This window comes from Pan troglodytes, chromosome 5 (assembly GCF_028858775.2).
Source record: "Pan troglodytes isolate AG18354 chromosome 5, NHGRI_mPanTro3-v2.0_pri, whole genome shotgun sequence".
Taxonomy (NCBI): domain Eukaryota; kingdom Metazoa; phylum Chordata; class Mammalia; order Primates; family Hominidae; genus Pan; species Pan troglodytes.
The window spans coordinates 167,754,402-167,826,490 of NC_072403.2; the positions used below are offsets into that span (position 1 = coordinate 167,754,402).

At 36.7% G+C, this 72,089-nt stretch overlaps 1 long non-coding RNA gene across 1 annotated transcript; it reads right to left on the reverse strand.

Moving 5' to 3' along the window:
• Window positions 1-33,575: 33,575 nt before the first annotated feature.
• Window positions 33,576-56,872, reverse strand: LOC104007044 (uncharacterized). The gene is made up of 3 exons (XR_681109.3): window positions 56,106-56,872; window positions 52,327-52,526; window positions 33,576-34,231 (listed from the first exon to the last, which is right to left on the reverse strand). It is a non-coding gene; the product is annotated as an uncharacterized LOC104007044 (long non-coding RNA).
• Between the last annotated feature and the right edge of the window lie 15,217 nt (window positions 56,873-72,089).

Below are 72,089 nucleotides of genomic sequence, written 5' to 3' on the forward strand. Positions count from 1 at the left end.
CAATAACCCTAACTTACTAGCATTTTGATTAACCATTAATTGTATGCATCCCATTTTGAGGGTCCTTCTGAATGAGAACCCACTTCCCCCTGTCAACTCTACCAAATTTCCATCAGAGTAGTTGACCATATTTTTAATCTCATTTGTGGTGTGAGTTTTTCTGTCTCTCTGCTGAAGGCTGAGACCCTCAGGCTATATCCCCCAAGTTCTAACTCAGTATCTCTAGCGCCAACATACCATTTGTCCGTTGAAGCCTGGACTGGTCTTTTGCAGGCAGATTGGTCTAGAAATTTTTCAGTAATAAATAAGGAATGGTAAGTTGTGCTCTTTGTCATCGCAAGTGAAACTGCCCTGCAAGTTTTAATTGTATTATTCAAATAACTGGAATAAATACATAATTATATGATCTAAGTCTATAATACTAGCTGGATAGGTCACAGGATAGCATCTTTCTAGATATGACAAACAGGTGGGACTGCACTTCCTGGTAACTATCAACTGTTTATTTGCTTGCCAAAGAAACACAGATTCTGGAATGTGCCAGGAGAGGGTCTCAATGCAAAGTATATTTTTCTGAGACAGGGTCTCACTCTGTCTCCCAGGCTGGAGTCCAGTGATGTGATCATGGCTTACTGTAGCCTTGACCTCACGGGCTCAAATGATTCTCCTGCCTCCACCTCCCCAGTGGCTGGGACTACAGGCGCTCACCACCATGTCTGGCTAATTTTTTTGAATGTTTTGTAGAGATGGGGTTTTTCTATGTTGCCCAGGCTGGTCTTGAACTCCTGGCCTCAAGCAATCTGCTCACCTCAGCCTCTCATAGTGCTGGGATTACAGACATGAGCCACCATACCCAGGGAAAAATATATTTTTCTTTATACTTGGTGGGCTATTCCTCGAAGGCAGAATTTCCCAAAGTACACTGTATGTGATATTAGCTTTTGGTCTGGTCAAGAGTGAAAGGGAACAATGATACCTATAAAATAGAGGACAAAGTATAACCTGTAATAAAAGAACGACAGCAGAGCAGATGGACTAAGGAAATATAAAAGGAGGTACTCAGGAGCCACTTAAGAAATTTTAACAGTAACTTTTCTTCCTTTGAGAAATTTGACAATACACAAATTTAGCCTTGGCTTTATTATTCCTTGCAAGTTGTATTTTAGGACAGTGTTAGACACAGCATAATTTCAAAAGCAGAGATCATAGAAACACAATTCTTATCAAGATTAATAAGCTAACTTTTCCAACAATGTTGTCCCTATTTCCATTTTATAAACATAAAAAGTTTGACCTTGTATAAGCAGTCTGAAATTCTTTTAAAAAACTGAGTATAAATAAATTTCATAAATGTGATAGTGGTCTATTTTGTTTTAAAAAACATTAAAGAAATATTACACATTACAACATTACCAATTAACAATTTAATTTACTCATCTGCAATTTCCGAGACATTATTTATTGAAAATTAATAGGCTGACAAAAAGCAGAACCAATACACAGCAGGCACAACCAGTGACAAATCTGAATGAATACTGATCAATCCAATTAATACCTGGGAAACTAAAATTAAATTAGTAAAATGCCTACTTGAGCTGGTTTATATAAGTTGGATAAGGTTATTTGGAATTCATCAATATCTGTTTTTCTTACAAATCATGCGCTTATTTTTAGTGTCTGTCGTTAGGCCACTGAAGAAATGGAAGTGGCCATGTGAATCGCGAAGCATGCATTGAGTGTATGCATGGGCAAGCAGTTAGGAGAAACTGTCTTATTGTAGAAGGAAAGCACGTGAAGTGCTTGTCAAGCTTCATGAGACATTGCACCTAGAATGGTAGAAGATGCTGGTATTAGGATTTTATTGGAGTAATTTCAAGTCACATACTTGATTGGCTCTAATTCAATGAATCTGATCTATCATTTAGTTTCCTTGGACTTGAGATAAATGACTTATGGTGTGTTGGAAGGTTTTGGTCATGGTTGTGCTTCCAAACATAAATAACACTGCATGGAAGCTTTTCTTGAAGTTTGATTTTATACCACTTCATTCCTGAGCATTAACTAGATCTCTCTTACCCTTATGCTTAAAGCCTCCTTCTTCTGGGTTATGGATCATAAGACATATCACGATGGGAGGCCTGCTAGCTTCTGATCAGTTACTAAGAAAATTGATGTGTTTTAGTAGAAGGAGCATGGAGTTTCTTTCTCTTTGACTTAACTCAGACTGGGCCCCTCTCAGTCCTCTTTCTGACAAGGCTCTAATCTTGGGCTCTGCCCTTGGTCCAGTTATTCCAGTTTTAGCAAGAAGCCTGCTGAGTCAGTTTAGCAAAAATCCCCTACCCTCAGTCTGACCACCCTTGATACTGAATCACCCAGGCCTGCCTTCAGCAAAAATCCTGTGAGGTCACTTTAATACAATTGCCCTTCCTCTTAGTAATTTTCCATCCTCTGATACCCTACCCTGCTCCTTGGCTATAAATCCCCACTTTTCCTTATTGTTTTTGGACCTGAGCCCAGTCTCTCTCTCCTACTATAATACAAAGCCCCATTGTGGTAGTCCTTCTTGGATGAAGTCTTCCTTACCATCTTTAATAAGTGTCACCAATAATTTTTCCTGTAAAAAAAGCAAGGCATATTTCCACGGTGAGGCTGCCAGCTTCTGATTAGTTACTGAGAAAATCAGTGTGTTTTAGTAGAAAGAACATAAAGTTTGTGGTTCTAAGAACTGAACATACAAACTTTTCAATTAGGCAAGTCACTTAACTAGAGCTTCAGGTTTCTTGTGCGTAAATTTGGGCTAATGGTAACATTCTTCCAGGTTTTGTAAGGATTAAAGTCATGCATATAAAATTTCTTTGTAAACTGGGAAGTAAGTCATACATTTTTGTTACTGTTAGTTAAAGCACTTTAACTTGCTTATCACTCATAGACATTTACAGATCACATACTTCAAGATAAAATAAGTTGCTTAAAGTCAACTAATGCAATACCCAAATTAAATTTAAACGTAACCCTCAATATTTCAAATACTTGAACACATTATTGAATTATATGTTATAGAAGCAAGAAAAAGAATCAACGTATTGGTGAAATGTGAGATGCAGGGTTACAGTCCGTTTCTCTCTCTTTTTTTTTTTTTTTGAGATGGAGTCTCACTCTGTCGTCTGGGCTGAAGTACGGTGGTGCGATCTCGGCTCACTGCAACCTCTGCCTCCTAGGTTCAAGCAATTCTCCTGTCTTAGCCTCCTGAATAGCTGGGATTACAGGCACACGCCATGACACTCAGTTAATTTTTGTATTTTTAGTAGAGATGGGGTTTCACCATGTTGGTCAGGCTGGTCTTGAACTCCTGACCCCAGGTGATCCACCTGCCTTAGCCTCTCAAAGTGCTGGGATTACAGGAGTGAGCCACCACGCCCGGCCTAGAGTTTGTTTCTACGTCTTAACAAAATAGTTGCTAAATCCAGGAAGGCCCAAGGAGAGGAGTCATCTCACTGTGAGCACCTTTTTTGGAAATGGCACAAAATGCTCAGAATTTATATAGTTTTATAAAAGCTTAATGATTTAAAACTTTGCCATAGTTGATAAACAGCCATATTTATAGACTACTCCTCTGGCATTTAACCTATTTCCTTTTTCCTCCCCCCTGCAAAAGAAGATATTTAGTGGTTTTTAAGAGGTTCCCCTGGTTGAAATCTTCTGTACAATACTTGCTTAATGAGCTGATTAACAACTGTTACTGAGAATTAATGAATCAAATCACAGTGGTAATCACCATATTGCAAATCACTGTGTTGTATTAGGTTATGATGGAGCCATACATTTTACAGTGATGACTTTCATACAATGAAGGCATCTGAACAGATTGTATCTTAGGTCTCATTGAAAGAACTTGATCATGTTTGGGGTATAGGAAAGCTTTTTGGAATTCCCTAAGCAGGAAGCAACAAAAGATTCTATTAGTAGAATATTATTCCATTATGCACATAGAGCATTTTGATTTTAAGTAATTATTCAGAGTGCTTTTGAAATCTATGTGAGTTTTATGTATTTGTCATAATCCAAACATATAGAACTCTCACCATCTAATTAGGCATCTGCTTTAACATGATTTGCAGCAGAATGGCGAATAAAACATAAATGGCTACTGCAAGGGGATTTTTGTTTTCAGAATTGGCTGTACTGCCAGATAGCTTTCAGTTCAGAATATTTAAAAAAATCAATTTTTGCATTTAAGATAGTTCTTGAACTTTTAGTCTTGAGTTTCGAATTCTGTTAGAGAGTGCTCTAATAATGATTAGTTATCTCAATAAAACTGTGATAAAAATGAATTGATGATTATGATTCTGTTATATAAGCAGCAAATAATGTGTTGCCATATGCTAATATTGAAATTATAGGTATAAATAATTATCTGGTGTAGTAGATTTTTAAAATATATAGTTAAAAAAAGAATTACTCATTAGCCTTATTAAGTTACAACATTTTTCTTTTGCTATATAGCTTCATGGTTCAAGCATTTAAGAAGGTAATTCAAAATGATTTATTGCTTTCATATGGGAAAAATGGCTGATTGAATTAAAATATTTTTCCTTAATTAATGTACACAAACCAGGTATGCAGGTTAAATGGTGTTATATAAAGGAATTTTATCAAATTCAGAATATTTTAAGCAAATTTAACATTTATAAGTTATTCTAATAAACAAATACTATTATATAATAACAACTGCACAGAACGCTGGATCTCAACTTGAATTTACTGGGAAAGACCCAAGTACAAAAAAGTTTTCCAATTGAAGGTTAATTCATTTTAGTGGCTAAAATTCTTATCTGCACAGGTTTTTAAACAACTATGCTTTTATATAGATACAAATATTACTTCTAGGAATATGTTCAGTATTATTTGATTTAATTTATTGTGAATATGTGTCAGTTTTTCTCCATCTTTTACTCAACACAAATTAACTTAGCCACTGCCTTCTGAACACACTGTGGATATCTTTTCCAGGGAGCAGAGTGTAGAAGATGGGTAGAGGTTATGGAGTCACATTACTGGAATTCAAATGCCAGTTCTAACATTTACTTCCTGTGTAACCCAGGGCAAGTTAATGAATTTCTCTATGCCTCAGTTTCTTCACCTACAAAGAATTAGACTTTCTCTCAATGAGATTTATGTAGAGAAAATGAGCCAATATAGATTTACTGTTTGAACATACTCAATGTTAAATAAGTGTTCAATAAATGCTAGTTGTAACGAAAGGAATGAGAAGCTAGTATATGGCAATATTATGCCTATTACATTGTTGCTAATTCTTACAAGAATGCTGTAAAGTAGGAAGTATCCCATTTGACAGATGTAGAAACTGAGTTTCAGAAAGAGTAGTAATTTGTTCATAGTTGCTCACTGTCACAGGTGCTGAAAGTCAGAGCAGGGATTCAAAACAAGGTGCGTTCAAAGTTTCTTCACTTTCCTCTAGTGGTTTTGAACTCTGGCTGCATGTTAGAATCATCTGGAGAGATTTTAAAAGCAACTGATGCAAACTTATGGTTTCAGCTCCAACATGGAAAGAGCTTGGATAATACCACTCCAATCTTAACAACAAGCAAAATCTGAATAAACCAAAAGTCAATGACTTTCTCGAGGTTACAGGGCAAACCATCATCCTGAAATCTGGAGAGACAGGCAAATCCAGTGAGTTGCAGCTAAGATCCACTTACCTGAAGCAGAAGCACTTGGAGCCCATAAATGGCAGGAATGCTGCTATGATTTGAATGCGTCCCCCAAAGTTTATGTGTAGAAAACTCACTACCCAATGCCACAGTGTTAAGAGGTAGGACCTTTAAAAGGTGATTAAATCATGAGGGCTCTGCCCTCAAGAATGAATTAATGTCAGTATCTTGGGAATGGGTTCATTATCATGAGAGTGGGTTTATTATAAAAGTGAGTTCAGCCCTCTCTTGTCTTTCTCTCTGTCTTGCACACTCTCCTGCCCATATGCCTTCCACTATGAAATAATGCAACAAGAAGGCCCCCACGAGATGTGGACCCCCTTGACCTTGAACTTTCCAGCCTCCAGAACTGTAAGAAATACATCTGTTTCTTGTAAGTTACCCAGACTTAGGTATTCTATTATAGTAGCACAAATAGACTGAGACAAATGCTTCAATAGTAATTTTGATGAATTGCTGGCATGAAAGTGAGACACTCCTGGGGCTGCAGTTTTGGGTGGGAGGCTTTCACAAATTCTTCACAAGCTTCACCAGGTGAGGAGCAGAAAAAGATTTCTTCCTTGTTCTTGCAAAGGAAGGGAAGAGTAATCATCCTGAAATGCACTTGGGGCATTCTCTGTATCAAAAGCCTACTGGAGGAGGGTTTTATAAGAGCCTTATACTACTTGGAGGAAGATAATTTCTTCCACTCATTTAGCCTTCCTATTTTATCTAAAAGGGATAGAGTGGGTGGAGAAAACTTGTGAAGGTCACAACCCAGGGAAACAGGCCCACTAAAAGATTGAGACTTAGTCAGAAGATTATAGAGCACCTCCCTTTCCCCATCACATCGATAGAACAGTACTATAATCCCAGTGGATTATGGCTGAAACTGGTCAAAGGTGCAGATTTTCTCTGAAGAGGAATACTTAGGTTAGACCAAAGTCAACAGGTTAGACAAAAACAAGGACACTAATTTGAAGCCATGGCATCTATAACTACAGCAAACAACACAGCCCTAGCTCCTAGCCAGTTAACATAAAATCTCACACTAAAGGCCTGTTTACCCCCATTTCTATTATTCAACAAATTGTTTATGGTTTTCAACGGAAATTACAAGGAAGCTAAAAGGCTGAAGAGATAAGGCAAATATCAGAACTAAACTCAGATATTACACAGATATTTGAATTATCAGAGAGGGAATTAAAAATAACTGTAATTAATAGGAACTCTAATGGAAAAAGTAAACAGCACGCAAGAACAGATGGATAATACAAGCAGAGAGATGGAAACTGTAAGAAAGAATCAAAATGAAATTATAGGGGAAAAAAAACCTAACAGAAATAAAAAATGCACCTAATGGTGCATTTTAATGAATAGACAGTGGACAGCCCAGTGAAAGAATCAGTGAGCTTGATGACAGGGTGTGAGGTACTTGGATGTGCTTTAGTCAAGGAATAGGCTGAGGTGGATATCCAGGCTTGCATGACTCAGCGAGTTTAGAGCGCAGGTGTATAACTCCACCTGTTATCACAGCCATGCAGCCATAACATGAGAAGGCCATCCCTTGGCCTGGAGCCCCTGTTGTCTGTAAAATGTATAACTGTCCTGCTGACGCTGTGCATGGGGCTTGGCTCTTGGGGCTTGGCTTGGCTCGACTCAACATGGCTTGACATGGCAGGCATGTTGGCACCCAGAGAAAGATAGAGAGCCAAAGCTGTCCATTTTGCAGATGGACAGGAGGGAGACAGGACAAGCTCAGCTTGCTCATGGCCAGAGAAAGAGCTAAGCTGCTGGCCCTGGAGGCAGGGGAGAGTTGGCCATGCAGCTTCAGGTATGGGAATGGCAGGAGCCAAGATAACAGCCGAGATAAAGGTAGACAGTATAAGAAAACTGCTCATGGAAAGCTAATTTGAGAAAGCTGTGTAAGAGAGCTGCTGCTGAATGAAACCATATTCACCTGCCTATGGTCTCCCAAGTGTTCTTTCTGCCCATCCAGCCACTCCTCTCAGACTTTAGCATGGGCTGGAGCTGAACCCCAGGATCTGACACAGGCTAATATAAATTTCCAAAAATGAAATTTAAAGAGAAGAAAAGAGTAAAAAATCAGAACAGGCATCCAAGAACTGCAAGACAATTTCAAAAGGTATATCAGATGCATAATTGGAATCTAGAAGGAAAACAGAACACAGGGAGAAAATATTTTAAATAATAATGGTCAAGAATTTTGCAAAATTAATGACAAACACCAAACCACAGATTTAGAAAGTTAAGAGAACACAAAGCAGGGTAAATAGCATCCCCTAAAAAGCAAACAACCAATCAACCCTCACCAAACTTACATCTGGGTATATAATATTCAATCTGCAAAAAACAAGCAACAAAGAGAGTTTTGCCAGAAGGAAAAAATACCTTACCTATAGTGGAACAAAAATATGAATTACAGCAGACTTCTAGTCAGAAACTGTCAAAGAATGAAGAAAGTGGAGTAAAATAATCAAACTCTTGAGAGAAACAAAACATCAATTTAGAAGTCTATATCCAGTGAAAATACTCTTCAAAAGTGAAAGAGGAAAAAAAAAAAAGACGTCGCCAGACAAATGAAAACTGAGAGAATTCATTGCCAGCAGAACTGCTTAGCAGAAACATTAAAAGAAGTTAGTTATTCAGGAAGAACTATAAAGAAAGGAAGGATGTTGGAGAAGGAATACATGAAGGTAAAATAATTTCTAAAAATTTTTCTTATTTTTAATTGATTTAAAAGATAACTGTTTGTTTAAAGTAGTAATAGTTAACAATGTATTGGATGATTATAGCATAGGTATAAGGGAAATGAATGGCCAAAGTGTCACAAATGATGGAAGGGAGGAATTGGGAATACTATTATAAGGTCCCTGCATTGCACAGAATGTGGTATAGTGTTGTTTGAAAGTCAACTTGGATTAGTTAAAAAATACGTACTGTAAACTCTAGGGCAACTACTCAATAAAATTTTTAAAAGTGTAACTGATATGCTACAGAGGAAATAAAATGTAATCATAAAATGCCTGATGAAAATTAGAGAAAGTAAATAAAAAGATGAAAAAAGAATAAGTGAACAGAAAAATTATGCACATGATAGATATTAATTTATCCATACCAATAATTATTTGAAATGTGAATGGTTTAACATACTAACACAAAGAGAGACATTGTTTGAGTATATAAAAAGAATAAAAAGACCCCACTATATTTTGTCTACAAGAAACACGTTTCTCAGACTTTCTTTTCTTTTCTTTTTTTTTAAATTATAATACTTTAAGTTCTAGGGTACATGTGCACAGCGTGCAGGTTTGTTACCTATGTATACATGTGCCATGTTGGTGTGCTGCACCCGTTAACTGGTCATTTACATTAGGTATATCTCCTAATGCTATCCCTCCCCACTCCCCCCACCCCACAACAGGTCCCGGTGTGTGATGTTCCCCTTCCTGTGTCCAAGTGTTCTCATTGTGCAATTCCCACCTATGAGTGAGAACATGCGGTGTTTGGTTTTTTGTCCTTGTGATAGTTTGCTGAGAATGATGGTTTCCAGCTTCATCCATGTCCCTACAAAGGACATGAACTCATCCTTTTTTATGGCTGCGTAGTATTCCACGGTGTATATGTGCCACATTTTCTTAATCCAGTCTATCATTGATGGACATTTGGGTTGGTTCCAAGTCCTTGCAGTTGTGAATAGTGCCGCAGTAAACATACATGTGCATGTGTCTTTATAGCAGCATGATTTATAATTCTTTGGATGTATACCCAGTAATAGGATGGCTGGGTCAAATGGTATTTCTACTTCTAGATCCCTGAGGAATCGCCACACTGTCTTCCACAATGGTTGAACTAGTTTACAGTCCCACCAACAGTGTAAGTGTTCCTATTTCTCCACATCCTCTCCAGCATCTGTTGTTTCCTGACTTATTAATGATCGCCATTCTAACTGGCATGAGATGGTATCTCATTGTTGTTTTCGATTTGCATTTCTCTGATGGCCAGTGATGATGAGTATTTTTTCATGTGTCTTTTGGCTGTGTAAATGTCATCTTTTGAGAAGTGTCTGTTCATATCCTTTGCCCACTTTTTGATGGGGTTGTTTGTTTTTTTCTTGTAAATTTGTTTGAGCTCATTGTAGATTCTGGATATTAGCCCTTTGTCAGATGAGTAGATCGCAAAAATTTTCTCCCTTTCTGTAGGTTGCCTGTTCACTCTGATGGTAGTTTTTCTTTTGCTGTGCAGAAGCTCTTTAGTTTAATTAGATCCCATTTGTCAATTTTGGCTTTTGTTGCCATTGCTTTTGGTGTTTTAGACATGAAGTCCTTGCCCATGCCTATGTCCTGAATGGTATTGCTTAGGTTTTCTTCTAGGGTTTTTATGGTTTTAGGTCTAATATTTAAAGTCTTTAATCCATCTTGAATTAATTTTTGTATAAGGTGTAAGGGAGGGATCCAGTTTCAGCTTTCTACATATGGCTAGCTAGTTTTCCCAGCACCATTTATTAAATAGGGAATCCTTTCCCCATTTCTTGTTTTTGTCAGGTTTGTCAAAGATCAGATGGTTGTGGATGTGTGGTGTTATTTCTGAGGGCTCTGTTCTGTTCCATTGGTCTATATCTCTGTTTTGGTACCAGTACCATGCTGTTTTGGTTACTGTAGCCTTGTAGTATACTTTGAAGTCAGGTAGCATGATGCCTCCAGCTTTGTTCTTTGGGCTTAAGATTGTCTTGGCAATGTGGGCTCTTTTTTGGTTCCATATGATATTTTATTTTCTTTGGGCGACCTGTCAAGGTTTTGAGAGTACTGGTCAGCTATTTTGTAGAATGTTCATCAATTTGGATTTGTCTGATGTTCTCATGATTAGACTGGGCTATGGGTTTGGAAGACCAAAGATACAGTGCTATCAGAGTGAACTGAGGATACATTCTATCAACATGACTTAGTGCTGTTGATGCCAGCTTGAATTTCCTGCCTGGTTGTGGTGATTTCAACAAGTAGCTGGGGTGCTGCCTTGTGGATCTTATTTCCCCAAATGATTTTGATTGTCTCAAAATCACTAGATTTTTGCCTACAGCCTCCATGGGCTTATGGGCCTGTGGACTGGAATTTTAGCTCCACCCTTCCAGACTCTCTCCTCTGGCTGTCATTAATAGGGTTATGTAGGCTGTGACCCAGAATTTATCACATGTAGCTAGAAAGACATCTGTTTATGTGTCCGCATATATTTTTTCATTGTACACCTGTCATATTATAGTTCTCCTACCTGATTTTTTGATATGCTGACTTAAGGACTTAACCAGTGTTTTTTGCCTTGTTTCTGAGAGAACATTTTGCCCAAGTTCCAACAGATTTCCAAATTAGCTTTGAAACACAGCACCATTGTAAACTAGAAACTCTCTGTACTCACCAACCCCAAACTATACAAAGAACATTAGGCAAATATATGACCCAATATTCAAAATGAGAAAATATTCCATTGGTGAGTCATGTGCCTCTGTGAGGTGGCCACCTACCTGCATGAGCACCGTGACTGGGAAATGAAGCAGGAAACGGAGTCCTTCAAGGACACTTTGAGGCAGTCTCAGAAGTGCAGAGTAGCTGTCATTAACTGGGAGGCAACCCAAGCGGACGGGCAGTGCTTGTACCCAGCAATCACCCATAGGGTGGCTTGGTGCCCACAACAGCATCACGCTGATCGTGCAGCAAGAATGAAGAGCCACAAGTGACTGGGAGTGGCAACAGCCCTTAACCAAACAACCGACAATACCCAAATCAGTATGAGGGGTGGCAGGTCATGGGGAATCTTCAGAAACCATTCCTTATCTAGGAAGAAATAACATCAGCCACTCACTGGCTTCTCTGTGTAAAAGATGACTTTATGCACTATGATTTTTTTTTTAAAAGGATAATTTAGGATCCACTGCTCCCTTCATAGCTATGCAAGTTATAAATTACAGTGTTAGAAAATGCAGCCGTTTTCATTCCCAGTGGGTCTTGTTCTTTGTGTGTATATTTATCGAATTGTCTGATTCACTTAAGTTTGTAACTACAGGGTCTTGCTCTGGGTTTTAAAAATGAATAGCTCTAAAAAGTCAAAGCAACAATCAATTCTTTAAAACCCAGATTTGTCCTGCTTGGAGTAATATAAGGATAGTCGCATGATTATGCAAAACAGCACTGACCTAGAGACAAAAGACCTCGGTGACTCCCTATAGCAATGGGAATTGTGATTTTTCTCTTTGCTTTGAGTGGTGCCCAGTCAGTCAGGGAATACCTGTTCCAGGTGCTCTTGATCTCCTGGGCCTTGTGCAAAAGTGAGATGACAGGGGTCTATTTTGGATGATAAGTAGATAAGGGTTATAAATTCACCTTGAGAAATAATAAAAATAGCTCATCTGAATCTTTATTTATTTATCTCTTACAATTAGAGAAAGTTAACCTACTTTATATGATGCAATCTTCTTTCCTGTTCAGGAATTAGGATGACTGATAAACCTCAAAAAATCACCAATCGTCTTTTATTATTATTAAATCTGCCTCCGTCTGTGCTAAAAATCATTACAGCAGTCTTCTGAGGGAAGAGGCCATACAAGCTTTGCAACTAAGGCCCAACTTGATATTTACAATAAAGCCCCCTGCACCATCCAAATTCCTGCGCAGCTGCCACATCATCCTACTTTTCATTTGTGAATTACAAGCTAATAACATAAATTCAATCTAACATTTACAGACTGCATATAAAGAATGCCTACAAATCTGGGCTGCAATAAAACAAGAATCTTAGTAAACGCCATGAATTTGGTCATCACTTGGCCTCTCAAAATAGCCAGCTAGTTGGGTTATTTGCTGGCTTGCGGCTGCACGTGTTTATTGAGCATCTGCTATGTGCCAAGCACTTGCCAGAGTCTTGGAATTGTCTTAGAACAGACATGGTCTCTCCCCTCTTACAGGTGATTTATGGGTGATGAGAGAGAAGCCTGCAGGCAATTGGGGTGCTGTCTGACATATGCTTTGAAAAAGTAAGATCAAGATATTCTAGAAGCACAAGGAAAGAGCACCACTTACTGTGTTGGTCAAGGAAGGCCTCTAGAGCCCAATGTGTCATGGGAACTAGAATCAGTTCACCAGATTTCAGGTGCCTCAAACTCAACAGGAAGAATAATTATTCCCTGGGCTATGCCCCTAAAAAAAAATCCTAGTGAAAAAACAAGTAAGGTAAAGATGAGAGGGAGATCTCTCTGCCCTAATGTTCTAAGTTTTTATGAATCTATAATTATTTCAAAATAAAAAGTTAAAAAACACAAAGTAACACAAAAAGGTAATACTTAAGGAATATTCATGAAACAGCGTATTGTCTAGGCCTGACTTCATGGCCCTGTGACCTGCACAGTCCCATAGGGCCTTGCTTAGAAGGCTTTGGCAGTTGGTTTAATGCTCCGCTGCCACCATCTTGAAATTCTTGAGACTTTTAACAAGGGACCCCACATATGCATTTTGCACCATACCCTGCAAATTATGTAGCTGGAACTGCTATTTTTGTAAGTTTCTTGTGTTTATTTATTTATTTTTTTTAAAGAAAGGGGTATTTAAGAAAGTTTCTTAGCAGGAGGCTTGAGGTATGGGAGAAGGGATGAAGAAAGAACTCAGAAAAGGGTGAGACTAGGTACCTAAAGCACACTTATTTTTTTTTTTTTTATCTACTTCAGTTGTGTCTAGGGCTAACTCTTTTAGTGCAGAAATATTTAAAAAGAGACTAGGAAAAACTGTATTATTTCTCATAATGATTACCTGTGGCTTGTTTTTGTAATATGTATTTTACTTTTACGGCTGCATAAAACGTTATATGATGATTGGATTATTAATAAGACGGAGATAACTATTCTATTGTCCTGATTAGGGTCACATGCCTCTTTTGCATATTTTATGTGTTGTTTCTTCTTAGAGATGGAAGTGATTTTGTACAAAGAGGAAGTACATAAGGAATGGGGAATAATGATGGGAGAAGTGAGGGGACGAGGGAGAAAAAGAAGAGGAAAAGACAGAGACGGGGAGGGAGACAGAGAGGGAGTTGAGGTCATTAGGACAACTTCTCAGTGAGAGTGACATTTGAGCATAGAACTGAATAAGGAAGCAAATTCTAAGTCCCTGAGAATAGAGCAGCAGAGAATTCAGCCTGCTTAGACATGGGAACATGTGGGTGGATGGTGGGGAACGAGATCAGAGAAGTGTCACAAGAGACCAGAGGGACTATGGCTTTGTTTAATTTGAGTGTTGAGACATGAGGTTGTAGGTATGTATTTCTGAGTTATCAGCTCTAGTAAGATACATGCCTTCTCCCTAGAACTAGCAGGTCTTAAACCCTGGAGCCAGTAAATATTACTTTCTAGGAAAAATAGTGTTTCTGCAGATGTGAATAAATTAAGGATCTTGAGATGAAGAGATTATCTGGGATTATTTTGGGAGACACTAAAGTCCATCACCAGTGTCCTTATAAGAGGCAAAGGAAGGTTCTCACTCACGGAAGAGGAGAAGGCAACGTGACCCCAGAGGCAGAGCTTGCAGTGATGCAGCCACAAGCCAAGGAATGCTGATGAACCCAGAAGCTGAATGAAAAAGAAACAGCTTCTTCCCTAGTGCCTCCTTAGAGAGGGCAGCCCTACTGACACCTCAATTTCAGCCCAATGATACTGACTTTGGACTTCTGGGCTCCATAACTGTAAGGGGATACGTTTCTGTTGGTTTAAGCCACCAAGTTTGTGGCAATTTGTGACAGCAGCATACAAAACCAATGCCTTAGTCCATGGATGATATTTAAGGACATGTACTAGATAAGGTCACCAAGGGATTAAAGGAAGGTGGAGGAGGGAAGGTGTCAGAAGGAGAGCTCTGGGTCTCCGACACTTAGGAATGGGAAAGGAAGAACCGAGCTGTCCATGAATGACTTCTGCATGTGCAGCACTGTATGTGTAGAGCGGGAAAATGGTCAAATAGAACAAATTTGCCAAAACAGAGGTGGCCACTAACTCCTAACTTTTCTAGGAGTTTGCAGAGTTCTTAGGAAATACACAGACCTTTCTCATAACTTATGAAAGGTAACATGTAATCAATCTCTGCTATATGCGCTGTAATCAATATCATATATATCTTAAAGGGCAGGTCATTCTAGCTAACATCTAGGTGACACAAGTGTGGTCATTATTGTGTTTGTGTTTGTAACATGTGTGTGTATGTGTAATATAGTAAATAAGAAAATCATTCATATCAAATTTTTTAAAAAGACAGTATAAGTAAAATGATTGATTGAATTTTGATTCTATGTCAAGAATTAATCAGAGCCTATAGAATATGTTTTAAAATACTGGGTTTCAGTCACAGCTTAAAATGGGAATTAGTATGATGTCATGGATTTGATAGCCTGTGCCTGTCATAGTCTGATTTATGGTTGAGCAGGCAGTAATCTCTGACAAACTTAATCTTCACCGCAAAAATATGAGTCTTTTGCCTGAATCAACGGGGACTTCCTTAAACGTGAAAGATGCATTATGTCATTTTCATTAATTTGGGTTAATATTTTCTTTGTGCAAAGCAAAATTAAACGATGAAATATGCAGTCCTTATATGAAAGAATGTGCTCAGGAGCAAAAATACCATTAATAAAAATGGAATGAGTAGAAAGCTCTTGAAGAAAAGTTAGATTACTTCAACTGAAGTGGGGGGAATAGGGTGACTGGGGTATTGGGTGTGTCCACATGAGCAAAACCGAATTTCTTCTTTAAGGTAATCCGTAACTTACGAAGTAGGAAAGCCACACAGATTCATGGTAACAAAATAATAGAATCAAAACAGAGGCCCCAGGGGGGAATAGCCTGCTGGATCTGTGTAGCAATTTCAAGTTATTATTATTATTTTGCTTATTTTTTCCATCCCCACTTCTCTTCTTCTATTTCTTTCTCCAAGAAGATCCTGTTAGCACAGACAAATGAGGTAAGTCAATAACATCCACCCAAATAGACAGGATATATTGAGCCAATTCAAATGTGGGTGAACAGCAGCTGTGGTCTTGCCTGTGAAATTAGCTCAGAGGTGGCTTCTGCACAGTGAAGCATCAGAACTCTTTCATTTCTACCTTCCTATAAACACTGAAAAAATGTGGATTTAGATAAAAACCTATTTGCTGAGATTGTAGCATCTAAGGCTATGTATGCATGTATGCAAGAAAAAGGAAGACAAAAAGAAAGCCGATATTTTTCAGTCACTAAAAAAATTGTAAAGCAGACAGCCATGACGCTGACTGACCTTTTATTGCTTCTGAATTGAGGACAGCTTCCTCTCTTTAAAGCTTCAGTTATATTGCAGGGTTGCTTGGTATTTTTTAATGATTTTGGAAGAAACTAGGGTGACTTAGGCAATGAACCCCATCAGGCTGTTGGATGTGTAGAACTGTGTACCATAAGCCATAAGCCTTTACAGTTTTATCAATCTGACATCAGAAATTACTCAGTTACAATGTCTTTAGCTTAATTTTCTAAATGCAATTAGAGTGCAAAGCTTACAGGAAATACTGGATCTAACGGGAAGAAAAATAAATAAAACAGGTATACATAAATGATAGATTGATTCACCTGAAATTATTTCTTTAAAATTTGGAGAAAAACTTCAGAGTTTTATCAGATGTGAAGCCATTTATAATTCTATTGGTGGTCTTCACATTTCACGAAAGATGTCATTGTCTAAAAATTATGTTGTCTTATTGGTTGTGGAAAATTATTTTATGACATGGAAGTGTTCATAATAAGGTTGGAGTGGGAAAAGAGATTATAAAAAGAGTAGGTATTATGTAATATCATGCAAATCCAGTTTTACCTATATACACTTATGTGTATATATGTGTATATATATATACATATATACACATACATATATATACACATATATACACATATATATATAGAAGAGAGAGAAATAAAAATGTTAACAGTAGTTACCTATGAATGTTGGAATTACAAATGATTTCCTCTTTTCTGTTTGTTTTTCCAAATGTTTTACTATGTACATTTTATTTTACAGTATGAAATCTAAAACACATAAACACAAATTCATTTTAAAAGAAGATAATAACTTCAAGTTCTGGCTGTATTTAAATACTGGAATGGGACTTACCTACATTTTAAAAATTGTACAAAACTGAACAAGATGTATGAAACAATCATTTTCAGGCAGTCTGGTTGTGATCTTTGAAAATATGAAAATGCAAAAGGTGTGCTCAACATCGACTACAGATTTTCTTCTGGGGGCTCTTTTCAAACCCAGCACAGGAAATTGAACCCAAATCGAGAACAATGGTCTCTCTGGACAGAGGAAGTAGAGAGTGGTATTGAGGCAGATGAGGTGGCTATTGAAGGCAAGTTCCCAGAGAGAAGGATGTTGTGTAGAAAGGAACCCAAGAAAATGTAATGAAATTTTTTGAGTCTTTGGCCAGATACTAAGTTGAGCATGTTGTGGGAAGCTGATGTCTAGTAGGGAATAAGTATTTGGGGCTATGAACTGAAAAAAACCCATAAAGAGTTTGGATAATGCTGACAGAGAAATGCTTCCGAAAGGGTAGCCAGAGTGGAGAATGAGATCAACAAAAAGTTATAACTTAAGAGTAGGATTATGTTAGCCCTACATACAGTATACTAAAGGCTCCAAGTAAAATTCAACAGAATAAAGCATGCCATAAAAAGACTACATTCTTTAAGAAAAACAATATAATGCAGAACTTTAAATATATAGCACCAACAATATTCCATGTATTCCACATTCTTAAAATTTCTAGTTGTTTATAAAGAAGCAGAAATAAAGAAGTAAAGGAAAATAGGAAGTAAACAAATAGGAAGGAAATCCCAAGCAAGATATAAAAATCATGACAATTTAAATTTTAGTATTTCAAAATACAAAATATGAAATAAAAATTGTACTGGGTGGATTTAACACCAGATCGAATACCAGTGAAGAAAGATTAATGAACTTGAAAACAGGCGTATCGGTCAGTCTAGTGAAAAGGCAGAAATCAATAGAAGACTATAAAGTGTAAAATAATTCTAAAAGGTCACCTAGGACTGAGGGAAGGTAGAGAAAAAAGGACAAATTTGAAAGGCAGAGCCTTCCTGGAAGCTGAGGTTTAGACCTCGTTGGAAAAGGTAGAGGTGCAGCCCACTGGCTAGCAGATCAGTTTTCTGGGTTTCCTAGGCCAAAGCTGGTCCACAGTCACCAAGCAACCGGGAAGCAACCAACTGGGATGCGGGTAACCCACAGCTGGTGAGAAGGTGCTTACAGTAAATCTGGCGTCTTCATCTGGAGGGCTATGGGAAATACACCTCTAGAGGATAAGTGAGCCGTAGCAGTGAGCTAGTGCACAGAGGAAGTTGGGATGCTGCTGCAGGTGGATGGCCTTGAGTATGCAGTATCTGCATTGAGCAGTTCACAGAAAATAAACTTCTGAAGTTGGGGAAGGATACAGGGGCGGGCACACAGAAGGAGTCAGGTTGCGATGCAGTTGAAAGTTTGGAGCATAGTGGAAAGGCTATGGGAGGGTGATAACCACGCTGAGCTGGGATTGCAAAATTACTGACAGATTGCGTATTTTGAGTACATGGCTAGGGCAGAGCACAATATTTGCACCACTGACCAATTGTGCAGCAATCAGACCAACAAGAGAAGGCCCTGATATGGTTTGGCTATGTCCCCACCCAAATCTCAACTTGAATTGTATCTCCCAGAATTCCCATGTGTTGTGGGAGGGACCCAAGGGGAAGTAATTGAATCATGGGGGCCAGTCTTTCCTGTGCTATTCTTGTGATAGTGAATAAGTCTTACGAAATCTGATGGGTTTATCAGGGGTTTCCCCTTTTGCTTCTTTCTCATATTTTCTTGGTGCCACCATGTAAGAAGAGCCTTTTGCCTCCCGCCATGATTCTGAGACCTGCCCTGCCATGTGGAACTATAAGTCCAGTTAAACCTCTTTTTCTTCCCAGCTCGGGTATGTCTTTATCAGCAGCATGAAAACAGACTAATACAGCCCCTTACTTCTGAATGCTCTTTAAGCACCATCTACTGAGAAGCTTAATATTATCCTAAGTGAGAAATGCTTACAAGACTTCCAACCATTTTTACAAAGTAGGTATTGAAAGGTAAATTTAAATCTGGGAACCAATACATTGATAACTGTAACAACAGGGCAATAGAAATTATACAAATTGAGGTTTTAGAAATTATAAATTATACAAATTTTACAAATTTGAAATTATACAAATTATTCAGAGAGAGAGAAAAAAAGACTTTACATAATACACAGAAACTCAGTGGCCTGTAGTATATTATAAAGTGGACTAACTTGTATGAAACTAAAATTCTAAAAGACAAGAAAGTGCAATTGGAATGGAAAAAAATATTTGAAGAAATAATGACAAAAGTGTCCAAATTTAAAGGAAACCTCAAAACCCCATAATCTAAGAAAGTCAATGAATCTTTAGCAGGAAATACACAAAGAAAATAGCACTGAAGCACATCATAATAAAATTTTTTAAACCAAAGATAAAGAGAAAAGCTTAAAGGCAGTCTGAGAAAAAGGCATAATGAGCATATAGGGGAACAGCAATCAGAAAAATGGCCAGTAGTATATGACACGCAAGTGAAGCCTGAAGACAATGTGTAAGGGGTAGGAAAAAATAGTCATTGTGAATTCTATATGAAGCAATACTATTTTTCAAGAACTGAGAATGAAATAAAGATACTTTCAGAGAGACAAAAGTTGAGTGAATGTCACAGGTAATCTGCACTATGTAAAATGTAAAAAAAAATTTTAGACTGAAAGGAAATGATACTAAATAGAAGCCGAGAACTACAAGATTAAATACAAAGCATCAAGAAATGGCAAATATTGGGGTAAACATAAAATAATCATTTTCATTTTGATCATATCTTTAAAAGATGATTGATTGTTAATATATAAACAATAACAATGAATTTAGGATTTTCCACAAATGTAGAAGTAAAACATTAATATGTATGACAATAGGAGCATACCAGAGAGCAGAGGGATCAATAAAATTACACAATTGCAAGGTTTTTACACAGGAATAAAGGAACTCTTTTACATAGTTTATGAAAGAATATGATATTATTTGAAAATAGATCATGATAAGTTAAAAAAATATTGTAATTTTAAAGGAACATTAAAATAAATTTGAAAAAAAGAAAAAATATATAACTAAAAAGTCAATAAGAGATTAAATGAAATAACAAAAATAAATGAATTATCCCAAAGAAGGTAGGAAAAGAGTAACAAAAGAACTAAAGACAGAGGGGTAAGTTGAAAACAGCAAGATAGAAGACTTAAACCTGTCAATAATTACATTATACGTAAATGTAATAAATAAACTGATATAAAGGCACAGATAGCGTGGATTAAAAAAATCAAAATCCAGCTGTATGCTATTTATAAGAGGAATGGTTTAATACTAAGACAGCTTAAAGTAAATGGATAGAGGCCGGGCATGGTGGCTCACACCTGTAATCCCAGCACTTTGGGAGGCCCAGGTGGGTGGATCACAAGGTCAAGAGATCGAGACCACCCTGGCTAAAATGGTGAAACCCCGTCTCTACTAAAAATACAAAAAATTGGCCGGGCGTGGTGGTGGGTGCCTGTAGTTCCAGCTACCCGGGAGGCTGAGGCTGGAGAGTGGCGTGAGCCTGGGAGGCGGAGCTTGCAGTGAGCCGAGATCGCGCCACTGCACTTCCTGGGCGACAGAGAGAGACTCTGTCTCAAAAAACAAACAGACAAACAAAAACCAAAAAAAAAAAAAAGTAAATGGATAGAAAAAGTACACCAATAATAACAATGTTAAAGTGCCTATATTAATATCAGATAAATTACACATCAAAAAATGTTATAGACAAACATAAATATTTCATAGGTGACAGAAATAGATATTTTATAATGTTCAGGAATTTAAAAAATAGAGAGATATTCCATAAATGTCAGTGATAAGGAGGAATTTTTAAATAATAAATTTATCATAATGACGTCACAATCTTAAAACATGCACTTAACAACAGAGATTCAAAAAGGAAGAAAAACTGAGATTAAAAAGGTAGGAATGAACAAATCTACAATTACAGTTGAAGTTAATACTCCTCTTCCAGGCAATGACAGAACAAATGGATAACATTTAGAAACAATGTAAAAGGCTTGAACAGCACTATAAACCAATGAACATAATTTACATATTTTGAACACTGTACCCAAGAACTACAGAAGGCACATTCTTTCCAAGTATAATGCGAATAGAACATTCACTAAATTAATACAAATAATAACACCAAAGGATTTCAATACTCCTCAATACATTTTCTATTTCGACCAGAATTTAATTAGAAATCAATCACAAAAATATATCAGGAAAATCCTAGATATTTGGCGATTAAGAAACACATTTTAAATAACACATGGGACTAAGAATAAATCCCGATATAATTTAGAAAATATTTTATACTGAATTATAGTGAAATTTGTGGGATACAGCTAAAGCAATGATTAGTTGGGCCTTGATAGCTTGCTTTAAAGACTTACATTCTAAAAGAATAAAACCTTAAAGTTAACAATCTAAGTTGTCAACATGATAAATTAGAAAAAGGAATGCAAATTAGAAACAAAGTAAGCAGAGGAATGGTGTAATTAAGATTTTGCTCCTAGCAAAAATCAATGAACTAGAAAATGGACAAATAATAGAGAAAAGCAACAAAAACAAAAGTTATTGCTTGGAAAATATTTTTTCAAATGATAAGCCCATAGCAAAACTGGTCAAGAAAAAAAGAAAGAAGGAGAGGAGAAAGGGAGGGGAGAGGCTGAAAGAAAGAGAGAGTGGGTAGAGAGAAAGGGAGAACCACAGATTACAATATCAGAATGAACAAGTATGTCTCTATGGAGCCCACAGAGATTAAAGAATATTTAGGCAAATGTGAACAACTTTATACCAATAAATTGACAACTTAGTAGAAATTGGTAAATACCTTGAGAGTCACAAATTACCAAAACTGACACAAGAAGAAAGAGAAACTTTGAACACACCTATATTTGTTAAAATGTTGAGTTCATAATTAAAAACCTTCCTACATAGAATATTCCAAGCCAAATATTTAAGGAAGAAATAATCACAATCATACACAAACTCAGTCAGAAAATAAAGGATGACATAAGCATAAACCTGATAATAAAACAGGATAAACATAGTACAAGACCAACATCCATCATAAAAATGAATATAAAAGTCCTTAACAATACATGAGTAAATCAAATATAGTTCTAATAAAAAGAATAATATATTATGATAAATTGGTATTTATCCAAGGACAGCAAGGTTAATTTAACATTCAAAAATCAATTAATATAATTTACTATGGTATCAGAATTTTTAAAAAGTCATAATATCATCTCAGATGACAAAGAAGTATTTGATAATATTTAATACCCCTTCATGATTTAAATAACCCTCTCTATTTTCATTTCTTTTCTTTTGTTTTTTTGGATTTGAGAAAGTTTATCTGGAAATGAATTAAAATGTTACCCTACTGTTACGTCTGTGAGGACTTACAAAATATGCACATTTCCATATTGGACAGAAAGAGGTTAGATGTATCTAAACGCAATGCATTAAGGGGCATTTGCTACATTCATATAGTTTCAGAACATTTGGAAATCGTGATTAAATTCTCAGTAATCTGATATTTTCTTGCCAAAAACACCCCTCGGCAAACCAGAATAGAAGGTGACTTCCTCGATTTAATTTTAAAAATGTGAAAAGCCTACAGCTGACATTAACATAATGGTCAAACAATGAAAGCTTTCCCCAGGAGTAGGAGCAATGCAAGGATGTACATTTCCACCAATTATGATATATCCAACATTAAACTGGTGATTCTAACCTGTGCAATGAAGCAGAAGCAAAATAAAAGGCACATATATCAAAAGCAAAAAGCAAAACTGTCTTTGTTCACAGACTGGTTTTGTGAGAAGAAAATCCGAATAAATATAGGAATTTAACAAGGTCACAGGATACAAAACCTAAAGGCAAATTTTAATGTATTTCTACAGAGCAGTTAATGAGCATTGCAAAATGAAATTTAAAATATCATTTACAATAGTGTAAAAAATATAAAATAATTAAAAATATATTCAATGTGTGTAGGCAATGCTGTTATACTAAATCTACAATTAATGCTGAAATTTTAAAAGAAGTAAATTGATGAAGAGTTATTCCATGTTCATGGATTGGAGGACTCAATAAGATGTGAATTCTTTGCTAGTTGAAATATAATGCCAGTTATACTTTCACCAGGTAAGTTTTGGTAGAAATTGAAAAGTTGATTCTAAAATTTATATGCAGAAACAATCAAGAATAGTCAAAATTATGCTGAGAAAGAATAACAAAATTGTACAGTTTATACTATCCCATTTCAAGACTTACTGTACAGTTACTGTAATTTAGACAGTGTGATTTTGGTGAATTGATAACCAATTGATTATTGGATCAGAATAGGGTTCAGAAATAAACATAGAGGACCTGTTAATTTTTGCTCATATACAGGAGCCATTAATTTTTTACCAAGATGCAAAGGTAAATTAATGGAGAAAGGACAGTCTGTTCAACCAATGGTGCTGGACAAACAAGGAATCAGTGTGGAAATAAATGGACCTCAAATATTATCTCATTCCATACACAAAAATTAATTTTAGACAAAATCAGGAATGTAAACGCTTTTAAAAAACACGTTCGACTATTTGTTTTCAAACTTAAGTAGATGATAACTTCATAGAGAGAATAGAAAAAAGCAATAAACCTAAAAGAAAAACGTGATAAATTAGAGCTCATCACACTTAAAACTTTTGCTCATCACAAGAAACTGTTAAAGAAAATGAATAGGCAAGATTACAACTAAATATTTGACCTCAACTAAATTTGCAAAGCATCTACTTTATATCCAGAAAATATAAAACTTCAATATCTTCAATTTTTAATTTAATTTTAATTTTAACATTAATTAAAAAGCCAAAAACATCATTAAAATGAGCAAAAGCTTTAAACAGTCACCTTAAAAAAAGATACCTCCAATGATCAATAAGTACATGAAAATGATCAAAATTACCCCTCAGAGAAATGCAAATTGAAACCACAAGATACCACTACAAACTCTTTAGAATTACTAGAATTAAAAACACTGGAAACATGAAATGTTGGCAGTGATGTGGAATTGGAACTCTCTTACATAGATGGTAGGAGAGTGCAAAGGTACAACCATTATGAAAAACATTTTGATAATTTCTTACAAAGAGAAAAATACACATATCTAGGACTCAGTATTCTACTGTGGCATTTTTCTCAGAAGAACATTTATAGATACTTTATTCACAGTAGTCAAAAAACCCAAAGTCTATCAATGGAAGGATGGATAAGTAATTTGCCGTATATTCACAGAATGGAATGCTAATTATTAATAAAAGGGACAAACCATTGATACAGACAATAACGTGAATGATTCTCAAAAATATGCTGAGAAAAAGAAAGCAGACACAAAAGAGAATATTCTGTATCTTTCCATTTGTAGTCGTTCAAATTAGGCAAAATGAATCCTTAGTGAAAACAAATTAGAAAAGTGGTTACTTCTGGGTGGAAAGAATTAACTGGGAAGCATGTGTTAATTTTATGAGATGGATATTTCCTGTATTGTTTATGAAGGTATGTTCACATGGAAAAAGAAACTGAATTATATGTATGTAAAAGTTATGTTAAAAACTGTCAAACTGAAAAATTGAACTCTTGTTAGTAGATTTACTTTTTGTTGCATCATGGGTTAGCAATTCTGAAATTACTTTTTTTGCATTTTCTAGACTTGAACAAATGAGTACATATATTAAAACTGACACAAGAAATAAAATAAAAATAATGGCCGGGTGCAGTGGCTCACACCTGTAATCCCAGCACTTTGGGAGGCCAAGGCAGGTGGATCACGAGGTCAGGAGATTGATTGAGACCATCCTGGCCAACATGGTGAAATCTTGTCTCTACTAAAATACAAAAAATTAGCTGGGTGTGGTGGTGCATGCCTGTAGTCCCTGCTACTCGGGAGGCTGAGGCAGGGGAATTGCTTGAACCTGGGAGGCAGAGGTTGCAGTGAGCCGAGATCGCACCATTGCACTCCAGCCTGGTGACAGAGCTAGAGACTCCATCTCAAAAAATAAATAAATAAATAAATAAAAATAATATTGAGAGGCAGGTTTCTCACTGGAGTGTAGAATTATGACATGAAAATATAGAATGTGTCCAGTAGTGCTGAACTGGAATTGGAGGTATCTGTATGAATTCACAGTTTTGTAGAGATAAATATAGGGGTGTGTGTGTGTGTGTGTGTGTGTATAAATTTCATGAGTCACACATGGCAATGAGTACACTCAGTGCTGAGATCTTGGTTTTAAACTACCATTCTGTTCTAGAAGGTACCAGAGCTGCTTGAATGAAAGGATAATTCCAGGCATGGAGCAGGGAAAGCACATAATATTTTTGGAGCTTCTTTTGTGCCACAAAGTTAAGAAAGGCTTAAAGAATGATGAAGATCATATCAAAAGCACCTAGGAACCATCTAAAAGGGGCTCTCTTTTACCCTAGGACAAATTAAGAATCTAAGTAAATAATGATAGTAATGGATTATAATCCATTGACAAAAAAGTATAAATCCATTCTGATATAAATAATAAATGAACAAATTGACAGGCAAACAAACAGGGCACAGGGACACCTACCTCCTCACAGTAGAATGCTGACTTATGAATATCAAAGGGGTAATGGGTTCTGAGATTCATAAGTCATAGCTTTCCTTTGTGAAATATCTAACCATATGTGGAAAGATATTTCACAAAGGAAAGTGATACACGGTTTGGCTGTTTCCCCACCCAAAATCTCATCTTGAATTACAATCCTCGTAATCCTCACATGTCAAGGACAGGACCAGGTGGAGGTAATTGGATCATGGGGCCAGTTTCCCCCATGCTGTTCTTGTGATAGTGAGTGAGTCTCATGAGATCTGATGGTTTTATAAGTGTGTGGCATTTCCCCTGCTTGCACTCACTTCATTTTGCTGCCCTGTGAAGAAGGTGCTTGCTTCTCCTTTGATTGTCTAAGTTTCCTAAGGCCTCCTCAACAATGTGGAACTGAGTCAGTTAAACCTCTTTCTTTTATAAATTACACAGTCTTGGATATTTCTTCATAGCCGTGTGGGAGTGGACTAATACAGAAAGCATACAACAACAAAGTGGTGATGGGATCAATTAATGCTAAAAGTATTAAGTGAGAAGTTTATGAAGTATGGGATATTTATGTAGTTTCAAAGTATCTCCCATAAATAGTTTACTACTTAACAAGGGAAAACAGTACCTTTATAGAGGAGAAACTTGTCAGTTACCACTTGAACCAGCCAATAAAAGTTACTGTCAACAATGTGGGGACAAATTGACATCACATGGCTCCTGATATTATTGAATAAGAAGAACATAACATTTCAGTGGCAGTCCTGAGAAAAAGATATAATCATAATGTAATAGTGAGGAAATATCAAATAAACCTAGATTGAGACATATTCTGCACAATATCTGTATGATATACTTCAAAAGATTAAGGTCATGACAGAGGCTGAGGAGATGTAGATGTAATGCATGCTCTTCAGTTAGATCCTGGACTGGGAAATGTGTATACATAATATCTATTGTATAAATATGTATGTATATGTATATTCATGTCTCTCTACAAAAAATACTATTGGGAAGATTGACAAATTTAAAAATGCACTGTGGATTAGAAAACATATTGTATCAGCGTTAAGTTATATTTGCTGATTTTGATAATTGTGCTTTCCTTATTGAAGAGATCTCATTTTCCTTAGGAAGTAAAGTATAGGCGGGGGTGGTAAAAGGTCCTGATGTTTCCTGTTTCAAAAGGAGAGAACCAGAACGTGAAGGAAGGGGAAGAAGAAGAGAGGAGGGAGCAAAGGAAGAGGAAAGTGGGTCAACAGGTACACAATTATTGAATCTGGGTAAAGGTCCTATGGAAATTCCATGTGCTATTCTTGCGACTTTTTTATAAGCTTGAAATTATAAAAATAAATTAAAAGTCGAGGGGAAAAATGGGGAAAAGACTTGGATAGATACTTCACAAAGCAAAGCATACAAGTTTATTGCGTAATAAGCAAATTAATTAGCATAGCCATCATATTGTACCCCATAAACTTGTACAATTATTATGTATCAATTCTGAAAAACAAACATAAGGAAAACATGAATGTGCTGGTTTCTTTCCTGGAGGATCACTGCGGTTTGAGGCAGTGCAGCGGGCAATAGGAGCCTAAGCCAAGGCAGCTTTGTGGTGGACTTCAGGGCCATCAGGGGCTGTGAACTACCTCAGAATTATGCTCAGTGTTCTTCAAAGAAGCTATACAAGTTGTGGCTACATGGCCTGAGATCATGAGTTCCAGTCCTAGTATCTGTGCATTTTCTTGGTTAATGATGGCATGGGTAACAAATACTGGAAATTGTATTGAGCTCTTTCTTTTCTGGAACAGAAGTTTCATTCAGTTAAAATCAACTGTATGGAGAGAGTAAGGAGGAAAAAAGCTTGCCACACAAGTTTGACTAAATGGAAGGAAAATATATAGTTCTTTAAAGGTTTAGCCATGTTAAAAGAGATCTGGTGTTTTAAAATCATCTTTAGAAGATGCCAGATGTTTAAAGAGTCGGCAGGCAGTGAGGCTGGAGGCCACCAATGAACAGTTCACCAGATCCAACTGTGCTCTTCACAGGGAGTAGATTCTAGAGAAAAAAAGAACTGAAAGGAGAAATCTAAATGTCAGAACTAGATGAACTGATTACCCACGTTATAAGAAGGATGAAGTCCCAAGAACAAAACTGAATATTCATTAAATTATGAGTGGCTTTTCCCAGTAGAGCATTGGTCAGAAAGGAATCCCCGTAAGATGCTTCTCCTAAGGGTTGGCCTTCATGTGAAAAAAGAAACTTTTACTCCTCTAAGCAGATTCCGTCACTTCTTCCTTCAAGTCAGTGTCTCCTGTTGCTGGAATCACGGGCACATAACCTGACATGACCACTTCCTTTTCCTCCTATTCCTACAGAAAATATATGGATTGATTTGAGGATACTTTCTGCCAAGGGATTATTTTGGATATCACAGCAGTCAATAGTAATTAATAGTAAAAACAATTCCTCTACACCAAAGATGTTCCTGACTCCCCCATGTACCTGCTTTTCCTCTAGTCCTGACAAATCCCCACACTGTGAAAAAATAATAATGAGTGATTTGGGTTGATCCACCTTCAAACAAACGTGGTACTGAAGGCAGGTGTGGGGGCCAAAACTTGACCCCTTAAAGGTTCACTGAAAATCACTGACAAGAAGAAGATTGACTAATAGGAGAAAAGACATACAAATTTATTTAATGTGTATATTTGGAAGCCTTCAAAATGAAGACCCAGCTTCCCAATGAGGTACAAAAGTTGACATACCATCTTGAGGTTACAGAAAGAATGAAGGCTTGGATCCTGGCAGAACAGGCTATGGGAGGGTGGGAAGAGGAATTCTATTGATGTGCAATAAATGATTACTAAGGAAAATAACTGGAACAGAAATTAACTTGTAAATAGTTCTCTTTGGAATTTAAATAATCATTTGAGACAGTCATTATCTTGAAAAATGTATGTTCAAGTATGCTTACATTTTTGGTCTTCTTTCCTGTAGTGAATAATGAGATACCAGGGAGGGGAACAAGAACAATTGTTCTCCTGGGTGAGTCAGTCCTGTCTTTCTGTTGATAGGGGAAAACTCTCCTCCAGTGCTTATTGATCTCTATGAGGTTTTAACTTAAAACACTCAGATTGCCATATTTTGGGGTGAAATATTTTGAGTTCCCTCACAAGGAACCTGAGACTCTTGTCTCTTCAAAAATATTCTCTCTTATTTTTAGCTTAGAGAGCTGCTATTTCTTGGGAGATTACATTTTTGCCCAAATGGAAGCTTTATAGACTTATAAGTCTTAGAATAGTGGTTTATAAATAAAACATATATAAATATTTTCTTTAAAAATATTGAGATCACATGGAGGAGTGTGATGAGGTCTTGTGTGATTTTTACTTCCATCGAATTTTTGCAGAAGTTTTTAGGCCCACATGGAAACATTATTCAGGCCGAACCTGACGTTTCAATGTGAATGAGGAAGAACTGGCTCTAGACTGATGCATGAAAGTACACAGAAAGAGCTCCTCTTGTGTGTAATTTCTGCAGCGGAACCAGTGCTCTTGCCAGTTTTGTGTGCTGATTCCACATATATGTTCTGGTTGTGAGTCATTTATAAACACTTGTCAACGGAGATTTGAATCCCTGTGGTGCTGGATCTGAGGAATATAAAAAAACAAATTAGTAGAACTGAGTCGCTCATGAGAAGCAGCAGCAAGTTAACCTATTTAGTGTAAGATTAGACATCAGAAGACAGTTGTTTTTCAAATTGTGTCACTACAGTAGCCGTTTCTCTCTCTGTGTGTGTATATATGTGTATATGAATTGTTGCATGATTTAGTTTTCTTTTGTCGACAAGAGTCAAACTATGTAAAATATTTAGAGAGGTTTATTCTGAGACAAATATAAGTAATCATAACTGTGCCTGAGACACAGTCTCAAGATATCATGAGAACATGTGGCCAAGGTGGTTGGTTTGCAGCTTGGTTTTATACATTTTAAGGAGACGAAAGACATCAATCAATACATGTGAGGTATCCTTTGGTTTGATCTAGAAAGACAGAACAACTGGAAGTGAGGGGCAGGCTTACAGGTCCTAGGTAGATTCCAAGATGTTCTGATTAGCAATTGGTTGAGAGTTAAGTTATTATCTAAAGACCTGGAATCAGTAGAAAGGAGTGTCTGGGTTAAGATAAGGGGTTGTAGAGGACAAGGTTCTTATTATGTAGATGAAGTCTCATATGTGACCACCTTTAATAACAATATATGGCAAATGTTTTCTATTCAGACCTTTAGAAGGTGCTCTAGACTCTTAGCTAATCTCTTCAGGAACAGAAAAAGATCGGGAAAGGGAAGGGGATTCTCTACAGAATGTAAATTTCCTCCACAAGAGACAGCTTTGCAGGGCCATTAAAAAATATGTTAAAGAAATATATTTTGGGGTAAAACATTTTGATTTGTTTTCAGGGCCTTCTATCTATCAAGTGATCCCATACTAGAGTTAGGTTGGAACTTGGTATCTTATTGCTACAAATAGTCTGTTTTGTTATTCTTAAGATCTCTGTTTTAATATTAATACTGGTCAGTTGTACCTGAATTCCAAATGTATGAGTATAATGAAGCATGTCCCACCCACAGCCCTTCCCATCATTGCCTGAACCAGTTTCATTTTAGGTTTCTTTGAAATTCTCTAGGCCAAGAAAAGGGGACCGTTCAGTTAGCGGGGGGGCTTAGAATTTTATTTTTGGTTTACACTTTTGTAAATTATTTCACCTACCTTTGGTTTCCCCCAACAGTTTGTAATAGATTCAAATTGAATGCAGGTCTCTATATATAATTTTACCGAGGATTACGTGAATTAAATAAGTTGCTCATTTAACTCATTCCACTGAAATGAGTTAAATTAATATATGTAAAGTACAAGAAGATGTAGCACTTAATAAGGGGAATAAAGTCATTATTATTACTCAAAAGGGAACAATTTAAACAACTTAGAGTTTCCCCAAGAAAAAGAAATACTCCATGAGTACAATTGTGTTATTTCTTGTGATTGTTGAAGTGTATCCCTGGTTCTGAGTTAGGAGTGGGAAGGACAACAACTGTAAATTAGAGAGGGCTTAGAGAATATGCTAGCAAATGTGAACAAAAATAATTTTTGAGGAAGAATATGGTGGGGAAGACAATGGATAAGGTCATTTCCCATGCCAACTTTCAGGTGGCGCTATTATCTCTTAAGAGCTAAGTTCCTATCCACCTGGTGGAACTCCTCCAGCCTAGAGGGTGCAAGGGTAAAAAAGGAACAGGTATAATTAGGGGAGGGAAAAGGTAGAAAGTATTCATCTGGTAGGAGATATTAATAAAGTGTATGTCTGAAACTTAGAATGTTGGCAAATAGAAAGAGGAAACGTAAAACATCTAAAGAGAGAGGAGTTCTATAAATTGTATTCCTGAAGTAGTGTTTCTTATGTTTGTTTAAAGCAAAATGGGTTGAGTTTTGGAAAGAAATTCCTGGTGGTGTTTTTCTGATGTTTCATGTATTTGATCTGGCATGTTGAGCTCAGTGAGCAAAATAACGTATGATTGATTGAATTTATATGCTTATATGTCTAAGTAACACTGGCTAACTCACCTCTCTCTGGCCTTCTATTTGCAAGCCAATATTGCAAACAAATTAATATATAACTACACAAAAAGATTCCTATTTCTCTGTTGTCTTGGCATCCATTTACCTGTCCTGAAAAGAAGAATAGATCAGCCATTTTTTAAAATCCATTTCAAGAGAGATTATAACAATTACCTATGCAGTCAGTCTGTGTCATTAAGTATAAATGAGTCTGTGATGAGAAAAGTCAAAGCTCCATTTTATTAGTCTTAATTTTAGTTTTTATTTTTAGATACCTAATTTGCTTTCACATTTGATACCTTAGACAAAAGCATAGTCAACTGCTGATCTCTTGCTTTTCCCTGCCGTGCGTGTAATTGGACACTCTCTTAGCGAGGACACAACTGTTCACATAGATACCACAAAGTGATGAAGACTGCTAGATTAAAAAGAAATCTTTTAATATATTTGTGATTAAGTGGCAACTATAATAAGGAGTTGCAGGGAAATAGAAATAAACAGAAAAGGTTAACAAGGTAGGACACAGAGATGATTATTTGCATAGGAGGAAGAAAGGCAAAACAACACCCAAAGCTTTCTATCTGACATCAACCTGTTTGATAAATAAGTAATGGGGAAAAAGAATTTCTGCCCTCAGATGTACACATTTTGCAGTCTTCTAGCTGTGACCTTTGTACATGGCCACAAATTCTATGCTAAAGAGCAAGTCTATGAATTATGTAAAACAAGAGATGATACAGAAGATTTGTGTTAGAAATATGTAGCTTTACTTTCTTTACTGCCATTGAGGACAGAGAGCTCTTCCTAGTGTCTTTTTTTCCCCCATAGAGTTTCAAGTATATGTCTTTTAACTTTCTTGACAACTTTGTTTACTTATCATCTAAAAGACTGCCAAAAAGATCGTCCAAAAGAAAGCCGTTCTGTCCAAAGAATAGCAGATCTAATTGTTAGAATAAAAATTATTGAGATTGCAATCTATCATGGTTAATATCATAAGATTAAACTTAGGTTTGTATCTTTGAGGGCAAATGCTAGACAAATGATAGTCCAAAACAGCACTATGTTGGCCCATTTCCAAAGGTGCCTGCAGGAAAGTGTCAGTAATGCTGACAAGCCCTGGGAGATGCGATTCTTGACCAGGTGCTTAATATCAAAGTAGAGAAGAAGATGGCAAGCAGTTGACCAAAACTACAGAATCTGGGTGATGGGCGCAGTGATTTCTGGTGGCTGATTTCAATCATGTGAAAGAAAAACAAAGGAAGATCTAGCCAAACTTACTAAAGGGGAATAAAAGACTGAAAATAAGAGATGTGGTAATAAAATAGCTACTACTCCTCTGAAACACAAGGCCTCAAAGCAACCTGCAACTGGCCTGAAGGAGGTGAATTACTCCTACTTTTGAGGAAGGAAAGGACATAAGGAAAGTGTGTCCTGTTAAGCTGAACACTCTGTTTCTGTAATTATAACACTATTAGGTTGGGTTTTTTTTTTATTTTTTATTTTTTTTTTAGCATTTGAGATGCCAGATGTCAAGCTTTATACATGATTATATATAATCTTTCTGATAACCTTGTGAGATACAGATAAGAAAACTAAACCACAAAGAATTGAAATAACATCCTCAAGGTCAATGAGAGTTGGAATTCACACCCTGGCCAAACCCAGAACTCGTAACCAATGTGCCCCATTGCCTTCATGCCTGGTGTCCCAAGACAGCTTAGTTTCACAACGTTGGTCCAAAATACATGCCCTTCTAACGTGCAGTCATTCATATTGCAATTTAGGAAGACCATCTTTTTAGCATCACAGTACTGCTTTATTCTCAGAATTATCCCGACAATATATATATATATATTTGGTCACTGCAAGGTGGTTGCTACGATTTCTTCTCATTTTGTGTGTTTCTTTACCTGAGACATTTATTGACAACATGTTTCCACTACTCTAGCTGGTATTCAAATCCTCTCTGCGCCAGACTTTTATTATGTCTGTGCCGCCTCATTGCCTTAGGCCCTCATCTGGTAGAAAACACCCCCTGGCCTGCAAAGATACATGGATTTGCACTAACTCCATGACACTTAAAATAATCTGTTTATTTCTTTGGCCTTTAAAGCATAGCTTTATTAGACGTTTTTAGGGGTCAGACTTTGATTATGTACCTTGAAAAAGTCAAAACCTATAATTAGACCAAAATAAAACCGGGAAGTTTCTAAGTCTGTACGGAAAGGACCACAAATCTATTCACTTGCTCCACTTAGTTTGAATGAGCTGGTAATATTTATAGAGAAGTCAGTATGCTCACAAAACTGTCTATCAGGAGCCTAAATCATGATTCATAATAAAAATGTGTTTCAAATACTTTCATATCTATAAGAACAACCAGGTGATTTCAAAATATTAAGAAGTATTTATTGGAACAAAATGTTTGGGGGATATTGGGAATTTTTTTCCTATACATTAACATCAAGCTCTTACAGCATAGCCAAAAAAATCAATGTGAGTTATATTACATTGAACTTGCTTCTTTGCTTGTATAATTATGAGTTACCTAGCAACACATAAATCAGAAATAGTCCCTGTTTGGATACTGGCTGTGAAACTCCAGGCCTCACAGACTCAGCAAATTCTCCAGACCTTGGAACCAAAGTTGTGAGCAGTTGGTCTTTTGGTGCATCAAGATAGTGTTTCTACTTTACTTTTGAATGGAGTTTGGTTTTTGTTTTTCTTTTTGTTTTTAGAGATGGAGTTTCGCTTTTGTTGCCCAGGCTGGAGTGCAATGGCACGATCTCGGCTCACTGCAACCTCCGCCTCCCAGATTCAGGCAATTCTCCTGCCTCAGCTTTCCTTAGTAGCTGGAATTACAGGCGTGTGTCACCACCCCAGGCTAATTTTGTATTTTTAGTAGAGACGGGGTTCTCCATGTTGGTCAGGCTGGTCTTGAACTCCCAACCTCAGATGATCCGCCCGCCTCGGCCTTCCAAAGTGCTGGGATTACAGGCATGAGCCACCGCGCCCGGCTGAATAGAGTTCTTTAACTTGGGGCCTGTAAACAAAAATTGAGAACAAAGATAATACTACAGGAAAAGTATTTTGGAGTTTTCCACCCAGTAAACTTACATCTATCATTACATTATGTATATTCGGGTATAGCTCAATTTGATAATAGGCACCACTCCATGAGAGAATTGTTAAGTACACTCAATTTAACAGCAAGGTCTCTGTCCTGTTACTTGTCTTTCTCCTCTCCTTGGATGACATTACCAAATTAGTCATTTTCTTTGTTGTGATAATGATGTCAAAATAAGCAAGATGCTTTTTAATAAGCTTAACGCCAAAGCAAGTTTAAATACTGTATTGTGTTTTTATATTATATGTTATATAATGCTATTGTCTTCTTAGACCACTTTGTGCTACTGTAACAGAATACCCAAGACTGGGTAATCTATAATGAACAGAAATTTATTGACTCATAGTTCTAAAGGCTGGGACGTCCAAGATCAAGGGGCTGGCATCTTACAAGGCCTTTTTGCTGTGTGATCCTATGGGAGAAGACAGAAGGGCAAGAGAGGGTAGGAGAGAGAGGCAAAAGAGGACTGAACTTGTCCTTTTATAAAGAACTCATTCCTGCAATAATGAACCCACCTCTGAGTTAACGGCATCAATTCATTCACAAAAGGTGAGCCTTCATGGCCTAGTTACCTCTTAAAGTTTTCATCTGTGAATACTGTTACAATGGCAATTAAATTTCAACATATGCTTTTTGCAAGACACATTCAATCCTGTCACCCAAAACATGTGCTCTTCTCCATACAAAATATAATCATTCTATCCCAATAACCTCAAAGTCTTAACTCATTCCTTAATCAACTAAAAGAAACCCAAAGTCTCATCTAAATCAGATATGGATGAGACTCAAGCCATTCATCTGGAGATAAATACTCCTTCAGCTGTAAGCCTGTGAAATCAAACACATCATGTGCTTTCAAAATAAGATGGTGGGACAGGCATAGGATTGGCATTCCCATTCCAAAAGGGAGAAATGGGCAAGAAGTAAGGAGTAACTGGTCCCAAGTAAGTCCAAAAGCCAACAGGGCAAACAACATCACATCTTAAGACTCCAGAATAATCTTTTCATGTCCATGTGCCACCTTTTGGACACACTGCATTGGACACTGGGCACCTAAGGCCTCATGTAGCCCCACCTTTGTGATTTTGCTCAGCCCACTCAGCAGCTCTCACAGACCAGAGTCTCATGCCTGCATCTCTCTCAGGCTGGCATTGCACACTGGTGGCTTTACAGTTCTGGGGTCTTGGGGATGGCTCCACTCCCATGGCTTTACTAGGCATTGCCCTAGTGTGGACTCTCTGCAGCGGCTCCACCCATATGCCACATTTCTGCCAGGGTCCCTAGGCTGTCTGTTCCATCTTTCAAAGTCTAAGTGGAGGTAGCCATGCCTCCACAGCTCTTGCATTCTGCATGACTGCAAACTAATTTCTACATGGATGTTTTAAGGTTTACTTCTTGTGCCCCCCAGAGCAGCAACTTGAGCTGTATCTAGGGCCACTTGAGCCACAGCTCTGGTGGCCAAGGAGCACTGCATGAGAATGCCGGGAGCCCCAGGCAGCAAGCCTGTGGAGGGTACCCCAGGCCTTTCCTACAAAACCATTCTGCCTTCCTAAGGCTCTGGCAAGAGGGGAAGACTCTAAGTTCTCCAAAATGCCCTTGCTCTCATTCTCTCATTGTCTTAATGGATGGTACCTGCCTCCTTTCTATCCATACTCATCTCCTTATCAAACGGTTGCTTGGCTACCCCCTTGATATACTCTCCCGAACATGTCTTTTTATCTTCACATGATCAGGCTAGGGATGTTCCAAATTTTTACATTCTGTTCCCTTTTAATTATAAGTTCTGTGTTTAAATTATTTTTATTTTCTCTCATTTTATTGTATGCAGTTAAAAGAAGCCATGCAATTCCTACAGATATTTCTCCTACCAGATAGTCTGATCACTCCTAAATTCTGCCTTTCACAAAGATCTCAGGCATGGACACAATTCAGCCAAGTTCTCTGCCACTCCATAACAAGAATGGCTTTTACTCTCGTTTCCAATTCCTTGTTCTGCATTTTCATCTGAGAGCTTATCAGAACGGGCTTTACCACTCATATTTCTACCACCATTCTGATCAGGAGCACATAAATACTCTCTAAGAAGCTCAGACTTTCCCTACAGCTCTTTTCTTCCTCTGAGCCCTCAAAATTCTTGAATATTTGTGCTGGAGACTCTTCTCCTGCAGGTGGCTTGTCCCACATCCCTGTCCTTATAGTTGCACTGTGTTCAGTTTCACTGGACTCATTTTCCCTGTGCTTGTTGAGACTTCTGGCTCATACTGTTGCTTTTCTCTTGATTTTGAATCTCAAGACCATTTTTTCATTAGCTACCTGATCAGCAGGGACCGGTTTCAGTCTCCCTCCTGTTCTAGGAATCATACCACTGCCTTCATGTCAATTCGTGTGGTGGACTTCTCTCTGGTCACAGCTTTCTTTGGGTCTTCCTATCCCATGAGCTACACTAACTTTTATGGCCTCAGATAGCCCAGCCACTGGCTCTGATTTGTCCTGGCTCTTAGGATGCATTGAGAAAGTTGCCCAACAGCTATGAGACAGCGTAGAGGACTGCTTCAAGGTTTTTGATTAGGAAGAATAATTTCTACAATAATTACTCTCTGGAATACTGTCCTCCAAGAACAAACAGGCAATTTTTTTTTCTGTAAGTTTTTCTCATGATGACCCTTAAAAGTGTATAAAACTGTCTTTCTCTCAAGGAACAAAATGGTTGAACTCCATAAGCAAATCTGCCTCAGACATAAAACTGCTGCCTTCCCAGGCAAAATCATGTGCTTCTCAGCATTTCCACCGCAGGTGGCTCCCTCCTGCCTCACTGCATGCATGTTACATCTGTGCTTGCGATCATTTGCCCTCGCTTCTGTCCATACTCAGCTGCTTGAATGTCCTTTGTGTTAGCTCATTTCAAAACCTTCTCTTTTTGAGTGGCTGAATTGTTATCAGTTTAACTCACCTCACATGCAAGAACTGAGAAAAGCATCACAGGTAGTTAAGCACTTAATAAATGCTTGTTGTTAGTGATGAATATATACTAAAATATTAATCAGCTTTAGGCTTTCATAGGCTCAGAAAGTTCTTTATGCATGATGATAAAAACAAAACCAATAATTAGGTTAAATAAATAATACCCTCCTATAAGACTGGGGTAAAACCTAACAAATCTATTTGCTTGCTCTCTCCCAATCTGCATTTCTGTTACCTTACAGTTCATTCATCCCTTCAGCTACAAACAAAGTCAAGGTTAACTGCAGCCCCATCCCTCTGCGCTGAGGCCTTTGTGATGTCTGGGTCTCACCATGGAAACATTCTGACTGTAGACTTCAACTGACACACAGCTGGGATGGGCCACTCTGCCTGCATGTCACTGACCACCTCCCACTGCTCTGGGTTCTACCATTTGAGGAGACACCTGCATAGGTCAAAGGCTGGGTGGCTAAGAGAGCTGATGGCACTCCTGATCTCTGGGCCTGGCATGGGAAGACATTGGTGGGAAAGGCCGATAGAGGGGCTCATCCATCCCTTGAGGAGGAATAAATGAATCCCTGGAGTCTCCAATGCCCAGAGACTCCTCTTCTGGTCTTAGCCTTGTCCACATTTGGACATGCACTTTGATATAATGTCAAAATTTTGGCAAAAGGACTAGTCCTAAGAGTAAGTCTGTTGAGGTGGTGGGATACTGGGTCTCAGTTACAGGCTCCACTCTAAAACCAGAGAAAGCAAGAGGAAGGAGGAGTAGGAGGAAGAGAGAAGGAGTAGGAGATGGAAGAGACAAAGAAATAAGGAAGAGACAAGTCTCTTATTATGAAAGTAAGTGGATGTCTGGAACTGCAATTAGTGTGGAATCCCTTGCGTATGCGACCCAGACTTGTTTAAGAATGAAAATGGCACCCGCTGGTTGGTTGAATAACTCTTCACTTTGTTGTCACGTCATTTGCACTTTAATATGGCAGAGGAATCAGAAAGACAGTTTTTGTAAAAGACGGAGAAAGAATTGGGGTCACTGGAAAGTGGAATGGTGAGCAGAGGAGGAACAGAATGAAATGGGCAGGATGAGGTCACCCAAAGAGTCCCCTCCTTATTTCCCTCGCCAGGCCTCAGCATCATCCCCTCAACGTCCACACCTCCTCCTCACCAGCACTGCCCACGCCGCACCAGCAGCCACCCCCTGCAGCATTCCAGACTGGGGCGGCCTTGCTTTTCCTTGTCCTTAAATCTCTCCTTTTTCTACACACTTCTCACATTGACAGATGCTCAACAGTACACTAGGGATGGGGGTAGAACAGTGGTGGCCTTTGGAGACTGACAGGCCTAGACTTGAGTAAAAGCTTTGTCAATTACTAGTTATGATGTGAGTACTGTTATTTTTTAAACAGATGCCAATTTAACAGGTGACAAATCATATGTCACTGTTTTAACTGGAGTTCTTTGATTACTAAGATGTAAAAAGTCTTTGAAAATGATTATTTGCCATTGTACTTAAGCACTCCAACCCCCGTTTGCCCATCTGTTTGTTTCGTGCTTGGGTCTGTCTTATGGGGGAAGTTGGAGGAACTTATGCCCATAGAGTGCTTAGCACATAGAAAGACCCTGCAAATGTTCACTGTTATTTGTATAATGCAGGAATCAAAAAGCAAAATAAATACAGTTCATGAAGGAGCACTTTTTTTCCCTCATTTTCCAAATGAAATACGGCCCTTGGATGCGGAATCCTTCTGGGTCACTAACTCAGTGTGAGCCTGAACAAGTGTTATTTTTTTCTCTATAGGTCTCCTCTGGTGCTTCGTCTATAAAATGAAGGGGCTACGCTGTATGGTTTATAAGGCCTAGTCCACCTTTAACATTCTATCACACTCTGATCCCACTTATTCCTCTCCTAAAGATATACATTGCTTCCAAATGGCAAACTGAGGACAACAAAGTTGCACAATATGATGAAAGTGTCAGTAACCTTTCTGTGTTAAAACTGTTAGAATAATTACAAAGATACATGCTCCTGTATATTTACTGTGGCACGATATACAAGAGCAAAGACATAGAATCAACCGAAATGCCCATCAATGATAGGCTAGGTAAAGAAAATGTGGTCCGTATACACCATGGAATACTATGCAGTCATAAAAAGGAAGGAGATCATGTCCTTTGCAGGGACATGGATAGAGCTAGACGTCATTATCCTTAGCAAATTAATGCAAGAACCGAAAACCAAAACTGCATGTTCTCACTTACAAGTGGGAGCTGAACAATGAGCACATGTGGACCCAGTGGGGGAACATCAGACGCACCAGGGCCTATTGGCAGGCGGAGGCGGAAGAGCATCAGGGAAAACAGCTAATGCCTGCTGGGCTTAATACCTAGGTGATGGGTTGATAGGTTCAGCAAACCACCATGGCACACATTTACCTATGTAACAAACCTGCACATCCTGCACATGTATCCTGGAACTTAAATTAAATTAAAAACTGTTAGAATATAGACTCATACTAGAACATAAGCTCCAGGAGAGAAGAGATTTTTGTTTGTTTTGTTCATTAATGTATTCCCAACACTTCAAATAGTGTGTGGCACATAGTAGATGTTCAAGAAGTATTTGCTGAATGAAACATATTAATACCTTGTATAAAAATAAGCATTTCATGCAGGAGGAAAGTGACTGCAAATCATTATTTTCAAAGACCATTTTTATTTTAGTAATCAAAGAAATGATGACATGTGATTTGTCAACTGTTAGATTGGCAGATGTTAACGAAATAACAATACTCACATCATCAGTAAATGATGGAGAAATTATCACTTTTACCCTGTTATAGAACAATCTTCCTGAAATTCAGTGTGACATTACTTATCAAAAGGCTTAGAAATATGCACGTGCTTTGACCCAGAAATTCCACACCCAGAAAAGTATTTTAAGGAAAGAATTAAGAATATGCAAAGATTTAGCTGTAAGAATTCTGTTCGTAGTAGTGAAATTTGGAAACAACCAAAAGGTCCAACTAGCGGCAAATTTGGTAACAAAGGATGATATAGTCTTTGAATGAAATACTAACTAGTTATTAAAGACATGAATATTTATTTTTAAATGAATAAACATGAATATTTATTTTTAAAAATACGATGAATGTCCTAAAAAGGCAGTTTATGAGATAGCATGCCATATAGAAATTCATCTACAGCTAAATAAAAGATTTCCATAGCATACAGATGACAAATTATATCTGGTTATATCTGGGTAGTGGAGTTATATACTTATGTACTTTTTTTCCTTTTTGCTAATTTTATCATTTTTTTCTACAATGGCCATACATTGCATTTATAATGAAATAATCATTTTAATTTAACCTTTTAGCTGTAACAAATGTAGACTTTTCAATAGTCTGTTATATTTTTCCCGGTGGCATCTGAACAGTGTTCTTTGCTCAGCCAGCTTTTCTTGCTCTATCATTAGCGTGGCTAAATTAATCAGATTTTAAGCTCCCTACGGGCAGGTTTACATTTTTTCGTTATTCTTTAACATATCTTGCACCCCTTCTGGCTGCTAAATAAAAATCTGCTGCCCTGAAATTCAGTCAAGTGCAATTTCAATTTCTGCTCTCATTAAACGTCCCCTATAAATCCATTTAAACAGTTCTAGTAATAAGAGTATCCCCCAAGGTTTTCTTTTTTCCTTTGTATTGTAAGCCAATTACTCACAATTCCTGACACTAGGGAAGAAGAGACTAGTACGATAGGGGCATATGTGTAGAAGCAGAAAGATATTTGTTTTGTGTTGCCCCAGGGTGGCTGAGCTAAGTAACAAGAAAGTGAATTCAGCTCAGCTAAGGAAGAACTTTCCAATCATTAAAGATGGGCATCAATAGGAGGTGACTATAGTAAGTTTATAAACTCCCTTTCATGAAGGACACCTAAGCTGAAGATAGTTTATAAACTCCCTTTCATGAAGGACACCTAAGCATTGCATGTGGATGTCACCAATGAGTTAGAAGTTGGACTAGGTGACCTTTGATCATTTTTCCAAGTATAAACGTACCTTATTTCTCTTAGGTCTCATCTGCTGCTAAGAAATCAAGGGCTAGGGGAAGGTAAAGTGTGTAGATGAATGCTTTGTTTGGCTTGATGTTCCACATTGCTTACCCTTGGAATCCAGACTCAAAAACCCCTTCCCAAGGCACTGTGCCATCTCTTACCCCTTTCATTTACTCCTATTCATCTGGCTATGCACCTGTGAAGAATACTTCTCTTCCTTCTTCCAGCATCTGAGATAAACATGAGCTGCCATTTATTAAACAATTTTTGAATGATTATATTTTTGGCTAAGCATTATGGTAAATACTTGATGGGAATTGCTTCACCTCATATTCCCAAAACAACCCAAAAAGTTAGGATTGTAACATTCAGAAAACCAAGGCTAATAAAGGTTCAATAATGTGCCTAAGGCCACACAACTAGTACAAGCAAAGGCAAAATTTAAACTCAGGTAAGTCTGACTTCAAAGAGAAGTATGTAATAATATGGCACAGTGGCTGATGAAATGTCAGGATTTTCATGGGCAACAACATTTTCAGAGACTACATCTCTGCCTGCTTCTCTACTCTGTCCAGATCCCTTTCTGGCCTCCTGTCTGTCCCAGCCCCTGATTCTCCTTCTGGCTACATTGCCACCCTTCTTGCCCCAGTCATCAGTGGACTCCAAGTGTCCCCAACAAATGTGTTCCTTCTAATCCCCAGCCACCAGAAGTATCCACAGTTGTCCAAATCATAGTGTCTCTCTGAGAGGCACTTGAAGCTCAGGCTCATGGGCTAGTGATAGAGTTTATGGTCAACTTTATGTGTCCACTTTACTGGGCTAAGGGGTGCCCAGATAGCTGGTAAAACACAATTTCTGGGGGGTGTCTGTAAGGTTGTTTCCAGAAGAGATTAGCATTTGAATCAGTAGACAGTAAAGAAGATCCACTCTCATCACTGTGGTTGGGCACCATCCAGTCCAATCCATTGAGGGCCCTAATACAACAAAAAGGCAGAGGAAGGGTGAATTGTTTCCTTCTCTCTGTTTAAACTGAGACATTCATCTTCTCCTGCCCTTGAGCATGGGAGCTCCTGGTTCAGGCTGAATTACACTGTCAGCTTTCCTGGTTCTCTGTCTCGAAGGCAGCATATGATGACTTCTTGGCCTCCATAATTGCATGAGTAAATTCCCATAATAAACTTATCTATCATTTCTATTATCTATCTATATCTATCATCTATCATCTATCTCTCTCTTTATCATTTATCTATCTTTCTTCTATCTACCTATCACCTATCATATGTATGTATGTATCTATCTATCTATATCTATCTCATCTATCTGCATTTCTATCTAGCTATGTATCACTTATCCTATCTATCATCTATCTATCTATCTATATCTATCTATCTATCCATATCTATCATCTATCATCTCTCTCTTTATCCTTTATCTATCTTTCTGCTATCTACCTATCACCTATCATATGTATGTATCTATCTATCTATATCTATCTCATCTATCTGCATTTCTATCTACCTATGTATCACTTATACTATCTATTTATTTATCATCTATCTATCTATCTATCTATCTATCCATCCATCTATCTAACCTATCTATCTATCTATCTATATCTTGGTTCTGTTTCACCAGAGAACCCTGACTAATACAATAGGGCACTCAATGCTGCACCTTTGTCCCTTCTCCCAGAGCAACCTCTCTGTCTTAGAAGTTTCAACATACCTCCAAACCAGCCTTCAGCAACACCTTTCACAGAACCTCTGTGTAGGTCTTTGGAGTCATTTTAATGCTTTCTGAGGCAGGAGCCCCTCCTTTGAGTTACTCTGCAATTCACTTCCTTTTGATGAGACAGGCAGGTGTGAATGGAATTAATTTTTGGTCCCCATAATTCTTGTATTCATTTACCAGCTAGATACACTGTAGTTGTTCCTTATTTCCTCCCACTTTTACAACTGCTGGCTGGAAATTCTCTCTTCTTTCTGCCATGCAAGTGTTATGTGATCTTCAGTGGGACTGCTTGGCTGTATTCTACTGTGGGCTTCTGCTCTTTCTTTCACTCTGTATGCAGTCCCAGAATCCCAGGCCACAGCACAGAAGGATATCTACCACAGCCAGAGGAGCCTGGGGCGTACTTATTTCATAGCTAATGTTTGGAGGATAAACTTGTTTATAAATATGGATGGGTACTGGTGTCCTGTTACTGGGTACTCTAAAAAAGACTGCATCACCACCCTCTAGTTTTTTTACTTTATAGTGATATCAGGAAATTAATGCAACACATTCCCTTTAATAATGATTATACCCATACTGTAAACTATAAAGAAAAATGTCCAAAGAATACCTTTAAGAAGCATGAAGCCAGAAAGCAACTTAAGGAATTCTAATTCAGTTTGGCTACCATTATATAGTACATACATGTGCAACCCTTTCTACTCTTATTTCTTTAACTGATGATGTACTTTTGCAGTGTTGTTTCTCGGTTTTTTAGGCGTATCCACATTCGTGTTGGTCCCTGGGGTCAGCATGTCATATGCAATGATTTCTTGCACAATGCCGTATTCAGATACATGTGGAAGATATGTTTTCTCAATTTCAATTGATTGATTAGCAGATATCTTTTTGGTTTTGTGGCAAGGGGGATGGTTAAAATATAGGTCTTTCCCTGAATACCAGTGCCTGATATTACGTAATACATTAAGCTATTTATCTGTTTATCATTTTCTCTCCCTACCCCACACTGGAATGTAACTTTATAAGTACAGACATTGACTGTTTAATTCACTGTATAAACTTATTGCCCAGAAAAGCAGAATATCATGAACAAGTTATGTTCATCACAAGAGCTTAACAGTTGTTTCACATTGGAAAATGGATTAATGTAATTCGCCACATTAATGAATAAAAGAGAAAAACCATATGATTATTGCTTTAGATGCATTAAGAACATTAGGTACAATTTCACATCCATTCATGATAAAAGACTTCTATCAAAGTAGGATAGAAAGGAATCTTCTTCAGCTGATATAGTTTACCTAGAAGAAAAAGTGTAGCATATATAAAACTTTATTTAAAGGCAGTCAATAAAACATAAAGAGAGAGATCACCTTTGTTCACACAGCGGGACTCGGTTTTGTTAATGTGTCCGTTGCCCTCAATTGATATCTAGATTCAATGTAATTGCAGTGAAAACCCCAACAAAGGTTTTCATGCTTCAAAAGCAGATTCTAACATACATTGGGAAGGGCAAAAGGACCAATAATAGTAAAAAATACTCTTGGGAAGAAAAAGGTAAGGGAATTTGGCTTAGCAGATATCAAAACGATATATAAGGCAGTGATATATAAGGCAATGAGGTATTTATGTAGGAAAAACAGAGTCACATATATGGGTATAAGGTGACAACATAATACAGAAGTGGCATTAGAGATAAGTGGCTAAAGATGGATCATCTCATAAATGGTGCTTATTCCTAAGTAAACAAACAAAATTGGATTCTTCTTTGCAACATGCATGAAGCTAAATTCCAGAAAAATTATATATCTATATGTGAAGAGCAAAATATTCAAAGTTGTAAGTATAGTATAGAAACATATCTTTATATTCATATGGTAGAGATTTCTTAATTTGAAAAGCAGTATCCATAACAAATTGATAAATTCAACTTTGTTAAAATTAAGAACTTTTCGACACACAAATATCTGTCAAATTTAGTGTCCAAAATATATAAATTCTAAAAATTGAAAAAATTATATAAAATAATTGTTTAAAATAGATGGACCTAAGGAGGAGGGAAAATGCAAATGTTTAACAAGTTTATATAAACATGCTTTCTGTCTTATTAGCAATTGGAGAAATACAATAAATGTTTTAAAACACCATGTAATAGATTGGCAAAAGTTTAAAACTTTCACAATTTAATGACGATGCTGGGCAAAGGGACCTTTTATTCTCTATTGATGAAAATTTAAACAAAGCCAACCACTTAAGAAGACAATTTATCATTGTCTTGCAACTTTAAACATGTAACAGCTTCATGTAGTAGAGACGTCAGGGCCCTACCTCCATCCTCTTGGCCAACCCTATTGCTGACTGCAGGTGAGATGAACAGGCTCCATACACGCTGATAGCTTCTCAAGCATCTGCCAGGATTTGCTTGGCCTGACAGTGCCAGAGCATGAAATACCTCCAGAGCCACACTGCACATTGAGGGGTAAGAAGTGGTGGATAAATAAATAGCCCAGCTTTCTTTCTCCTTGGAGGGATAATTCTGAGGTAGGTTTAACAGTCTCTTGAATGTTTCCAGTGGAATTGGTTCCAGCTGCCCACAGCAGTAACCACACATGAATATACCATTTATTGGCATTTCATCCTTCCTTGCTGTGTTTCCCCACTCCCTCACTTTGCTTCCTGTAATAATCTTCCAAAAAAAAAAAAACTCCTATGCATGGAATTATTTGTCTCAGGACCTGGATTTTGTGGAATCCAAGCTAAAATACTCTATGTTCTAGCAGATCCCCTCCTAGATAAATACCCTAGAGCAATTCTTGCACGCCTACCCCCCAGAAGAAATTATGACACTGTTAATAGCAGCATGTGATAAGAAAAAAAAATCTAGAAACAACTAAATGCCCATTAATGAAAGAATGGATAGATTGTGATGTGGTCACTTAATAAAATACTGTACATGTGTAAATATTCGTGATCTACAGATGTATTAATTGACCTCAATACATTTTAGAAGCATAATGTTGAGTGGAAGAAGATACTGAGAACACATACAGTATTTTTTTATTAAATTCAGAAACAAGTTGAATAATATACTGGCATTGGTTCTATTATATTTCTAGGTTAGGTGGTAGGTTCATGGGTTTTTGTTTTAATATCATGCTTCATGGCTCATATATTTATTAATAAAAAATGAAAAAAAGGACACATCTCAGATACAATAAAAACATTTATTACATCTCATGTTTTATTTTGTGGAAAGTTTGTGATACCATGTACTAAAATACATCAGTCAAGGGATATGGTTATTATACCTAAAGGCTTTATATATTTTCATGGGTTTTCTAGTTCATGTTTTAAATATTGCAAAATCTGTGAGATTTATGAAGACTCTTTCATAGGGAAAATCCACTTTAAACATCTCTACAGTTTCGCTAGGTATCTTCAAATAGAATAGAATTTCAATGTGATAAATTAGACTCCTTAGTTCCACAGCTGACGTATAGCTGGCATATCCCATTGATGTTCTAATATGTGATATGTTCAAATATGTGATAACACATTTTGATTTCTTATAATGCTTAGTCCCATATGGTCCTAAACTATTACGACCTTTGTCATGCTTGGGATTTGTGGAAATTTCACAGTGGTAAGGGTTGTGACATTACACACTGAATTACTAAAATCACGCAGCGCAAAGTAACTTGCACATGAAAAGTGCACCTTGGTGCTGAATTTCCTATTTTTTTCTACTTGAAAGTGTATGGTCTTATTTATAAAGTAAAGTATTTATATGCTTTACATAACAAAGTCTCTTCTTTTACCACATTTATAAATTAGCTGAGTCATATTTAACAAAAAGACTGGTCTAACTTCCTAAGTTTAAGTCAATTTTAAAATCTGAAATTGTATAGGATGAAAATGAGACCCAGTTCAGTATCAAAAACGGGTGGCCAAAGTCATAAGGGAATTATGCGGAAAGGGTAGATACGATGTAAAGAAAGACGTGTTATCTTCCAAAATACTATCACTACTAATAAAAAGCCATTGCACAAGCCAATAAAATATATTAAACTATCTGTTTTGAAGAATGTATCTGATAATAATGAGATTCAACAATACATAAAATAAAAAGAGATATAAACTGGAACTCTACCTAGCTAATTTCCTGGTTTCTGTAACTGAATGTGCAAATAATTAATTTAAAATGATTCAGTGGAGGATTAGAATGGATTGTAAATTCTGGATTTGTGATTTGAATAGTGATGATTGATAGAGCCAAGAATGTTGTTTAGAAGGAATAGATACCCTACCCTAACTTGTACAGAGTAATAATCACTGTGTACCTTGTCCTGTCTAATTCCTATAAGGATGGAAAATGAAAACATGGCCAGTATTTGCAAAAATAGAGATGTATGTCCACTTTGGGACATGCATACACAGGGATAAAGACTGCACTGGATGAATCAGAACACCTTTCCAATCCTTTCCTTTGCTTTCCAAATGCATACAATCTTCATTTTTGTCCAAGAAAAAGAGAGAAGAGCTATGGATTTGGTATTTCTTTTCTACCATGTTTATGAATTTTCAAAAGGATACTTTTGATGTTAGATAAAAAAGACAAAACAAAGAGAAAAAATTGCTTTGAGGTAGAAAAATTCTTTGTTTGACATGCCATTTCTGTGCTAATAAATGATGAAAAGTTTGGAAAGTGATGAGAAGGTTGACTTTTATTGTGTACTTATTTATGCCAGGTATTGTGAGACAATGACTAAATTCCTTTTCTCTTTCTAAAACTCACTCTTTTGTAAAAGTTGGAATCCGGAAGCAACACAATATTAATAACAATCTCTCGCATTCACATAAAGCTTTATAATTTATGAAGCAGTCCTTCTTACCTAGGGAGAAGGAAACTTTATTTACTGTATGCTGACTACATGCAGAAGCATGGAGGTTTTATGCATTAAAAAATTTACTCATGATATATTCAAGAGATGAGATGGGTATTATTTCTGCCATATTTCGGATGACAAAGCAGAGATGTTACAAAATGTGAGTGGATTGTTCAAAGTCACAACCAGCAAGTTGTTGAAGTTGAGTTTCAAATTCAGAACTTCTCACTCTGCTGGAGAGGCTCTTTTTGGCGTGGGCAGTGGCTAAGCCAGGAGGTAGCTATCAAGATACCTAATATCTGCAACTTATAAAATGGCAACCCTGCAGGGTTTTGTTGTCCAAGTTTCTGCGTTTGGCATCAAAAGTATTCAATAAACTTGATTCACTCTATTTCATGTGTGCCTACAATAAAAGTGTTCATAAAAATTGCCATTGTGAGCTGTGCATGGTGGCTCGCACCTGTAATCCCAGCACTTTGGGAGGCTGAGGCAGGCAGATCACTTGAGGTCAGGAGTTCGAGACCAGCCTGGCCAACATGGTGAAAACCCATGTCTACTAAAAATACTATATATATATATATATTGTTGGGCGTGTTAGTGGGCACCTGTAATCCCAACTATAGCGCGGGTGGCTGAGGCAGGAGAATCGCTTGAACCTGGGGAGGCAGAAGTTTCAGTGAGCTGAGATGATGTCACTGCACTTCAGCCCGGGCGACAGAGGGAGATTCCATCTCAGAAATAAATAAAAAAATAGAAAATGTCATTGTGATTTTTAAGAAGAAAATGTCCTTCATTTTCAATTATTTTGCAAGTGAGATTCCTGCCTCTTTGGATAATAACAGTGACTCACAATAAATCTGTTCCAACCTGTTTAAAAGTCCACATTTATAGAAACAGAGACTTGGCCTAAAAGAGAAAAACCCACAATAAGGAGAAAGAGATGACAGCACCTCTTACTTAAAATATTGAACGATTTGAGGGAAATGGAATTCAGAGTTCCCTTTTAAATAACAGCTGGAAACTCATGGGTCTAGAAAAATAAAGGACAAGGTTTGATATTTCAGAAATCACATCTCCCATCTTGCTGAGGAATTCTGCTCATACTCTCAAATATGAACTACGACGAGCTTTGAGAAGATTCTAGCCACTTGCCCCACCACTATGCATACTCTACTTAATTTGGCACAATTCAAAGACTATTTCCTGTGTAAAAATGGAAAATGAAAGGAAAAAAATGTCCCTTTTCAAAAGACTGTGCCATTAAAATATGACATGTTGGAGAAATCCTGCCACAGACAATGTCTACTTGTTTCTGGGATGTGCTTAGTTTTCCCGGTTAGTAATATTGATTATTTCTCTTTATCCATTTGATTTTTCCTAATGCAGAAGTTTCTAGGAAGTAACCTGACTGATTTAAAAAAATATCCCCTTTCACATTTCTCTGAATTTAACTTTAGGATATGCAGGATGGCCATAAAAAAAAACCCAGTTCACGTAAGTACTTGAATGTTACTTGCTCTATCAAGTATGCACCACATTTGAAAGAAACAACTGGCATATTTCTTTGCTTATGTGTTTGACGAACCATACTTCGACTGAAGAAGATGGAGTGAGATGAAATGATGAAAGACAGGAATCACAGAAGCTGAAAAGTGACCTAGAAATCTTAATTTTAGCAATCATAGCTGTGTCTGAATTTAAGTTTACAGCAGCGGGGGTGAAATTATAGTACAAATTACCATGCTAGGCCAGATAAATTATTCTCTGCTGCATGGTTATTAAGTGATAGATAAATAAATAACACTGTAGGACTGATTGACAAAATATAAGTGACCTAAAAGCTAAAAGGGGCACCATGCAAATAGTACTGTGTAATCACAAGGCATTTTAAAACTGAAATGAGATTTGTCACAGCAGAGAAATCTTAAAATGATATCTTCTTGAGCCATCACTAAAGTCATTTATAGGAGTCCTGAATCTCAAGGATCTTGCAACCCTATGGCCACATATTAGTGTTTATTTTTATTTTGGAAAAGGGCCACAGGTGAGCCATGGTGAATACAGCATGGACCTTAGTTGTTTTCAAATGCCGTATTTCAGCAATTTTTAAGGACTTTTTTTCACATCTTAACATCTCTGATATCCAGTGATTTCTTAGATTTGATTAAATGTGGTAGTAATGACAGGTATACATGAGCTCTTCCATATCATCTTCTCTCTTGCTTGTTAAAAGATTTAAGTCCATTAGCATTAAAGGTGAAATTTACACCATCAAAAGCTATGTCCACATGTTGCACTTGGCATTAGCTTTCTTGGGCTTTGTTAGCTGACAGAACTCCCTGGCCCTAAACAACGCTGGAATGCAGTGAAATGAGAAAGCATGGTAGGAAACAGGACCAGTGTAGCCACTCCACTGGGTGGTGAGGATAACCACTTGAGGAAGCACCCAGTCAGTGCTGTTGAACCATCTGTTTCCTTTTTAAATTATTTGAGAGTCTCGATATTATCCAGTGATACTAAATGTGATTCACATAGAGGATCTGGCTTTTGAATTTTACCAATGCGCTTTTGGTTTAGTTTATTGATGAACAGATGTTTGGGTCCTTGGAAGTTGTAATATCCTCTGCTATCTTTGTTCTCCCAAAGCTAAATAAGATAGGGACACAAGACTGACTCTTACATATTCAAAATTATACAGCATTTACAAAGGGACAATTGGCATGGTGGCCTACATCTGTAATCCTAGCACTTTGGGAGGCTGAGGAGGGTGGATCACTTGAGGTCAGGAGTTTGAGGCCAGCTTGCCAACATGGTGAAACCCCATCTCTACTAAAAATACAAAATTAGCGGGGCATGGTGGCAGGTGCCTGTAATCCCAGCTCCTCAGGATGCTGAGGCTGGAGAATCGCTTGACCCGGGAGGCGGAGGTTGCAGTGAGCCAAGATCTCGCCACTGCCTCAGGACAGAGTGAGACTCTGCCAAAAAAAAAAAAAAAAAAAAAGAAGTAATAAATAAATGTTTAGTCATCTAGCCTATAGAATAAGGACATTTAACAAAGCAAAACCTTTGTAATGGGTTTCTCTGAGAGCTGAAACTTTCATTTCTGGTGCAAGCATTGAAGCTTATATCATGTGACTTTGCCACCAGAATGAGGACCAGTAGGAAATGGTTGATTAATTTGTCAAAATGGGAGGTTCCGAGAGGTCAAACTTACAAATTGTACTAACTTTAATAAAATACTAATCTTTGCTTTAAAAAAATTTGAAGGTCAAGATATGGTATAAAATCGTATTTGTTGAGTCTTCTTCGCTAACTATAGACTACAGATTATCTTCCATAATCTAGTCTAGTTTTCCTTTCTCTGCTCCCAAGGACAAGCACATTTACAGATAAGAATACATATGTCTAAACTAAACAATAGGCCTATGATCATGCCGAGGTGCATGAAAGGAAGGACGCCTAATTCCGGGTCTAGTACTTTTGATGATGGTATCCGTTTGGGATCTGAAAATGCATATTTGTTTGGTTCACATGCAAAAATGTGGAATATCTGACAACTTGTGAGTTTGTTCTCTTTGTGCTACTTCTTGTATGATCAAGAATAGATTTTAATAATTTATAACTTTTGGCCTCTCTTTAATCCCTTCTATTATTTTATATTATTTACTAACAAATTGTCCTCTCAACAAAATGTTTAGTGCATTCTCTTAGAACATTATAGCTCATTATCAATGTTAACATCTCCTTTCCAGGAAAATGTTCAATTTGCTATTAGAAATGACACAATTTACTGCAAGTTCAGAAAACCCATAATGATGGATAATGCTTCAGAGGACAGCCCTAGAGCAGCATTTTGCCCCTTGGGGAGTGTGTATCTGACATTTGACACACGGGCTGGCCTGGGCACATTTTTGGCCTTGAAATACTATACTTAACTTGCTTGTTTAGTGTTAAAATCTGGATTTATACAAAAAGTTAGTTTTAAAACAGATCTTTAGAAAAAGTCTTAGTAAAAATTAGAAACTAGTTGAGGATTATCTTGGGTTCTAACTGCTTCTACCTAATGTTTGAGCTCCCTTCCTCCTTTTTTCTTTGCTTTTTAGTAACCTTATTCCTATCAAATACCCAGTTCGTTCGTTCTTTCTGTGATTTATCCAGCTTCCTACTGTATTGGACAAGACCTTCCCTCATATCGATGCTTAGAAATTAAACGCCTTGTTTTCTCAGAGTTCTGATTTTCTACTTGCTGAATGGATGAATTCAACAGTGATAATAGAATAACATCTACTAACCGACTCTTTCACACTCTAGTTGCACTCGAACTGGAGGCTATCTGACACATTTTAGGTTTGGGTCCACAGAGCCAATACTTACTTAGAAGACCTTGATCTCTGTCAAGTGCAAACTCCTTCTCTGCAGATGGCACTGTAGGACATGGCATTTGCTTTAAGAAGTGGCTTTAATGTAGAGTCTTCATGGTATGCTGTAAGTCTGTAAACACAATGGCAGTGAGTCATGACGCATTCTGGAATCCTCCATCCCACCATGTCAGCAGCTAAGTGATCACCACAAGACTGGGAAGTAAGATAAAGAAAGGATGTATTAGAAAAAACACAAAGATTCAAATTGTACGAGACTTAGTTCATGGGTTTCAATAACTCTATCTTCTATACTTTCCAAACATTTTCTTTTTAAATATTTTGTTTTACAATATTTACAAGTCATGTAAGTGTCACAGAAAACAGAATATTTTTAGCATCCTTTTATCAGTTCCAGTCTGGCCCTTACATCTGAAAGTTTATTTACTTGTTTACGTGTGTATCAAAGCAATACACGCCTATAGTTTAAAAAGAAAGAAAGAAAACAAATTGTATTAAAATCTTCTAACAAATGTAAACTATTCCCTGCTTCACCCTTTCTCAATCTCATTTCCTGGAAGCATGTTTCTAATATCATTTGCTATTTCATAATCTATTTATTTTAGATGTTACTTACTGACTTCTTATTTTAAGAGAAGAGGGGAAATAGCCTCTCTCCAGTTACCTATCTCTTTCCTCTAAAAAGTTACATCATCATATTTGGTTGAAATATTGTTAAAGATGCCGGGCGTGGTGGCTCACGCCTGTAATCCCAGCACTTTGGGAGGCCGAGGCAGGCAGATCACGAGGTCGGGAGATCGAGACCATCCTGGCTAACACGGTGAAACCCCATCTCTACTAAAAATACAAAAAATTAGCCGGGCGTGGTGGCGGGCGCCTGTAGTCCCAGCTACTCAGGAGGCTGAGGCAGGCGAATGGCGTGAACCCGGGAGGTGGAGCTTACAGTGAGCCGAGATTGCGCCACTGCACTCCAGCCACTCCAGCCTGGGTGACGGAGTGAGACTCCATCTCAAAAAAAAAGAAGAAAAAGAAAAAGAAATATTGTTAAAGATTTTATTTATTTTGACCTCGAAACACTGCTTACTATTGAGCCAAGTAGTATACTACTTTTCATTCTTATGTAAGTATTATTACTTGTTCTCTTTCCCCTGGTCCTTTTAGCCTCATTTCTTTGTTCATACTGTTTTTTCTTAACCTTCATTTTCTGCTTCCTCTGACTGCTTGTTACTCTGGAATTAGCAATTGCTTTGGTTTTTATGTGCTTAGATTTCTATATATCTATTAGAAATTTTTTTATATATTTGTCAAATCACTATGAATTTTTTTCTGAATATTCCTTTTTTAACAGCCTTATTTCTCATGAAATGGACTAATCGTTTCTTTTTTCTAATACAATATTAGTGAGCCTAAGTTGAAGTTTTCTTCTGCTCCCTGTATTGTCCCTTTTTCTTGAGTACATTATGGTGTTTATTTATTTTGATTCTGTCTTTCATGTTGGAGACTTTCCTATAATCTATGATGATTTTGGCTGCCATTCAGATTGAAAAATACATCACTAAGAAAATGACTGGAAGAGCCTATTTGCATGGAAAGAGCTTGTTATATGAGAGAGCTGCACTCTAGAGTGATAAAATAATAAACTGGCATTTTCATGTAGGCATGTAAATGTCCATTTCTGTGGAGTCTACTCTTGGGACAATTTAGTTTCTCCAAAAAGGGATCCTTGCTATCAGTATGAAAATCCCAACCCACACAGAGCACGTTTGTCACTGGCTGTGTGGAGGATGGGAAGGTATCTGGGTACCTAACCCTTCCTTACACAGACATCCAGTCAATGCCTCTGTATTCAGCCTTGAAACTCTCACCACTTTCCAGTTCACCTTGAGTCTCTCTTTGTAGGGTGAACAGCCTTGCAAATTTTCCCTGCAGAAATCTAAAGTTATGTTTCTTGTTTTGCTATATCAATTACCTATCCTCAGTCAGCTTTCTGTCTTCTCAAAATTTGGTAATATCTCTTAGTGGCTCCTGTTTTTTTTTTTTTTGAGACGGAGTTTTGCTCTGTCCCCCAGGCTGGAGGGCAGTGGCGCGATCTCAGCTTGCTGCAAGCTCCGCCTCCCGGGTTCAAGCAATACTCCTGCCTCAGCCTCCGGAGTAGCTGGGACTACAGGTGCCCACCAACACGCCCGGCTAATTTTTTGTATTTTTTAGGAGAGACGGGGTTTCACCGTGTTAGCCAGGTTGGTCTCGATCTCCTGACCTGGCGATCCTCCTGCCTCGGCCTCCCGAAGTTCTGGGATTACAGGCGTGAGCCACCACGCCCAGCCGGCTCTTGTCTCTTCAACCATTCTCTTTGTCTTTGAGGGTATATTCTTTAAAAAAATTCTCTACTTATTATTTTAGTGGAATTCCAGAGGCAAGCATATATAAAGATATGCGCTCAATTGATTGATTGTTTTTAACTGGTTGTCCCAGCACATATACTGAATGGCCAAGAGAGGCTGGAGTAGCAACTATTTATTTCATGTCTTTATCACAACACTATAGTTACTTGTGTTATAGGTAGAAATAGATAACTTACTGTGTTGCGATAATACCAGATTATTATAAGCGATAAATTGTATTATAAGTTTGAGATATTTTCCATCTGATTATTATATTTATAATAAGACTAAAGTAATTAGAGACTGTTAGCGATTCAACTGTGAAATAAAATTTTTCAATTACTTATATTTTGCATTTGGGGATAACTTTAAGAATACTCTGAAATCATAATCTATTCAAAATAAAAAAATCAGTTGCCACCTGCAAGTTCTAATTGATGCCAATTGCAACTACCTTTAATATCACACAACTGAAACCTATAGAAATAAACAGGAAATCAAAAGTAAATGCAATTTACTTATAAATAAAGGGAGTAAAGAAGAATTTTATGGAAAATATATTATGCCTACTGACATTCATAACCAACTTTAAATGTTGGATTTGTCCAAGCAGTTTCATTGTTCTCACATTGATTTTATAAGTAAAAAATGTTATAAATTTGAACTTAAAAGTAAATAATATAGCACTTTAACCTGTTTTATAAGATGAGTTTCTACATGAACATTCTGGTTGGAAAAAAATGTTTCTTGACCAAAACAAAAGAGAGAGAAAGAAACAGAAAAGAGACAATTTTTGCAAACCAGACAATGATCTTAAGTTCCTTTCCAGGTCTACAATTTTATCATTGTAAGTCTCTTAAATTACTCTGTTTCACTTCATCTGTAAAATCACAATAATAATACCTACTTTTACAGAACTATGAATATCAAATTAGGTACTGTATGGCGAGCTATAAATTCCTTTAGATGTGTAATTTATTATTAATAATCAAATCTGTGGAAATAAGCAAAAAGTCCATGAAATTATAATAGAACATGCAATTTTCTCTTTCCTCTCCTGATATTTATATACAGAGTTGTCCTTCTATGTCTTCTTACATTTTTTAATCCTAACCTAAATAGTAGTGTAGCTTTAGTCACATGGTCAAAGTACGTTTGCTGTCAAACGCTGCTTCCCACAGAAGCAGCTCATGAGTATAATTATGCAGTTGTGCATTTTTATCAGTAGTGACATCCTTTTGCCAGAAGATTTCAGACAAAACTGAACTCAGAAGCTGGAAGTCCTCTGTTGTAGCAGCTGAGCTCCTTCATGACATATTCATAGGGGGAGGTGAAGAACCTAACCATGCAAGTCTGACCAAAATGTTTATGAACACATCTTCTAATTTCATACCTATTTAATTCTTCAGTTATCATCTGTACCCTCAAAACATGTCTGTCAAGGGTACCAGGAGTGTGCGGATCAGGAGTGTCCACTGAGGCCGGGTGCGGTGGCTCACGCCTATAATCCCAGCACTTTAGGGGGTCAAAGTGGGTGGATCCTTTGAGGCCAGGAGTTTGAGACCAGCCTGGCCAACACAGTGAAACCCTGTCTCTACCAAAAATTAGCCGGGCATGGTGCCATGCGAGTGTAGTCCCAGCTACTTGGGAGGGTGAGGTATGAGGATCGCTTGAACCCAGGAGGCAGAGGTTGCAGTGAGCTGAGACTGCTCCACTGCACTCTAGCCTGGGCAACAGAGTGAGACCCTGTCAAAAAAACAAGAAGTGTTCATTCAGTTGGTTTTTATGGGCTTCAGTGAATCTGCCAGAAATTCTGAGCATATATACTCAATAATTTCAAATGTTCTTTGTAGTTTCTTATGTAGAAAAAATGGTAATAGGGCCGGGTGCAGTGGCTCATGTCTGTAATCCCTCCCAGCATGTTGGGAGACTGAGGCAAGTGGATCACTTGAGGTGAGGAGTTCAAGACCAGCCTGACCAACATGGTGAAACCCTGTCTGTACTAAAACAATACAGAGCTAGCTGGGTGTGGTGATGCATGCCTGTAATCCCAGCTACATGGAAGGCTGAGGCAGGAGAATTGCTTGAACACAGGAGGCGGAGGTTGCAGTGAGCCGAGATCATGCCATTGTACTCCAGCCTGGGCAACAAGAGTGAAACTCCATCTAACAAAAAAAAGAAAGAAAGAAAGAAAAAGAAAAACTGGTCATAGAACTTCTCTTTTGTTCCATTCGAATCTAGAAGTGATTTGCTAGAGAAGAAAGAATCTGTATGAGAAAATCTTACCTTCACTTTTGGGATCTATTAAAATCTACTACAAATATTTGTGAGTTATTGACTTCCACTATGAATACATGCACCATTTAACAACAACAAAAATAACCATCTGGCATCAAAACAGTTCACAACCTGTATCCAGTTTTGAAAACATGTCTCACGTGTTATCTATATTATTGTTAAGTGGATGTTCAAATCAAGGATCTGCTGCATCGTGGTGATATTCCTCCTGGATCTGTTTCTGTCCTGACATCATTTTGCATTTCCTTCCCTCTGTGAGTTTTGAGATATGTTTACTCTGTGATGTCTTGATCTGTCCTTAATTGCTGGTGACATGTCAAATAGCAGACATAAGTGAGAAGTCTTCAGTGACAGGAGTCCTTTATATTCCATTATAAACTACCCGTTAATAATGGAAATCTAGCGAATAGAAACAGAAGCTGTAGTTGGCATTTTTTAAAAAAAGACAATAAAATTTCTGACTACCATAGGCTTGCCTTCTTTTCAAAAACCTAGGAAGGAGAAATCTCAGCACACGTGTCACTGAATAAGAACACAAGCCTCCATGAGCGGACTCTAAATGTGTGTTTCACACAACAATTATGCACTGGCTTCAGGAGCCCAATATTTCATTTCAAAGACATTCCTGCAAAGCTGTTCATTATTGATCCCAGAAGAGGAAAGAGAAGACCGATACAAGGACCACTCTGATAAGCGGATTGGTATTTAGAAAAGACACCTGCTCTTTATACACAAAACCAAATGGCATCAACAACCATGAAGAGGTCTTAACCATGACATATAATTCTATAAATGCTATATTACTTAACATAGTAATGGAGGAGGGACATTCAGGTTAATAGCAATTTACCATATCACCAATTTTTAATTAAATAAACTATTAAAAGGTACTCAAAACTACACTAGATGTTTTATTTTTAGGGTTTTTTTTTGGGGGGTGGACTTGTGATTCAAAAGTTATATTAGGCTCTTTTAGTGCTTATTATAGACATCATTATCATACACAGAAGTATAAGAAAGTACCCATCACTAGGATCAGATAAACTTAATTACAGAAAATTAAATATCACTTATGGATAGTATTTCTCACCACAGGAAATCATTAGAAAAAGAATTGGAATTAATTTAATATCTTTTTAAGCCCCTTAAAAGTGAGTCGCAGCCTTAATTGATGGACATATGGACACATATTCTCTACTCAAAGTATGAACCTCATTTAAAACTCATCTGAAAATTGACCACATGGCCTCTATTGCAGTAAGGGTTGCCCCGTTAGCTCACAGTGAAGTGCTTTGCAATTTAGATAACACTAATTATTCAAAATATATGCTTACTATTAAAAGGCTTTCTTACAAGGCTTCCCTTTCTTCCTCCCTGTCTTCTAACATTTTTTTAACTATATATAATTTTAAGAGGTTTAAAAAATAACCACTGGAAATTAGGTGACTAAATAAGGAAGAGAAGAAAACAGAAGGAAGGAAAATAAGAGGAATCATGTGGCTAAGTCAGTAAGAAGAAGGCAGGACACAGGTCTTGTGCACTTTCTACAGGGAGGCTGCAACTGGGTTCTGAGCTTCTGTGTTTCCAAAGCTAACGGGAAAATAGGATCAAATATTTGACTCATAGAGTACATTGTATAAATAACCATTTTCCAAAAAATGTGTAATTATTTAGGAACTGCAGCCTGAGAAATGTCACTCATAAACATCATTCTAAAGCAACTAATATAACAAGTGTAAATTAAATGGGAGGAGGGAACAAAACTTATTGCTACAGCATCATGAATGGTACCAACTGTGACCCTAAGACTTAACAATGGCCTTTTCTCTTCCTCTTTATCTTCAGTTCCAGTAGAATGGACTGAACTCAATAAATGCCACCAAGTGACTGATCAGTTGCCACAAGTCAAAATTCTACACTGAGCTCCAAGTCAAATATAATTAGTGATCAAGGGGTCAGACAAGCACACTTGGTTTTCATGCTTCCTAGAAAAGCGGTGTTGCTAAGCAGCTAGCTCTTAAATCCCAGACATTATCAGAACACCAAAGCAGGAAATATTGGCGACTTTGTGAATTTGTGAGCGTTACTGGTTGATTTTGAAAAAATAAAGTGGCCTCTCAGTAACTGGCCATAGGTTATTAGAAGGGAAAGATCATATGGCTGTGCTTTTTTGGGGTTTTACATTCATGAAAATCTTTATATTTAGACTTGTCAGGGTATCTTTGAAGGAAGCCATCAATGTAGTCAGCATATTTGTGTATCTTTGTTAAAACATTAAATGTAGACACTTAAAATATACCACAATTTTTGTAACTTTCTTAGCTCTTTTTTACTTTTTACTATTCTATAAGCTTCAAAGATACACGTTGGACTTCTCTTAACTATTGAGAGGCCTTAGATAAATGCTAAGATTTAAAATTACGTTACATGCTCTCCCCTAGCATCATGAGGATTACAGCCACAGGTAATAATCTAGTGATAACTAAACTGACTTAAACTGGAACGGGAATGTTCATATCAGTCTAGAGAACATTGAATTATGGACCTAGCAGTGATAGTGATGTGGTAGACCCAAAGGCACCAAGTGATTCATGTAGACCTCCTCAAACTTTACCAGAATTGATCTGTGTGACAAATAGCTGGCTGAAATAATGGTAAAACACTTCTGAGAATAGATTATAAAAAGACTGCAAAAGACTGCAACTTCTACCTGGTTATCTCTCTCTCTCTCTTTTTTTCTTCCTCTCTCTCTCTCTCTGACACACACACACACCATTCACCCCTGCGGAAAGCAAGCTAACATATTGAGAGCAGCCTTATTGATAGTCCCACATTATAAGAAACTGCAGCCCTCTAATAGCCTGTACTGAACTGAGGCCTGCCAACAACCACATGAAATAGTTCGGAAGCAGGTCTTTTGACCACAGCCAAGTCCTGGGATGACTGCAGCCTCATGAAATACACTGAATCAGAATACTCCAGCTAAGCTAGAAAAATATTGATTCTAAATGGAAATTTAAGTATATATATTGTAAACCTGAGAACAACCACTAAAACATCTAGACAAAATGATATGGTAATAAATGCAATAGATAAATTAAGATGATATACTAAAAACTGTTCAAAATAAACAGAAAGAAGATAGAAAAGGGGAGGGGGATAAAAAAAGAACAAACATCAAATAATATTATAATAAAGTCTAAGCATTTACATTAAGTGTGAATAGTCTAAAAATGCTATTTAAACTACAGATTCTCAGAATGGATAAAAACAATGACCCAGCTACATGTTGCCTACAGTAAACTCATTGGAAACTTAAGGATATGGGCAAGCAAAAAGTAAAAGGACGGAAAAAGATATACCATACAAACACTAATCTAAAGAAAATGTGAGTGGTTGCATTAATGTCAGACAAAGTAGGCTTCAGAGCAAAGAAAAATACCAGAGACAGAGAAAGATGTTACATAATGATAAAAGTATCCATTTACCAGGATGATATAACATTCCTCCATGTGTACATACCTAAAAACAGATGACAAGTCACATGAAACAAAAACTGACAGAATTAAGAGAAATAGACAAATCTACAGTTGTAGTTAGGGACTTCAGCACCACTCTCACAGTAATCTGTAGCAGCAGGAGACAGAAAATCAGCAAGCATATGGAATAAGTGAACATCACCATTTACCAATGGAATCTAATTTATAGAATATTCCAGCCGGGCATGGTGGCTCACACCTGTAATCCCAGCACTTTCGGAGGCTGAGGCGGGTGGATCACAAGGTCAGGAGATCGAGACCATCCTGGCCAACATGGTGAAACCCTGTCTCTACTAAAAATACAAAAATTAGCTGGGTGTGGTGGCTGCACACCTGTAGTCCCAGCACTTGGGAGGCTGTGGCAGGAGAATCACTTGAACCCAGGAGGCGGAGGCTGCAGTGAGCTGAGATGGTGCCACTGCACTCAAGTCTGGTGACAGAGCAAGACTCCGTCAAAAAAAAAAAAAAAAAAGAAAAAAGAAAAGAAAAGAAAAGAAAAAAAAGGATATTCCACCGAATAGCAGCAGAATGTAAATTTTTTTCAAATGCATTTGGAATATTCACCAAGTCAGATCTTATCCTGAGGGAGGTAGGGGTGGAAGTTCGGATAACATTTTAAACACATGTGAAATAACTAAATAATAAAAGTAGGTTATATAACCATAATAAAAGTAAAGTAGAATCAATAACAGAAAGATAACAGGAAAGTCTCTAAACACTCGCAATTTAAAATACTCTTGTAAATAATCATAGGGGAATAAGCAGGCTTAGAGGAAACTAGAAGATGTTTTGAATGGAAAGAAAATGAAAATAAAACATGTCAAAATTTGTGTGATAGGGCCAAAGCAGTGCTTAGAGGAAAGTCATAGCATTAAATGCTCATGTTAGAAAAGAAAAAATAAGTCAAATAAATAATCTAAATCTTTCACCTTAAGAATGTAGAAAGATAGTAGCAAATAAATCCAAAGCAAGTCAGAGGGAGGAAGGAATACAGATTAGGACAGAAATTAATGAAATGGAAACACAAAACTAACTAGGAAAATTCATGAAAATAAAAGTCGGTTCTTTTAAAAGATCAACAAAATCAATAAATCCTAGCAATACCAACAAAGAATAAAACAGAGAAGACAGAAATTACAAATATCAGAAATAAAAGAAAAATCTTACTGTACTCTGTAACCATTAAAAAAATAAGAGAATACCATACACAAATCTAGTTACATAAAATCACAGATTTGGGTGAAACAGACCAATGCCTTGAAAATCACCAACTTCCAAAAACTCACCTAAGTTTAGAGAGATAAACTGGATAGTCTTATAACTTTTAAAGAAATTTAATTAACAGTTTTTAAAACTTCCAAGAAAGGAACTTCTAAATGGTGTTACTGATTAATTCTTATTTAACAATATTTAATAAATATTTAACAAAGAAATAAACCAATTCTGCACTATTTTCAAGAAAATAAAATAGGAAGAAATATTTAATAATTCATTTCATGATGACAGCACTACCCTGTTAACAAATCAGGTAAAGGCGTTACAAAAAAAATCTACAAACCAATATCCTTCATGGACAAAGATTTAAAAATTATTAACAAAATTTTAGCAAAGTAAACTACATCACAGCTAATTGGGGTCCATCACAGTAATGCAGGAGTGGTTCAATATTTGAAAATCAATCAATATTATTTACTATATTAGTAGCCAAGGAAGTAGTCTTATGAACATATGAATTGATGTGGAAAAAACATTTAAGAAAATTCAACATCCATTCATTATTAAAAAAAAAAAAAAAGACTCAAGAAACCAGGAATAGAAGGGAATTTCCTCAACCTGCTAATGAGCATTTACCAAAAATCCACAGTTAACATCATGCTTACTGATGACATACAGTATATTCCTCCTAAAGTCAGAAATAAGGAAAGGATGTACATGCTCATAGCTTCCAGTTAACATTGCACCTGAAATCTTGGCTAGGGCAATAAGGCAAGAATAAGAAAGAAATGGCACAGCCTGAAGAACAATAAATAAAACTGTCTCAATACATAGACATGATTTTCTCTCTAGAAATGGGAATTTCTGCATAAGAAGTCCTAGAACTAAGTTAATTTAGCAAGGACACAGGCTACAAGATCAACACAAAAATCATGATATTTCTATAAACTAGCAATGAACAACTGGAAGCCAACATTTTATTATAGCTCCAAAACAAATGGAATACTTAGATGTATAAATCTAAGAATACATGCACAGGATTGCTATGCTGAAAACAATGCTGATGAAATAAATCAGAAAATATCTAAATAAATGAAGCAACATATTTTTTGCATGTACTAGAAGACTCAACATATTAAAGATGTTTATCCTTTACAGATTGATCTATAGATTTGATGCAGTTTTAATTGAAATCCCAGTAGGATTTTTTTGCAATATAGAAAAGATGATTATAAATTCATGTGTAAACTGAAGGAACTGGAATGGCCAAAGAAATTTTGAAAGAGATGAACAAAGTTGGAAACAGATTACTCTTTTAAGACTTACTATAGAAATAAAGACTTTCCCAGATAAACAAAAGCTGAGGGATTTCATCAACAACAGATCTGTCCCATAAGAAATGCTAAAAGGATTTCTTCAATCTGAAAGAAAATGATGTTAATAAGAAATAAGAAATCATCTAAAGTTACAAACTCTATGGTAATAATAAGTACACAGACAAACACAGAATATTATAACACCATCATTGTGGTGTGTTAACTGTTCATATCTTGAGTAAGAATAAAAGATGAACCTATCAAAAATAATAACTACAACAACTTTTCAAGACATAGACAATATAATGAGATATGAATAGAAACAATAAAAGGTAAAAGCAGAGAGTATGAAGTTAAAAGTGTAGAGTTTTTATTAGTTTTCTCTTTGCTTGTTAATTTGTTTGTTTTTGAAATTGGTGTTAAGTTTTCATCAGTGTAAAATAATAGGTTAGAAGATGTTATTTGAAAGCCCCATGGTAACTGCAAATTAAAAAACCTACAAGAGATACACAAAAAATAAAAAGCAAGAAATTAAAACATACCACTAGAGAAAATCACCTTGTCTAAAAGGAAGACAGAACAGAAGGAAAGAAGGAAGACCACAAAATAACAAGAAAACAAATAAAAAAATGGCAGTAGTAAGTTCCTACTTATCAATAATGACATTGAATGTAAACAGACTAAAATATCCAATCAAAAGACACAGAGTAGCTGAATGGATTAAAAAAATGACCAAGGATCTGCTGCCTACAAGAAATACACTTCACCTATAAAGACACACATAGACTGAAAATAAAGGGATGGAAAATATATTCCATGCAAACAGAAACCAAAACAAGAGCAAGAATAGCTATACTTACATCTGACAAAATAGATTTCAAGGCAAAAACAATAAAAAGGGACAAAGAAAGTCATTATATAATATTAAAGTGGTCAATTCAGCAAGAGGACATTAATACTTGTAAATATACATGCACCCTACAGTGGAGCACCTAGATATATAAAGCAAATATTATTAGAGGTAACAAGAAGTGACAGGCCCCAATACAATAACAGCAAGAGACATTAACACCCCACTTTCAGCATTGGACAGATCATCCCAACAGAAAACGGATTCAACAACATTTTTAAAAGATCATTTATCATGACCAAATGCAATTTATCACAGGGATGCAAGGATAGTTCAACATACGCAACTTAATCAACATGATAAATCCTATCTACAGAATGAAGGACAAAACCCATATGATCATTTCAATTGGTGCTGAAAAGTATTTGATAAAATTCAACATTCCTTTGTGATAAAAGCCCTCAAAAAAACTGGAAATAGAAGGAACATACTTTAACATAGTAAAAACTATATGTGACAGACCTACAGCTAGTATCATACTGAATGGGGTGTGGGGTGGAATGGGAAGCCTTTCCTCTAAGATCTGGAACAAAAAAAGGATGCCTACTTTCACAACTGTTATTTAACACAATACTGGAAATCCTAGCTAGAGCAACCAGACAAGAGAAAGACAAAGGGCATCCAAATTGGAAAGAAAGAAGTCAAACTATCCTTATTTGCAGATGATATGATCTTATATTTTGAAAAACCTAGACTCCACCAAAAAAACTATCAGAACTAATAAATTTACTAAAGCTGCAGGATACAAAATCAACATACAAAAATCAGTAGCATTTCTAAATGTGGACGCAAACAGTCTGAAAGAGGAGTCAAGAAAGTAATCCTATTTACAATAGCTACAAATAAAATTAAATAGGAATTAACCAAAGAAGTTAAAGATCTCTGCAATCAAAACTATAAAACATCGATGCAAGAAATTGAAGAGGACACACAAAAAATAGAAAAATATTCCATGTTCACGGATTGGAAGAATCAATACTGTTAAAATGTCCATACTATCCAAAGCAATCTACAGATTCATTGCAATCCCTGTCAAAATATCAATGACATTCTTAAAAGAAATAGGAATCATCATCATAAAATTTATATGGAACCACAAAATACCCAGAATAGCAAAATTCATCCTGAGTGAAAAGAATAAAACTGGAGGAATCACATTACCTGACTTCAAATTATACTATAGAGCTATAGTAAACAAAACAACATGGCACTGGCATAAAAACAGACACATAGACCAATGGAACAGAATCCAGAATCCAGAAATACATCCATATATCTACCATGAAATCATTTTCAACAAAGGTGCCAAGAACACAGGTGAAGGAAAAGGCGGTCTCTTCAATAAATGTGCTGGGAAAATTGAATATCCATATACAGAAGACTAAAACTAGAACCCTATTTCTCTCCATATAAAAAATCAAATCAAAATGAATTAGAGACTTAAATGTAAGACCTCAAACTATGAAAATATTAAAAGAAAACATTAGAGAAACTCTCCAGGACATTGGTTTGCCAGATATTTTTAAAACAATACTCTACAAGCACAGGCAAACAAAGCTAAAAATGAACAAATGGGATCACATCAAGTTAAGAAACTTCTGTACAGCGAGGTCAATGATCAACAAAGTGAAGAGACAACCCACACAATGGGAGATAATATTTCCAAACTATCCATCTGACAAACATTTAATAATTAAAATATATAAGGAGCTCAAACAATAGGAAAAAATCTAATAATCTGATTTAAAAATGGTCAAATGATTGGAATAGACATTTCTCAAAAGAAGACATAGAAATGGCAAACAGGTGTACGAAAAGGTGCTCAACATCACTGTTCATCAGAGAAATGCAAATCAAAACTATAATGAGATATCATCTCACTCCAGTTAAAATGGCTTATATCCAAAAGACAGGCAATAACAAATTTTGGTGAGGATGTGGAGAAAAGGGAACCCTCACCCACTGTTGGTGTGAATGTAAATTAGTACAACGACTATGGAGAACAGTATGGAGGTTCCTCAAAAAACTAAAAATAGAGCTACCATGTGATCCAGCAATCCAACCACTAGTTATACACCCAAAAGAAAGGAAATCAGTATATCAAAGAGATATTTGCACTCCCATGTTTATTGTAGCACTATTCACAATAGTCAAGATTTGGAAGCAAGTGTCCACAAACAGATGAATGGATAAAGGAAATGTGGTACATATACACAGTGGAGTACTATTCAGCCATAAAAAAGAATGAGATCCTGACATTTGCAACAACATGGATGGAGTAGAGGACATTATGTTAAGTGAAATAAGGCAGGCACAGAAAAACTTAGCATGTTCTCACTCATTTGTGGGAACTAAAATAACAGAATTCATGGAGATAGAGAGTAGAATAATGTAACCACAAGCTGGGAAGAGTAGTAGGGGGGAAAGGAGGGAAGTGCAGATTGTTAATGGGTACAAAAATATACTTAGATAGAATAAATAAGATTAGTATTATATAACACAACAGAGTGACTACAGTAAACAATAATTTATTGTACATTTAAAAATAACTAAAAGAGTATAATTGGAGTGTTTATAACACAGAGAAACAATAAATACTTTAAGTGATGGATATACCATTTTCAATGTTGTTATCATTACACATTGTATGCCTGTATCAAAGTATTTCATGTACCCCATAAATACATATACCTACTATGTACCCATGAAGATTAAAAATAAAAAAAAGATTTACTATAAAGCTAAGTAAAGAAGAAAGTGGGATATTAGCAAAGGAATAGACCCGCAGATCAATGGAACAGAATGGATAGTCTAGATGTAGACCCACACCAATATGGATAATTAATTTTTGACAAAGGTGCAAAGGTTTTTCAATGGAGAAGGATTGTCTTTTTTATAAATTAAGTTGGAAAGTCTGACATTAAAATTGGTATGCAGTTGGTATGCAAAACAGTAAGTCTTCATTTTAAACCTTACACCTCATGTAAAAATTAAAGCAGCTCATAGATCTACATATACAAAGACTAAAACTATAAAATATATAGAAGAAAACATAAGAAAAAATCCTTATGATCTGAAATTAGGCAACCAGTTCTTAGACATAAAAACACAAACCATAATTGGACTTTATCCAAATTACTTTGTGTGAAAGCAACTACCGAGAATTTTAAAAAAAAACTGCAAGTTAGGAGAAAATATTTGCAAATCATATATCTGCAAAAGTCTTTATTCAGCATTCATAAAGACTGCTCAAGACTCAATAGGAAGCAAACACCCAACTGAAAAATAGGCAAAATACTTGAATACATTACACCAATAATCAATTAAGTAAGGCAAACAAGCCCATGAAAAGATGAGCCACATATTTAGCTGTTAGGGAAATGCAAAGTTAACTTGTGATAAAATCCAACTACACACCTATTAGAGTGGCTAAAATAAAAAATTGTGCCCACACCAAGCACTAGCAATGAAACAGACCAAATGAGACTCTCAAACATTGCTAGTGGGAATGGGAAACGCCTGCACGGGAAACACAGTTTGGCAGTTCCTCATAAAGTCAGACGAACATGTACTGCAAGACTCAGCACTTCTATTTCTTACTATCTACCCTTAAAAAATGAAAATAATATTAACACCACTACCTGTACGTGAATGTTTATAGCAGTCCCATTCATAACTGCTCGAAACAGGAAAAAAAAAATCTTTCAATGGATGAATGAATAAACAAACGGTGTCACATTAACACAATGGAATACTATTGCAATAAGAAGGAATAAACTATTGATATCAGAAGCATCTTGAATTAATATCAAAGGCATTTGCTGAGTGAAAGAAACTAGAGCCAAAATGTTCCATGCTATGTGATTCCATGCTGTGTGATTTCATTATATTACATCCTTGAAAAGACAACGCTCTAGGGATGGAGAGGAGCTCACTTGTCATAGTTTAGAGGCTACGAGAGGATGTGACGACAAAGAGCTAGCAAAAGGACACAAAAGGAAATTTTCAGGGTGATGGAACCATTCTATGCCCTGGTTGTGATGGCGTTTACTTCAATCTATACCTGTGTTAAGAATATATAGACCTGTACATGCAAAAAAAAAAATAGTCTCTTTACTATAATTTCAAAATAAAATATTTAGAAAAACCTATTATAAACAGTAAAATGACATATATTTCTAAATGATGGATATTAGCCACAAATATAATGATGGTCAGAAACATTTAAAATAAATCCTTGTTGAAGATTGGAGAACCTGAGACATTTAAGACTCTTGAGTGAGCAAAAGTTGTTGAATCTCAATCCTTAGTTTTGGGACTTAATCTATAGCTGAGGACATTTCCAGTGTCTTTCTTGCTGGCAGCGGGGCAGTGACAGGTGAGTCCTAATCTGACAGAATGGGAACCAAGTCTTAAGCAAAGCTGTGCCAGCATCTGACAAGGCAGCTGACATGAAGGAGACAGGCTGCCTGCCTTGGAGGGCTCCTCTGCAGGGCACTGCCCACCACAGTGGAAACATGACACTCACAGCTTTGCATGAGGCAGATCTGCTAAAATTCAAGTCGTTCATTTGTCGCTCAGAGGATGCTTGTTCACTTTACAATTAGGAAGCCCCTGTGGAAAATGTCCCGCTTAACCTAATTTGCTCGTGGGAACAGGGTAGATGGAAAGAGATCTAAGAATAGACTAAAGCTTTTATGTAGGATGTAAACATTTTAAAAATAGCTAATATAATGAAAGAAAATATAGACTATATATACTTAAATGTAAAAAAAATATATTCTAAACAGCATGAGTAGTATGAAACACCATATCCAGATGGACAGTTTATTTAGTTTAAAAAACAAATAAATGAAGCATATATTTATATAAAATATATAACTTCGGCCAGGTGCGGTGGCTCACACCTGTAATCCCAACACTTTCAGAGGCCGAGGCGGGCAGATCACGAGGTCAGGAGATCGAGACCATCCTGGCTAACACGGTGAAACCCCATCTCTACTAAAAATACAAAAAAATTAGCCGGGTGCGGTGGCGGGCGCCTGTAGTCCCAGCTACTCAGGAGGCTGAGGCAGGAGAATGGCGTGAACCCGGGAGGCGGAGTTTGCAGTGGGCCGAGATGGCCCCACTGTACTCCAGCCTGGGCGATAGAGTGAGGCTCCATCTCAAAAAAAATAAAAAATAAAAAAAATACATATAACTTGGAGGCACACATTTGTATATAAAATATATACTTCGCATTCATTACAACAAATGAGACAGCTCTTTATGTTTTGACATAATTTTGCCTAAGAGCTTTATATTGCCTAAAGAACATGTTCTAAATGAATCAGTTACGTTAAAAATAATTTTGTATGAATTTATGTATCACATATATAATAATATATAGATAATATAGATAAAAATGAATGCGTATGTGTGTGTTTGTGTGTGTGTGTGTAAGCATAGGAAAAAAGCAGGAAATATTAATGGGATTAGCTGAAAAGTGGGCTTCTTTGCAGGAGATGAATGAAGCAGAAAAGGGCAGCCTTTCATTTTTTATGATTTAAAAACATGCGTTTCATCTAAAATCTAAACATGCACACCTATAACTTAACATGGAAGAAAAGACAAAGAGATATGTATCAAATGTTAACATTGGTTGTCTTGGTTTCATAAAATGAGATGTAAACTTTATCTTCTTTGTGCTTTTCTGTGTTACCAAAATGTCAGCAGTAGATAAGTATAACTTTCAAAAACAGTAAAACATTATTAAAGTTGAACAGAACAAAACCAAATCTATGCCGTAATGCCCTTTTCTAGACCACCTCCACTATAATTAATAATTAAATGTAGTTTGCAAGTGCCACCCTACATATATTTTCCCAAACCTTTTTTGGTAAATCTAATCTTCTCAACTATCAAAAGGATTGATAGAAATGTTACAGATTTGTTCCAAATTTTTGAATAGGATAGAAATGTCTTTGCAACATTGAAGAATTCATTTTTACCTCTCCATCACCCCTTGCTGCACACGAACCCTGCCCTCCTCCCCACCATTCCAGGTTATCTGTGGTTCAGGGTCACACCATGCAATTATGCGGTCACATAGTCAGGATACACTCATCTATGGTTTTATAATAAACAGTCCCCAATGTCAGTAGCTTCAAAGGATACGCATGTATTTCTCGCCCACGATGCGTGGTTACGCTTCGTGCCCATCAGTGCTTCCCTGGGACTGTGCTCTGGGTCATTTTCCCTCAGACACCAGGGTGGAAGGACACTCTATCTCCATGCTTCCATGTTTGTTGAGGCAGGGAAAAGGGAAACATAATAAATCACATCACTGGGCTTTAAAAATTACTCTCCGAAGTGACCTGAGTCATTTCCTCTCACATTTCATAAGCTGTAGGAAGTCAAATGACCGCACCTAACCACAAAGTGGAGGAAAAATAAAATCCTACCATTTGCTCAGAAGGAGAAAGGACAAAAACCTTTGATGAATAGAACTAATGACAACCATAGTCAGAATCAGAGGATAAGCAACAATTGACATCAGTAAGAATGCAACAGACTCAGCCCATTAGGTACATTGTTCACATCAAAGATTTGTTTTAAGTTGAGTGGTTAAATTAAAAATGTTGCACTTCTTCTAGTGCCCCAAAACTATTGTTCTTAAAAAATGAATTTGACAGGTATTATTTCATTTTTTTCTTAAAAAAAAAAAACTAAAAACAAACCCAAAGTGAATTAGTCATTTTCAGATAACAGCCACTACCAAGTAAATCTAGAAAAAGATTAGAAAAAAAGATTCTCATTAGGCTAATCAGAAATACTCCCATTAGCAAGATTTTTTTTACCTATTTCTATTTATTTGTTTTATATATCTAGCTATGTTTATTCACTTTGCCAAAGCATTTTTGAATGCCTACTAAGAGCTGTGGATTTGGGCACAAAGTACTCAATAGCAACCCTTTCAATGTGATCAATGCCGATATTTAAGCATCATCAGTAAATAAGGTATCATTGAAATCTACCTGGAAATATGCATAAGCTGGCTTCTGGGTTATTTTAGCATAGATTCCATGCCTGGGAAATATGATATGTGATGCATATAGCTCCTCGAGGTTAACAATGGCATTGACCTCAGCAACTTACAATTCAGAATAAATATACAGGAAATGTATATGCCACAGAATTTAAGAAATGATGATTTTTGACCTTGAGACTGAGTTTCGTCTGTTTCTAAAATGTTGGTAAGTCATTATGCTTTTCCTTCCTGCCTACCCACCCCATGGCTCACCACCAATTTAAAATATCTATTCTCATACACTGTCCTCATGTCACATCTGATTGTCTCTGGAGAAAAGACCTCTGGTTTTAGATGTGAGGACACTGTGTTTTATAATCTCCAGGGACTTATCAGAGATAAGAGCTTTTTAACCTACATCTAAGAAATAGATGTGCTGCATATTCACCAACATCAGAGCAACCGATTCCTCACGAGGTTCGAGATCTCATAGTTGGCACTATTGCTGTTTATAGCCGTCTATTTCAGGTTTAACTAGACCACTCCTGAAAATGTTCCAAGGTCCCGTCATGAAATTAATCACTAACATAATAGTTAAATCCTGCCACTTGGGGATAATTTTTCTTTAAAAAAAAGATCCATTGAACTAAAAAATATATAAAAGGGAATAATGTGTATCTAATTATTAATGTACTATAGAAATTAGCTTTTATATTGCAATTTATATTGCAATTACCTTCTTTGTGTTATAAAGCAGAACAATACAGAAGAACTTCTTTATTAATGCCTAATAGCATGGTAATTTAAAATATTCAAGTTTCTTTAATAAGGTAGTGTATGAAATGTTACTTAATTTGACAAGATTAATTATACAATTAATTTAAGACTGCTCTCAATTAAATTAGTAAAAATTCTTAAGCTTGCTGCTTTTGAAAAGAGTGCTGGAATCTAGCATGAAGTGAGATACCTATTAAACATGGTATTAATTAAACCGTGATGAAATAATGCATGTTTTGTTAATATAATGGGCATTGTCAGATAGTTGGTAAAGAGGTAGTATTTCATTACTTTAATAATAATAATACCCCAG